The 71,043-nt window shown below is 42.1% G+C and overlaps 4 protein-coding genes across 5 annotated transcripts; 2 read left to right on the forward strand and 2 right to left on the reverse strand.

Moving 5' to 3' along the window:
* The first annotated feature begins 833 nt into the window (after window positions 1-833).
* pex13 (peroxisomal biogenesis factor 13) lies at window positions 834-6,211 on the forward strand. Its single transcript, XM_071531432.1, has 4 exons — window positions 834-975; window positions 2,495-3,213; window positions 3,383-3,505; window positions 5,018-6,211. The coding sequence occupies exons 1-4, from the start codon at window positions 902-904 to the stop codon at window positions 5,383-5,385; spliced, it is 1,284 nt and encodes a 427-aa protein (XP_071387533.1). The 5' UTR covers window positions 834-901; the 3' UTR covers window positions 5,386-6,211.
* A 1,036-nt stretch (window positions 6,212-7,247) lies between these two features.
* Window positions 7,248-19,392, forward strand: sanbr (SANT and BTB domain regulator of CSR). The gene is made up of 21 exons (XM_071531431.1): window positions 7,248-7,363; window positions 8,153-8,304; window positions 8,451-8,637; window positions 9,513-9,609; window positions 9,703-9,941; window positions 10,175-10,233; window positions 10,908-11,068; window positions 11,859-11,945; window positions 12,166-12,276; window positions 12,589-12,712; window positions 12,905-13,057; window positions 13,322-13,467; window positions 13,647-13,743; window positions 14,589-14,621; window positions 14,916-15,015; window positions 16,155-16,240; window positions 17,361-17,389; window positions 17,654-17,727; window positions 17,890-17,978; window positions 18,153-18,235; window positions 18,335-19,392. The coding sequence occupies exons 2-21, from the start codon at window positions 8,155-8,157 to the stop codon at window positions 18,369-18,371; spliced, it is 2,142 nt and encodes a 713-aa protein (XP_071387532.1). The 5' UTR covers window positions 7,248-7,363; window positions 8,153-8,154; the 3' UTR covers window positions 18,372-19,392.
* A 2,814-nt stretch (window positions 19,393-22,206) lies between these two features.
* Window positions 22,207-47,656, reverse strand: xpo1b (exportin 1 (CRM1 homolog, yeast) b). 2 transcript variants are annotated; one of them, XM_071531425.1, is made up of 25 exons: window positions 47,582-47,656; window positions 45,490-45,621; window positions 44,921-45,022; window positions 42,246-42,318; window positions 40,760-40,821; window positions 40,016-40,060; window positions 37,787-37,968; window positions 36,899-36,947; window positions 36,667-36,786; window positions 36,311-36,439; window positions 36,060-36,218; window positions 34,854-35,051; window positions 32,551-32,689; window positions 31,806-31,987; window positions 31,038-31,194; window positions 30,363-30,526; window positions 30,081-30,215; window positions 29,623-29,806; window positions 29,282-29,388; window positions 27,699-27,893; window positions 26,883-27,051; window positions 26,069-26,203; window positions 24,979-25,138; window positions 24,722-24,818; window positions 22,207-23,694 (listed from the first exon to the last, which is right to left on the reverse strand). In XM_071531425.1, exons 2-25 carry the CDS (start codon window positions 45,613-45,615, stop codon window positions 23,548-23,550), a joined length of 3,216 nt encoding a protein of 1,071 aa, XP_071387526.1. In that variant the 5' UTR covers window positions 45,616-45,621; window positions 47,582-47,656; the 3' UTR covers window positions 22,207-23,547. The 2 variants fall into 2 exon arrangements, with proteins under 2 accessions (XP_071387526.1, XP_071387525.1); XM_071531424.1 differs by having other exon boundaries at window positions 47,315-47,632.
* An 11,196-nt stretch (window positions 47,657-58,852) lies between these two features.
* On the reverse strand, window positions 58,853-61,570 carry LOC139654377 (serine/threonine-protein kinase pim-2-like). Its single transcript, XM_071531427.1, has 8 exons — window positions 61,516-61,570; window positions 61,079-61,251; window positions 60,701-60,778; window positions 60,568-60,615; window positions 59,958-60,179; window positions 59,376-59,553; window positions 59,086-59,262; window positions 58,853-58,944 (listed from the first exon to the last, which is right to left on the reverse strand). The coding sequence occupies exons 1-8, from the start codon at window positions 61,568-61,570 to the stop codon at window positions 58,853-58,855; spliced, it is 1,023 nt and encodes a 340-aa protein (XP_071387528.1).
* Window positions 61,571-71,043: the final 9,473 nt, after the last annotated feature.

Below are 71,043 nucleotides of genomic sequence, written 5' to 3' on the forward strand. Positions count from 1 at the left end.
TCAGTAGGAATTTGAAATGAGTACAGTTGATGTGGCTGTTCATTGTAATTAGTTAGGATCAGGCTTGCTTTGTTTAACGAATGTGTATTAAATGGAGGGAAATTCCCTTTTCACCCATTGTGTTGTTAGGCAGTAGGTCTTGAATTCTGATAAGGCAGAGCACACTCTGCTGGATAAAAATGAAGAGTGCATTCTGTGGATACATTGTTTTCCTTCACTTGTCAAATGTTCAAGGCCAAACTAATCAAATAAGAAACAAATACAAATGTGTTAACTGGTTTGGGAGGGAAGGGAGTTAGTTTGAACAGTAACAAACAAGTCTGGTGACACAGTGCTGAAAAATGTACATTCTGTTCTTTTGTGTTAGTAACAACAGCTGCACGAACGACAATCGATCCTTTATGCATAAATTATATTGGTCTGGCAACGGAACAGAGTTGCTGCCTTCAGGAGCTGTCGGAAACATTGTAATTATGGCTTCAAAGCGGATTAACGACCCAGCGAAGCAGTAAAAACGGGAAAAGTTGTAATTTTCTGTGATACCCGGGTTGCCGTGGTGTGACGGGTAGGGGTAGAGAGCATGGGAGCCGAGTCAACAACTGATGATGAAAGTGATGCATACAACAAATTTTGGCTGATAAATTACACCTTTGACGCGCCTTTCTCCTCTTCATTATGCTGCTGTAGCACTAAGTAGCTCTGTGCCTCTTGCTTTCTAAATCAAAACCACAGCCACCAAAAAAAAAAAAAAAAAAATTCTCCGACCAAAAGCACTTGAATCCAACTATGGCATCTGGAACTAGGAAGTGACGAGCAGCACGGGAAGGCAGCAGGAAAAGCAGTACGGGGTGAGGGTTCAGATTCCGGATAATATTTGCAACTTGTGGACATATTTTCCACGATGGCTTCACAGCCTCCGCCAAAACCGTGGGAAAGACGGATTCCAGGTGCAATGAGTGCACCTGTCAATTACCGGTAAACGAATTTTAAACTGTGCTAACTTGCTATCATATGACTTTTGCATTTTCTGGCTAATGCTAGCTAACGTAACTGTTGCTACAGCTAACATAGACGTTGTATGCGCAGGAAAGGCCGGCCAGACCAGACCCAGGCACGATGGCAGGATTTATTGCTTATTTATTAATTGTCCCGTCGCTAACAGTCACAGTTGCTAGCATATTTTGCCAGTGAAAACTAAAGAAGTAATCATGAACCAACTAGCTGGCCAAATAGCTAACCTACTAGCTAGGCCCTTTAGCCCCGCCGTGTGCCGTTCTCCTGTATCCATAAAACGTCACGCCAAACTGCCCTAAAACATCTTGCAGTTTAATATTGCCTGCTTATCAAACAAACGTATACACCTCTTAGAACATGACTTAAGACCTTGTAGGAACAATACGGAGCCACTCTACAATTCGGCATGCATTCAACACAATAAACACCAGAAATGTCGATAAAATGTAAACTTTTAGGATTGGTTTGCATGTTATGCCCACGGTCTTCCACCAAAATAAGACTTTATGAGCAGTATCGTTAGCCAGAAGTGTAAAGCAATTATGCAACAAAATTAGACTGTTTTGAAATCAAGTACAAGATAACCCACACATTAACAACAAAGAAGGGAATGTCCAGACTGAGGTTAACAATGCAAAAGGGGGAAATTTAATAGAACACTATGCTGTATAAAGTGTACTCCAACAAAAGAGTGCGCAAACGCTTCGGTGCTATACCTTCATCCGTCTTGCATCGTTAAACGCGGACATTGTCTTAATGTCAGTGTGCGGGTTTCTGTTTTTATGTGTATTGCCCCTATACCAAAAGCACACGAGACTGAAAAAAAAAACCCCATGGACTATTTAAAAAGAGCACAGACGTTTCCCGTTTCCTATTTTTTTAAATAAAGTGCTGGGGATTTACCAGAAGACGCTCATAAAAGGTGTTTATGTGTTCATGTTTTACGGGCTATATACGTTTGTCTGTGACTAAACAAATTTAGATTACCAGACTTCAATGCAGACTGTTGTGTCGTGCTCTCCATACGAGAAAACCTAACTAATTCACTAGTAGCCGCTGTTTTTGGCAATAACTTTTGAGTTTGTCAAACTAGAGTAAAGTCATGGTAAATTAATATGAGCAAGCAAAATCCAACAACATAACAAATTGATCAGTGTTGTACGCATGCAGTTTGATTATGTTTTTAAAACTCGCATTAGGTCAATATCATATTGATGTTTCCTGTTGTTGCATGACAAACCTAAAGCCTTAAACTTAAAGATTGTCATTTTCTTCACAAGTAGAACAAATGATTATGAAATATTGTGGTATTCAAACAGAATATATTAACCAATCTGCTGGAGTTTATTTCAAACAGTGGGCCCTAGGTTGATTGAAATCCCACACATCTGTGGCAAGAATCTTTACAAACTTAGATTCACCAAACATGTCTGTTGAATCCTATCTCTTGACTTGACCTTGTCTCCAAACGCCTCACCAGGTCTACAGACTTCGCACCAACCATGGGTCCCTCCACTTCTGCAGGCCCCCCTGTCCTGACCCGGATGGCGCCCCCGGTGCCCCCTCGCCCCGTCCAGCAACAGTCCTACCGTCCGGCGTACGGCTCTTTCACCTCCGCTTACAGCCCCTACGGGAGCTCCATGTACGGGGGGTACAGCCCCTACAGCTATGGCGGCAACTATGGCCTGGGAGGGTACAGCCGCTTCCCCCAGACGGACGACGTGGCCCCCAGTCGGTTCGTGCAGCAGGCGGAGGAGAGCAGCCGCGGGGCCTTCCAGTCCATCGAGAGCATCGTCCAGGCCTTCACCTCAGTTAGCATGATGCTGGACGCCACCTTCTCGGCCGTCTACAACAGCTTCCGCGCCGTGCTGGACGTCGCCAACCACTTGACGCGGCTACGGACGCATTTCACTCGGGTTCTGTCGGCCTTCGCCCTGGTGCGCACCTTGCGCTACCTCTACCGACGGTTACAGAGGCTGCTGGGGCTGAGGTCAGACGCCGAAACTGAGGACTTGTGGGCAGACAGTGCTAGCGATGCCCTGGCCACTACTGCACCCAGAGGGTTTGGAGCAGGGGCGGAGGAACACAGAGTCGGAGCTGTTAAGTCATGGCCGATCTTCCTGTTTTTAGCTGTAGTCCTGGGGGGGCCCTACCTGATCTGGAAGCTGCTGAGCTCCAACCCAGGGCCTGAAGAAAGTGGTGAGAACTGCATTTATGTTTTGGTGTCTGTGTGTAAGCTGTCACTGTAAATCAAGAGGAAAAAAAAGATGTTCTAGACAAGAGAAGCTGATGAAAGTCAGAGCAGCGGTATATGTAGCGTTTCTTTTCCTCCCAACAGAATAAACTTTTGTTGTATTTCTTTGTTTAGCGACTAACTGGGCCAGCGGGGAGGACGACCATGTAGTGGCCAGAGCAGAGTACGACTTCACGGCTGCGTCTGAGGAGGAGATTTCTGTGCAGGCTGGAGACATGCTCAACCTAGCCCCTAAAGGTGAGAGCTCTCGGGTGACGGCCAGGCGTTTGCTCTGTCTCACGTTTCCCATTGAGATCAGTTCATCCAGAATCAAACGTGGATTTGTAAAGCATAGGATTGGTGTCTGCCAGTTTCTTAAAGGATAAGGCTGGTGTTTTGTAATGCATTTCTTACCGTCAACAAATCCTATGAAAATAACAAAATCAGCAATGAATTTGTTTTGCTAACAAGTCTCGTCCATGTAGCCGATTCCCAAGCCATGTCCCAGCAGCCGTAGAACTGCATTGTATTAAAAAAACTATTATAAACACATCAAAGAGCCATGCCGTTGCTCCGGCAGCATATTTCATCATCGCGATACAACGGGCCACCCGACTTTTTCCTCAAACAATTTAATAAGCCGGCTGTAAACATGTTTTCCATCTCAGGAAAGTAGTTCCGTAGCACCGAAAATAGTTCCCGTCGTAATGAAGAATTTGTTTCCATTTGATTTGGTAATAACTACAACAGCCTGACTTTTCATGGTAACAGTTAATGATTTTTAAAATTGAAACTATGTCTTTGTGAGCTGTATTTAAAGGTTTTTAGCTTACAGTTGGAGCCAATGACTTCTGATTTGAAGGCTAAAAAGGGAACGTGGGAAGTCGGAAAATAATGGGAGTAGAGCAAACGCATTGTTGATTTTGTTATTTTCATAGGATTTGTTGACAAAAAGAAATATATTTAAAAACACCAGCCACATCCTTTAAATGCACTGAACCTGTACCAAGTACTCAAGTCAGAGAGAAATTGGTAAACCTTTTAACCCCAATGGAGCCAGATCGTAGCTGAAGTCCTCAGGCAGGTTCCTATTGCCTGTTCCAAAGTCTGGATTATAAACAAGAGGTGATCAGTTGTTTGCCATCAGGGTTCTTAGACTTTGTATCACCTACGGCGCTCAGGCTGGTTAAATCTGTATCATCTTTTAAATAACTTTTTCAAGCTCATTTTTATAGACTTGCTTTTATATAATGACCTTTTATTAATGTTTTGCCCTCACTTTTATGACTCTTGCCTTGCTTTTATACTTCTTACAGTTTTTTTATTGCTTTTTCTGTTGTTTTTTTATTCTGTTGTAAATCACTTTGTTTTGGAGAGTGTTACATTAATAAAGATTATTATAGACAGCTGTGGCAAGATTAGTCAGGTGATACTTGATACTTATTTTACAGACATAGTTCATTGTTACAACAGTGTAATTGCAGCTGTAGTTTTCCTGCCCACTTGGTGCTGTAACTGCATATATTGTGAAAGTATTGTCTACCAAACTGCCTTTTCCAGTCAGTCTTTGGAGTGAAGTGTTCATGCTCAAACAGAAATAGGCAGTAATAAAAGAGGAAGACGTGCTTTGCAACAATACACCACAGTCTTTTGCAAAGAGTGATTGTTGAAAACTTGGTTCTATATAAACTATGGTTCCCCCAAAGTTCTCCCAAAGTTCCCCCCTATTGACAACTTAAGCTCATTCCCTTTCCTCTTCCCTGTGTTTAGAGCAACAGCCCAGGGTGCGTGGGTGGCTGCTGGCCAGCGTGGACGGTCAGACCACAGGCCTCGTCCCGGCCAACTACGTCAAGGTCCTTGGCAAGAGGAGAGGCCGTAAGCACGCGGAGCTGGAGAGGCTCGCCCAGGCCCAGCAAGGGAACCCGCAGGCCCCCCAGACAGCCTCGGCCGCGGGCCCACAGCCACATCTAGCCCCGGGCTTCATCCCGGGCCTCGGCTCAGCCGCCACCTCAGCTGCGCCTGAGGAGCTTCTAGAGTCAGTGTACAGTGAAGCACCGACATCCTTCAGCGTGGGAACATCCAACTCCAGTATGCCCTCCAGCACAGTGCTAAACATCCCTGACAAGATTGACCTGTGATTTGTATGCGTTTATGCATATCTGTATATGCAAGTCTGTGTGTGTTCATATAATTGGTTGACTCAGTCTGTACATGTTGTCACTGTTTAGCTATGAAGATTGGCTATGTATCAGCTGAGACAACATATTTGTCCAGCCAAGGGAAAAACTTGTACCTGATCCAAAATCACTCAAAATAGGCTGCTCAATGAAGACTCAAATAACCAAACAAACTTTCTGATAAGGTTGCATCAGTGAATATTGGTCAGAAATTGTTGTCATGCCTAGGTTCCCTGTCGTACATTTCTGTTTGGAACCAGTGTGTTTCAGATTTTTGAGGTTATATGTATATTTCTTTAGTTAAAGCTCATACGTGAAGGGTGTTGTGTATACTGCTGTTCCCAAGATCATGTCTGGTATGGGATTGACCAATTGTGAACTACACCAATTTGGTTATCAACAGATATGTTATTTAATATAGATGTGTAGTCTTGAGTTTGTTCAACAGCAGAAATTGGTTAAGTGTTTAAATGAATGAAGTGCACTAATACATCAGCTGTATACTGACGGTTTTCGGTTAGGTTTCACTGTATAAAGCCAGCCTTACAGGACAAAGCCAAGACAAATTGTGTTTCAAAATTGCTCTCGTCCCAATTGAATGTAATTATTTAACAGCATCTTTAGTAGTCTTTGTATTTGGTTTTGACCCTCACTTGTAGGCTGCTTGGTCTTCTGCATTTTCTTCTTGGCTTGTGAAGTGAACTGGAATGCATTCATTCAGAACAAGGAGGGGTTAATTTTGCACATTTTCAACCATTCTCTAGAGTTACAGAAACTGTAATTTTGTAAATACTTAATATAATTATTTTGAAAATAAATATTTTCAAAAACTGACGTTTTGTCCACTGGGTAATATCTTTCTCCAGTTGAATACGATTAGTAAGTTTTGGAATAAACTTTTTTAGTTGGAGGTTCTTAAAAATCATGGTAGATACATCTCTGTGGCAGGGGTTCCCAAATAGACATGCATTTATTAGACCCTAGTTTGGCAACCATTGCTCCATGGCCCTATGCCCTCTGTTATTATTTTATTTCATTGCCAATACCATAGGTCAATACTGTAATGTGTATGTATTTCTTTATTTCTGACACTTTCCGGCAGGGCCACGGGGCCGCCGCCGTCACTAAGCAACCGGACGCTGCTTTCACCTGCTGCACTGCGACACTAGGAACGGTCAACGCTGCAGATACGGGACCGCTCCAAAACGCTATTCTTTATCTAAATTATTTTAAGATTTAACATCCCAGTCTGTAGTTTGACCGTGTAGCCCGTCTGCCCAACATTTTCCCTGCTGTACAGTATTTGGAAACGTATCGCTAGCTTCCTACATAGGTCAGAGCAAGGCTATAAGTTGGCTAGCTGATTGATGCTAATGCTGCCTTCAGGTGGTATCGGAAGTAATGTAATTAGTTACGTTTTTGCCATCATAGGCCTGCATGAACAACGCAACAAAGTGGTACATACCACTGGGAAAGGGGTCCTATTTTGTAGGATGGCAGAGTTGTTTAAGGGGAAACCGTGCCAACTAGTACTAGGAAAAAAAAGTTACATAAAACAACTTTTGGTTTTGAATTAATTTAAACGTCACATTGCACAAAGTCTCTCTGTGCCGCTTGATATCTAGAATAAAACGGCACACACCAAAAACACTTCTGTTACAGGGTTCACGTTGTTAATGTCCGACCAAAAACGATTGCGACTGCGTGACAGGTCGTGTTGACGCCTTCGGAGCTTTGGAGTAGGAGCTTACGGGGAGTGCTTGAAGGCAGCAGAAGCTACCCAGCAACGTTAGCTAACATTTAGCTATGGCCGTGCCTGCAGTTAGCCGGTAGAGGAAGCCCACATCATCAGCGTCATCCAAACACAATGCCATAAAATAGGCGCTGACGCTTTTTACTGTACGAGAGGACGGGGAGGAATATCTCTGACACTAGATAAGTATGTGAACAAAAGCTTGTCATGTTGCTGTGTGTGTTTTTATGCGTCTTCGAGAACCGGCTGAGATCACTTGACATCTGATGTTGGTGCAGCCAGCTGGTGGCCGTTAGCCGGGAGGAGGACAGATGGACTCGGCCTGTGCTAACATTACCAGTCTCATACTATTTTTCTAGTTCCTATAATATATACCATGCATTTATATCATATGAGCTTAAAAATATAGGTAAATTCACATGTATATATAGATATAGATAAATATGGATATACAGTATGTATATATCCGAATCCTCCACCTCATCCCTGGTTATTAGATTAAAGCTCTGCACACCTACCTCTAGGATGTTATGACCAGTGCTGTAGTGGTAAATAAAAAGGTGGGTAAACTATGACCTCAGTGATCATCATAACCACAAATCAAAAATCAATTACATTTTCAGAAAAGTACTAATTTGTGGTTTACAGGTGCCTGTCTTTCATACATCATCATTTTGATACTAATTACTATGATGCATACTATGAATTTATCTCATAAAGACTAAAAAAGTCCATTCTGCAAACAAAAATGTGGGTAAACTGAGTTTATGTGGGTTTACCCTCCACTAGTAATACCATGCATAAATGCATGTCATGATTGAAATGATGGTGCCTGCTACTCTCTGTGCAGCAGAATAGGCGTGAACCACAGATCAGGGTGCTGAACTGCTGCTGTCCTGGTTCTGACCAGTAGGCCTGGTGATCACCCTGATAGTTTTACTGTCTCTGTTTCTCTTTGTCTCTCTGACCCTGAAGAGATGAGTCGCTTCTGCTCGGACAACAACAACTTTCCCTACGACAATAACGTCCTAGTTTTGGACATGGTGCTGAGTTCTCTGTGGGGAGTGCCCCAGCCCATAAACTGGGACAACGTAGCCAAGCTTGTCCCTGGCTTCACTTCCAAGGAGGTAACTGTGACGCTGGGTAACTATGAGCTCATCCATCCCTCCATCCATCCCTCCGTCCACCCATCCATGGCTTAGTAGCAGGAGGCCTCATTTGTAGATACGAAACAATACCGTGGTACTGATGTTGTCGCCTTGACTGCTCACAGTGTGCCCGTCGGTTTGAGGAGCTGAAGAGCACCGGGGGGTTTCCTCATGTGGACAACCAATGCAACGCCCTGACGGCAGGCAGCTCCTCCCCTTCGGACAGCGTGTCCTCCTATATTAAGTCCACCCTGCTGGACGTAGGGGAGGCAGTGGAGACGGGAACCAACCAGAGCACCAGCAAAGTTACAGGTCAGTCAGTGCCACCATGTAGATATTCAGTAGGGATGGGACGATATGCTTATCATGGCATACGATTCCATACGTGATATGGGGTTCAATATTCGATACAACCATAATACGATGTAATAAATAAAAGTTCAGTGACAGCAAAGTATGACTGTGCAGAAGCATGTTTATTTATGCGCCACAAATCTTTCTAGCAATGGTATTGGCTTGCTAGAATGTAAACTGTAACAAGATATAAAAAATGTCATTACAAAGTGCAAATAATATAATTTGGATGGAGAGCTTGTGAAACTGTGATGGTCAAGCCGTCTCATTTGTGATTACTACAGCAAAATAAAATGGAGCTAATATTGTGATTCATTTTTCTGCCCCACGATACGATCTAATATTCAATGATCAAATATTGAGAAACATAATTTCTTTTACTTGTCGTGTTCGACTAGGGCTGGGTGTTGTTGGGATTTTTTTTACTTTCAAATGTTAATGACTTGCACATCCATTTCAGCCTATAAAACTGTCAGTGAACAAGTTGTATCTTTATCCCTGTTTATTTGCTGTATTATTTTCAATATGTTTAATTATAATCTTTTTGCAATAATTATTTGTTTTAATATCTTCAGTGCTCACTATAGTTTTATCTAATCTAAAATGCATTTCTTTTCTAGTAGTAGAAGTAGAATCAGATCAGGCTCAAATGATTTTCTTAATATAATGTTCTCAGGTGAGTAGAGAACATGGATTCCATTGGAAGAATCCAACATGGTGCCTTTAAATCAATATCAGACCCAAAAAATGTGTATGGTATTGAGAGGTATTGTTCTCTCATAACCAGATCTGCAGTATGTTTGACTTTTTTTTGTTTCTACTGATATCAGCAGGATTGAAATTGACACCCTCAGCAAGGGTGGGCTCTGTGGAGAAGAAAGAGAAGCGGGTCTCAGCAGAGGAGGACGACAAACCTCAGAAGCCACGCGAGTAAGTTAGGAGAGATCCAGTCATCCTCACTCTCCAGTTTCCAAAAGCTGTTTTCAAACTGCTCTTCATTGTTCACTTCAACCTCCCACACAGTCCCAACATGGTCATCCACGTGTGCGATGAGGCCAAGAACCTGAAGCAGGACTTCACGTGTCCCAGAGACCTCCTCGTCAAAGAGATGCGCTACTTCGCCGAGTATCTGTCCGTGGACCCGCAGAGGTGGGAGGAGGTGGACATCTCCGTCCACTGCGACGTGCAGATCTTCGACTGGCTCATGAACTACGTCCGGAGGAACGCGGCGGGAGAGGGCAACAGGGAGAAACCCCGGCTCGGTAAAATCCACAAGGAACCGTTAGAGCAACAGCAGACATCACATTAATACACATGGGAATGCCTGAGCTGTCATTTACCTGTTTGTGTGAATCCGTGGACGGTGCTTTGATTTCTTTGGTCACTAAAAGTGGTAAACGTTCGGTGGGTCACTGGCTGTGTGTTCTGTGTTTGTTTGGTTGTTTGATGGTTGTGGGGTTTGCTTGGTTGGTTATGTGGTGTTTGTCGGTTACAGAGCCCAGCAATGTGATCTCAATCCTGATCTCCTCCGAGTTCTTGAAGATGGATACGTTAGTAAGTGTTGTGCCGTGAGCTGGGTTGCTGGTGTGATGATGTGATGCGGGCCCCTGGTTTTTCTGATGTAACAGGGAGAACTTTAAATTGAATTGTGGTTATGTTCTTAGATTCTCTCTTAGATGGGCGGTGGGCACTGTAGAGGCATAGCACTCCCACCAACAGGCTATTAAGTGTAGCAGAGGATCAAAAATATATTCCACGTGCCCTGGAAACAAGATGTTCCTAAGGGAAATAATCAAGAATGCTTAGGCAACATGTTTAGCACTATTGCCCATCAGAGTTGCCCAACCACCCGCCCCATGTATCACTGCCTTAAGAACCAGCAGCTTGCATTCACTTATGTTTGGAATTGATAAATTGAAATCTCTCCTAATCCAGGGAAAACAAGAGGCCCATAGATAGAGCTTTGTTAAATCGATGTTGCATGGGTGTTACGAGTGAAGCTGTTCTCTTACCTCCAAGAGTTACGCTAGGACAGTCAGTTTGCAGTAAATATTCTCACCACTGCTCTGGCTCTGTTAGGAGAGCTAACATTGTAGTGCTGCTACAGTAGTGTTTGAGCAATTATGTGCAAATATTTATGAAGGTAGGGCTATTTAAATAGAGCTAGATTTTTTTGTGTACCCTTTGAAAGGTCCTAATGAGAGCTGTGTGTGCGTGTCCATCTTCAGGTGGAGGAGTGCACCCAGTACTGCCACAAACACATGAGTGCCATCGTGGCCACGCCCTGCAACATGAACTGCATCAACAGCAACCTGGCCACGCGCATCGCCGGGCTCTTCAACCACAACGACGCAGACGACGTCCGGGACAAGAAGGACAAGTTCAAGAGGTAAGGAAGACGGGGTTATGAACAGTGGGGGGGGGGAAGAGAGTTGGGAGGTGTAGAATGCAGATTGTATGTTAACTACCAGACATTTCTCAAAGCATACGAGATACAGCAAGGAGATGACACATTATCTTGTATGAACAATATTGTGACAGGCCATATTGATAGTCATCAGGATCATATGATTGCAAATGAAGAGTTCCATTCCAAAATGGTATATATTTCATTTGGAAAGAATCATTACCTTAGATTCATCATTTGATAACTGTAAAATATAGAGGTTAAAGTCATAATTTTATCAACCATCTAGTATTCTTAAAACACAAAAGTATCATAATTTGTATTGATTTTGCGCTGTTAATCATTTTGTGGGAATAGATGTCACTGTTTTTTTGCAATGGTGCAAATCTTATTTTAGGATGAAACTCTGCAAATTCAAAATATCACTGGTCACTAGAATGAAATAAAATACTACTTCTGAGTGATTCGGTGAGTCAGTGGAAAAGTGGAAAAGCTCTGACTTTTTGATCCACTAAATTGTGTGACTCACTGCCCTTCTGGACAGATTTTTGTTCTTGTTGATTTAGTACTGAATTGTAGAACTGTCTACACTGCATGTGGGGAGATAATAGTGAAACATATGAGTTTAAAAGTCATTCCCTAACTGGGGTAATTACTAGTGAATTAACTTTTTCCCCACCATGGGAATCACCTTTCTAGACAACATAAAAACACAGTAGCAGCCAAGTCATATGTTTTTTTTTACATCTCTTGCCTTCCTTCACTCACACAGCAAACTGTTCCAGAAGAAAATTGAGCGTCTCTTCGATCCCAACTACCAGAACAGAGATTCACCGGGAAACGCCTCGACTCTCTACAGGTGAGTAGAGGCAGTCAAGGCTGCTGTTTCCACCTGCGGGGCTTTGTCAGGCTTTCAGTTTAAAACGCAAAATTTCATGCAAAAGAATGGTGTGCTGCAAACAGGTTTTCAGTCAACGAATAGCAACAGCCACAACCAGCTCTTCCTGCATGCATCAGGTTGGCCACAAACAGTATGTCCCTGTCAACGTTGATGTTGATTCCCATGTGTCCTAACACAGGTGCGGTCTGTGCCTTAAGCTGCTGACCAAAGACACAGAGAGGAAGATCTCTTGTGCTCCAGGGAAAATCAACATCGATGTTCGAGGAGATATCACCTATACTCACACTAGGTATTGTAGCAGCCGTTCAACATGACTCCACTTCAAAACAATGTTCTGTACATTCAGAAGATGTATACTCATAGTTCTGGCATTTATTTAGTTCATAGTAATTATACATACAGAGACAGAAACCTCCAATATACCTCTAATGGGTGATAACTGTTTTCCTGCTGTGTTTTCTGATTGAAAGTGTTCCTGATCACATAGTTACACTCACATATGACAGGAGGTATATTGTACTGCAGGGCAAGATGTTCAGAGTTCATACTTTGTGTGTTTGTGCACATGTGCGTGTGTGTGTGTGTGTGTGTGTATTTCCAGACAGAAGAACTGGGATGTGCATGAATACATCACTAGCCTGTATGAGGAACTCAAATCCTGGGTTCTGGTTTACTGGAGAATCTGGGGTACTATCAACTACCTGACCTGTTCCCGCTGCCAACAGGTGTGTGTGTGTGTGTGTGTGTGTGTGTGTGTGTGTCTGAGTGAGTGAGTGAGTGGTGTTTTGAGTGACAAAACAAGTGAGAGAGAAAGACGGAGAAGAAAAGAGACTGATCCTGTAAGTCTGACATGCATATCAAATCATGCTAATCATGCTACTACTAAAGTGTGTGTGTGTGTTTGTGCGTGTGCGTAGGTGTTTGTGTGTGCAGAGCTGACCCATTGCAAGTACCATCCGGAGGGTGTGTTGTACCCCGGCATGGGTGCAGAGAAAGGCTGGCACGGAGCGGGAATCTATCCCTGCTGCAACCAGAGGGTTCTCCGCTTCGACCCCACTGGCATGCCCAAGGTAGGGACACACACACACACACACACACACACACACACACACACACACACACACACACACACACACACACACACACACACACAGTGAGTTGTATCCTTGTTGTGCCATATTATGCAACAAACGTGTGAAATGCAACCTGACCTGGATTCAAATAATTTATGGCAGGAAAGGATAAATAAAACAGCTGGATTGCCTGAGAGCAGCCTGGGAAGGTATTACAGCAGCCAAAGTGTGTGTGTGTGTGTGTGTGTTTTGTGTGTTCAGGGCTGTAGGATGCGAGACCACATAGTGAGCGTACCTGATGAAGAGAACTGTACTGACCAGGAGAGCTCAGCCCAGACCAGAGTCCTCAATGACCTGCTGCTGCACAGAGACGCAGTGTGTGTGTCCAACACACCGCCACCAGAGGGGTGAGTACGAGTGTGTGTGTGTGTGTGTTTAAGTCACTTTTGTTGTACATCATTTCAAGGAGAATGGTGTTTCCGTTAGCGTGTGTGTTTTAGAGTAGTACTTGCTATGAATAGTTGCAAAGAAATAGAATTTTCTGGTAATGTGTGTGTGTGTGTGTGTGTGTGTGTTTGTTTGTCAGGACTGAGGAGTCTCCATCAGGTGCTGAGAAAGTTCTGGACTGTGACATTCTCTTGGAACCAAGACTCCTTGGACCTCTTAGAGGAGATAGCTGCGCTGTAAGTCTCTCTCTCTCTCTCTGTCTCTGTCTTTCTACCTCTCTGTGTGTTTCTTTCTGTCTCTTGCTCTCTTTTACCTCTCTCTCTCCTCTCTCTCTGTCTTTCTACCTCTCTGTGTGTTTCTTTCTGTCTCTTGCTCTCTTTTACCTCTCTCTCTCTCTGTCTTTCTACCTCTCTGTATGTTTCTTTCTGTCTCGTGCTCTCTTTTACCTCTCTCTTACTCTCTCTCTGTCTCTCTCTCTCTGTCTTTCTACCTCTGTGTTTCTTTCTGTCTCTTGCTCTCTTTTACCTCTCTTTCTCTCCTCTCTCTGTCTTTCTACCTCTGTATGTTTCTTTCTGTCTCTTGCTCTCTTTTACCTCTCTCTTACTCTCTCTGTCTCTCTCGCTCTGTCTTTCTACCTCTCTCTTTCTGTGTTTCTTTCTGTCTCTTGCTCTCTTTTACCTCTCTCTCTCTCTCTGTCTGTCTTTCTACCTCTGTGTTTCTTTCTGTCTCTTGCTCTCTTTTACCTCTCTCTCTCTGTCTTTCTACCTCTCTTTCTGTTTCTTTCTGTCTCTTGCTCTCTTTTACCTCTCTCTTTCTCTCTCTCTCTCTCTGTCTTTATACCTCTCTTTCTGTGCTCCTTTCTGTCTCTTGCTCTCTTTTACCTCTCTCTTACTCTCTGTGTGTGTCTCTCTCTCTCTCTCTCTCTCTCACTGTCTTTAGACCTCTCTTTCTGTGCTTCTTTCTGTCTCTTGCTCTCTTTTACCTCTCTCTCTCTCTCTCTCTCTCTCTCTCTCTCTCTCTCTCTCTCTCTCTCTCTCTCATCTTTCCCGTTCTAACTTCACCTCCTCTCTCTTTTGACTAGTTTTCCCTATTGAAAAACTGGAGTCTGCAACTGGTAGGATTTTTCCTTCATTTCCTTCATTATACCTGCTTATATTCTGGTATTCATACTTTTTGGAGGTGATCTGCCTTTCATCGAAATTACAAACAAATCCAGTGGCATGAAAGGAGAATGTGGGCGAAGTGATTTAAATGTGAGTGACAGCGGCGTAGCGGCGCTCTGCTTAGATCGACACAATCAAATGTAACGAGCGATTCAGGGTGCAAGGGTCAGTTTCTAAATTTGTCAGCACCGTGCTCGCCAGCCAGCAGCTGTGTCTGAAACATGCGACCTTTGCCCCTTCGCCAGCGGCAGCAGTCTCTCCTGTCCGAGGATGAGGAGTACACCACGGGGTCAGAGGTCACCGAGGACGAGGTGGGCGACGAAGAGGAGCTGTCCAAGAAACAAGGTGGAGTAGCGTGTTGTGACAGGATCAGACCTGGGATCAGCTAGTGTTGGCAAAATACTGTTTTTTTTATGGTTTGTTTTAGTCCTGTGTTGGAGCCAGATGGGTGGGGTTTAACCACTTACAGTGATTGACAAAGATTAGACTGTAAAGCAAGTATTTAACATTCAATTCAGCATGTCTTCCTGTGAGTGGCAGAATTACAGAACGTCACCTATCTGGTACTCTAAACCAGTGATCCTCAATCTTTTTCATATCAAGGACCCTAATTTAGTCCACATTAGAGCCGCGGACCCCCATTTGATGAGATTTTGTCCAGAATTCCATGACTATCTGTATTGTAGGTAGAGAGATAACAGAGAAACTGTGATCAAAACAGTCATTCTTCTACATTCTCTAATTGTGTTAACTGCAAATGAAATAATTCTGAAGTTCATCAATTCATCAATTTGCTGGGGACCCCCTGGAACCCCCTCAAGGACCCCTGGTGGTCCCCGGACCCCACGTTGAGAACCACTGCTCTAAACTGATTAAAGGAAATGCTAATTATTACTTGCAACTATGATTTGACCCAGATCTAGATAGTATAGTAATTTATGACAATAATATTATCCCCACAACCACAGCTCACATATTCCAGTAGCCATCATACAGGTCACTCTCAGTAAAGAATTGCTCCATAGACTTAAATGACAAACTGTACACCTTTTATTGTCCCCCATTAATAGTTTATAGAGAATATATATTTGGGAAATGGAAAAATAGGATGTCTTTATTAGTTACTTTGACCCTTCTATGGCTAGAGGATGCTCTCCTTCAATGATAAATGGTCAATTTTGTGGTTTGAGTGATAAAAATTAAGTGAGGATAGATGATGAAACATGGCTCTGTTTTTAGCACATCACCTCTGTTTTAATAAAATTGGCTTCGGATCGTATCCAATCATATTTGGATCGTTATCAAATCGTGTTTTTCCCTTCACAGGCATTTTCATCACATCTATTTTTACCATTTAATTTTTCTCACTTCCACCACTCAGTCTAAGGATGGAAAATAATGCAGTTGCTCTTTTCGGCCAGCAGGTGGTGTCAGACGCCCTGTCAGACAGCGTTTCTAACATGTTGCTGTTTGTCTGTTCCCAGCTGCTAAGAAGGCGAAGAAGGCCAGCAGACCTCTGAAGAGACAAGTATCCTCACCAAACTTTCAACGCAAAGACAAGCCAGAGAAAGTGAGTTCCCGCTAAAGTTTGGATTGAACGTGTGGTTCTAATGTTTGTTAGTGGTCTGTACTCTTATGGTACAATATGGTACTGTTCATATTCTAATGTTATGGCATAGTACACTGTCTTTGTTATTTTGTTGCTGAGTCATCCGCTAACGTAACCAGGGCATCCTCGGGTCCTTAGAAAGTCTTAAGATTATGATCTCAATCTAAAGGCTTTAAAAAGTGTTAAAATGTCTTAAATACAGTTATTAGAGGTTGTAATAGGTTTGTTTCTTTAATTAAGCTTCATTTTCATCATGCAAATATGAAATTAGATAGAGGTATTGACAGAACGGCAAACAAAATAAGACAAATGCCAGGAATTGGACCGGCAGTAATGTTGGCATTATTAACAGTTGACCTGTGTGGATGTCCAGTCTTAAACACAGTTAAGCATCATGCCCGCAAACATTTAATTTCCCAGTGTCCTTTTGTCTAACCCTCCTCATTTATAGTGTCAGAACCTTCGTTAGCGATGTTCAGTCAGAAATAGGCTTTATTTTGGTTGTTAAATCAATCTTAACTTTAATATCAGGTAGCATTAAAAAGGTCTCAAAGTCTTGAATGTTGGCTTTCAGAAACCCTGGTAACAGTCTAGTACAGTGGTTCTCAACCTTTTCATATCAAGGACCCCTGATTTAGTCCACATTTGGGCCCCATTTGATGAGAGTTTGTCTCTCAAACCCAAATCTGAGAATGTTTTTATTGTTAGATATGATTTTCTCCAGAATTCCATGACTATCTGTATTGTAGGTAGAGAGATAACAGTGACACTATGATCAGAACAGTCATTCTTCTACATTCTCTAATTGTGTTAACTTAAAAATTAAATAATGCTGAAGTTTAGCAATTCATAAATTTGCTGGGGACCCCCTGGAACCCCCTCAAGGACCCCTGGTGGTCTCCAGACCCCACGCTGAGAACCACTGGTCTAGTACACTGTTAAATTTAGTTGCTGATTCCTGCTGTAGTGATACAGTATACTGCCCGCTTTGGTGTTAGTGATTCACACTTAAATGGCACAGGCTCTGACTTTTTGAGTGCTGTGTTCTCATTTTTTCCAAATCCATTTATCATCTTCACAGGCACTGTCAAGGGACAACACACCGTTCACGTGAGTCAGTCTGTATACACAAGATCATGCTACACACTCCATATCTCGTCGCTATCAGATTTAGATTTTTGACCTGTTTTTTGAAAGTCAGTTTATCATACTTTCTCGTGATTGACATCTTATCGCTATCTGAGTCGCTCTGATGCAGTAAACTCCACCCATCTGATACTCCCAAGGATGTGAAAACAAATACCAAGCATTATTTGCATCCGCTGTCTGGCCCAGGTTTGGTTGACACTGGTGCGTGTGCTGTGTGTGTTGCAGAGTGAGCGCTCAGAAGAGTAAATGGGACAGCTCTCGCTCCATGCGTTACAACCAGGATGCTCAGAGGGAAGACGGTAATGAAGGCCACTATGTTGCACTACTTGTTTTCCAGCCCAGACCACTTTGGAAATCATCTGTTTCATGTGTTTTGGGCACAGATATGCATTACTTTTATCCATATTCTTCCACTCTTTGTCTTTGAATCCTTTTTCTTTCACTCTGTCTCTGCGATCCAGACCAGCGCCGCATGGTGGAGATCGTCGGCCACCTGACTAAGATGAGGTTCGGAGACCAGGAGCAGAGCAAATCCAAGGATACTAAAGAGGTGAGCGCGTTTCTGAACATGATTAAAATATATCGCAACACAAACCCATTTACATACCTAAAAAAAACGATGTCATAGCCAAGGTTCACGGAAGCTTGTAAATGCTGGCGTTGGCCATGATTTATGAGCCGAATTCATAATTCATGCGGTCGTGTTTGCTATTTGCTGCCGCAGCTCGCTGGGGGAATCTACTCCAGACTGGAAGCTCAGTTTAAGGGCAGCTCTCAAGGCAGACAGAGCTCAGAGAAAACACCCAGGTACTACATAGTACACACACACACACACACACACACACTCATTCCCTCCTCATTCCCCTTCCCACTACTGACCACTGTCCCTATATTCTGCTCCTATAGATCAAAAACGCGCTACGCTCAGATCCGGACAACATAAGACGATTGGATGAGAAAAAAAGCAAGAGAGAGACGGTTGGCGGACGAGCGTGAAAGCTGAGGAAGAGGAGAGTGAAGAGGAAGAGGGGGAGATCCTCACGTGAGCGCTCAGTATAGCAAGATAACGTAACCGAGCGAGAGTCAACACTGGCAGCGTTGCCACCCCCCTCCTTGCCTGCTCCACCACCCTCCTGTCCCGTACCTGGACGGACACTCTCATCACCCTCCAGCCCGTTTTAGTCCAGCTCCCCTCCCTCTCAGCTTCCCTCAGGTGACTATGTATGGATCACCTCCCATCGCATCCGCTAGCTGTTCGTTTACGCAATTGTTAAGCAGTTCCCGGTGAAGCTTCAGGACAGGCGGGCTCTCGTTAACGTTGGAGCCACACGAGTGGGGTTTGCCGCGTGGGGCGACACAGTGAGTGCCAGAAAGTTTCGACAATTCTAAGGAAAGTATTTGAAAGTCAGTTGTGCGATTGACAACTTACCTGACTCTATCTGAATTGTCCGAAATGCAGTAAACCCCACCCATCTGGTACTTTTAAGCAGATTAAAACCAACGCTAAGAAATTTGCAAATATTATTTAACCCAGGTCTAGTTAGATCTAGACTAGAGCGAGAGTCTGTGGACCGTGTAGCTCCATAGGACTAGTGATGGCGACGAGTGCAATAGATCAGCAACAAGTTCACTATAGGACATAGAAAGCCACTTAGAGTGAGACATCTGTACTGGTTCGCAGTAGAGATCAGACCTCGGTTAAATGGCATTTGCAAATCGTTCTCGGTCTTTTTCAGCCTACCTGGAACACCAGATGGGGGATGAAAAGCTTTACTTTGTTCAGTTTGTCTCAGTTTAAGTTGCCAATCACACACACATACGCTAAACTTTCAAAATAGTGTAAACCTTGTCCTATGTGGCGAAGCGCAGCCATCTGGTGCACCACACACTGAGAGACAGATGCTGAGAACTATTCACAAATGCTGTTTGACCCAGTTCTGGTAGAGATATAGCTATAGCCATTTCTATCTGTTTTGGAATATGACTGTACTGTACACCGCTGGGACCAATAAAACATGAATGGACTGTGATATCAAAAATAAAACGACTAATTCCAGCTATGCCTCTTTTTTTTTCTGTGTATTCCGACTATGTCAACACATTCTTAGCTGCTATTTGGTTATTGCCCATTAGGTGGCAGTATATCTCCTTTATGAAGTTACTCTGTACTTCTCAGTTAACTTTGCCCCAGTTTGGTCACAACCTGTTACCTCTGCTCCTCCTAACAAGGTGATGTTGAAGAATTTGATCAGGGTAAATCTTGGTGGGGGGGAAAAATCGGTTGCATTCCTTTTTCCATCTGCTGTTTCTCTTTGAGAGGTTGTATCAGTTCTTCAAGAGACCAGTGTCTATTTTTAGCCTCTGCATGATTACTTGCTTGCTTGGAAAGCGTTTGCATTTTGCAGAAACAATGTGAAGGGACTGGGCGGAGGGCTGGATGTGTGCCACTGGGTAGAGGGTCGACCGCTCTTGACTCTGTTCGAGAGGCAGTGATAGGCCGGCTGCCACCGGCGGCTACGGTAACCTGCGCTTCCTGTGTCACTTACTCACAGGGGTATTAATAACCCCTCTCTCGCCCAGAGTGTGGACAGAGAGCGGGGCATGAAGGGGCATCAGTATGGGGAGGGAGGGGAGGGGAGGGGGGTGCGGTTTATCTGGCCCTGTTCCCAGCGGTGCTCTGAGACCCCCAGCTGTTGCCTCTTCTCCTCAATAGCGGATGCCGAGGATGGCTGAGGATCTCTGGATCTGGGTCAGGAGGGAGGAGGGGGGGGGGGGGGGGGGGGGGGGGGGAGAGTAGGGGAGGGGGGGCTCCAGTTACCGCCAGATCCACCACTACTATCTCAGCACAACCCTCGCTCACTATGAATTAAAAATTTCTGTTCTAATTATAGCTTTCACTCTCACTGCTATTATTTCCCACAGTTCAAAAGTAAATAAAAATCTTTAGGGGTTCCTGGGACAAAATCAAATGGGGTTCCATGGCTCTAATGTGTCTATTTGAGGGTCTTTGACATGAACTGCTGCTATGTTGGACTCCCAACAAATTAACAAAACTACAGTAAAGTTAACAAAACACATCAGTTCAATGCCAAATGAAAAGTCTGAGGGCAAAGGGCTTCCTCGCTGGGCATATCAGGGGCAGCAGGTTGTTGGGATTGCATCAGCGGAGCATCTCAGCTTGCAGTGGGAGTATTCCACCTCCCTGGGAGGGACGTCATCATAACCTTTAATGGAATACCAGTATGTTAACAGGGATTAGTGGCAGGGTCATCTTACCCAGGCCCAACCTTGGCTAAAGACGTCTGAGCGGAAATGGAGAGATGCCACAGGAATACTGTGTGTCTGAGAAAGAGGGAGAGAAAGAGAAAGAGATCTATCATCACAAACCAAATTTCTTTAGAAATTCATTTCAGTGTGTAGGCAGGAGAGGAAGTGGGCGGGGTTTTGAGCTCAGGTCAGATCAGATAAGAAGAGGCCAGTCTCCTGTCACCTCTTGGTCGTCCAGGCGCAGTCTGATGCCAGTCCGGATGTGAGCCTGTGTGGAGAGCCGTTACTGTACTCTGCCCAGGAATGCGTTCTGCATAGCTGTGCTTACTGAAGTCAGACCAAAGCCATATCTGAAAGCCTGTGATATCACTTCACTGGATCAGATGCTTTGCCCATTGGTGGAGCTCAACTTGGGTTTAAACCAGAACCAAACCCAAAGATTTATAGGTTACACTTTACTGGAAGTGGTGCTCATAAGGCACTGTAAGGCATCATCATTTAAGCACATTGTGAGCGCATCATTATTATAATCAGATCATGCTATAATAAACCTAATGTGCAAAAAATGTAGGGGTTGGATACTTTATGGGGCAACTTTATAGTTAATGACATAATATTCAACTGAATGTAATTTTCTGTAATTTTCTGATGTTTGATGACAGTTATTCTTGGCTAACAAGTTTATAACCTGTTTGTACTGCATTAATATGCACTTAACTGATTTTTGGTAGGACTACCTGTCCTTAATCTGCACATTTAAAGGTCCTATATTATATACTTTTCATGAACAGAAAGAAAAGAATCATGCACAAATGCAGAAGATGCATCTCAAAGAATTAGTTTAAGTTCACCTCTTTACTATTGGTTGCTTGTAGTGTTACTTACTTAGAGATTTAAGCTTTTACTACTGTTGCACTCATTCTGTCACTCTGGATGAGAAGGTATGTTAAATGCCTAAAATGTACAGTAAAATGAATTATTCTGAATATCAGGATAAGAATGTGCTTAATGTTTTTCCAAGTGAATGTAGTTTTGGTAATGAGTCATTCCTTGAGTGACCTAGAAGAATGTAGAACAGCCACATTATCGGCCCTCCTGACTCAAATCATGTCAACCTGCTGAGTGAAGGCACATCAGTTCATATGGTACAAACCTGCCAGACTGGACAGTTTTTAAGTAAATATTCAGGGACCAATGAAAAACAAGTCCAGTGGTGAAGCGCTAAAAGGAGCTGATCTGAAACCGCTGTAAAAAGGGGTTTCTTAAAAGGCAATACGTTTTGATGGCATCTTCATTAAACATTAATAATCTCTCACAGATAAAAAAACAAGATATGGTTATTTATGAGTATTTGTGCCCTTTGTTCTCTGTAAAGCGCTTTATAATGAGTTTTAGAAGCACTTTATAAATCATTGACTCGATAAAAAAAAAAAAGAAAAGTAAAATCCAATAAAAGAGCCCTTTGGTGGAATGAAGAAATCTGAGCAAAAGGCAGGGTTATAAAATTCTCAACTTTAATCAGTTCAAAAAGTTCACAACAAATGTAACACTTCGAGAAGGGAAATTTGCCATTAGAGATTGGGTACTTATTTGGATTTATACATTCTTTGCCTAATTAAACTCGTTGGCAATTAATTTGCTCTCTGGACAAAAGCCTTTTGTTTATTTGGATCGAACTTAAAACAGGTACAAATGAAAAATGCAAAAATACAAAATTAAATGTAAACCCAGTTTTATTTCATTTTGCTCTAAAGGTAGTGTCTTGAAGCACTACAGCATGGTAAACAATGTAAATTAGTACAATTCAAAATCTCGAAAGCCGTCTGAGTTAAACAGGAGTTGTTATAAAGATGCAACCAACCAAGAACCCATAAATATCTCCACCGCTTCCTTAAAACATCCCATTAATGAAGGCTCACAAATGAGCAACAATCCTCTTAGAGGAAAACAAAACGCTGATGTCGACTAGGCGACAGCACACACGCGCACACACCCACAACAAAAAGAAACAATAGAATAAAAGGAAAAAAATAACCAATTATGTTCCCATGGTATTAAAGATGCTATACAATTGGGATGATATGCACATAATCTGTTTTGCTTTCCCCTAAAAAAAACCTCCTGCCTGGCAGTGGCCAAACACTTTTTTTTTTTAAGTTAAGCATAACTCATGAGCAACGGATGCTGATCCTGATGCGTGGAGCAGCATCTCTCAGACCTTCATTCATTTATCTGTGAGATTCACATTCTCCCACAATACAGTGGGGCACCAAACAAGTGGTGCGTGCGCCTCTAGAACACCTCTCCCCTTCCTGTCTGTCACACCACAGGTCTAGAAGCCTCTATTCTGATGACTCGACACATATGCCGTTTTTCACAAAAACTCTGCTCAGACTGTATATATAATATATATAAACAAATATATGGGAGATAGGGAATAAAGGGGGGAAAAAAAACATAACAAGGGAGGAGAGGGGGTTGGGGGGGGGGTGAAATGGTTAACTTCTCCTAATTGTTACAACCTCACCATGCAGCTCTTGGGATGGGCCATAGACCGAACAAAACGTAAGCTTAGATTAACAGTTCTGGAAAGATATTACACAAAAAGTCTCCATAGAAAACGCATATTATGTAAAAAGGGCCACAGGGTGACGCGGTAATCATTTACATATTATTGGCATTGTTTTGGTCAACAAACATCCAATGGGACGGCCCACTCTGCCGCCGCAGAGGGGGGGAGGGGCCTCCCACCGCACTCAAGCGCCTCTCTCTTGGGTTTTGTTGTGTTTGCTGTGGTTAGGGTTTATTTTTGTGTTTGTTTGTAGGACTGTACAGTTTGGTTGAGCTGGTGCTCAGTCACACATCTCCTCGGGGATCTCGTGGGGGTTGAGGATACCCGGCACCGACATCTGGATCTTGTGTTTCTCCTCCTGGGCTTGGCGAAGCGACGCCTCCCTCTCCTCCAGGAACAGGTCTGTGGTGTCCTCGCCCGCAAACTCCTGGAGGCGGCGGGAGATAGAAGGAAACAGCGGCGTTAGCTGGGAGGTTCGCACGCAGCAACACGGACACACTAGCTCACTGAACGCTTTGCCTGCGCCGACTGAGCACATCACAACACGCTCTGTCACTCGCAGACACGCAGTTTTATTCCAACAATGAGCTGGCACGCTGGCCACAAACCTTCCATGTACTTAAAGGGACAGGCTGGCCATGTAGGAAAATGTTATTTATGGAAACAACAGCTAACCAGCCAACTATGTAGCTGTTGATAACCTCTCCCTGTTGAAAATAGACAAAGCCAATCTAGCACTGACAATAAACAGCAATGCCAGAGGTATGCAGGTCCATGCATTAGCCACTGGATATTTAAATTAGTTAGGCTTACTAGCACACAAATATACTGGACTATTGGCAAAAAAACAAGTAGTTGAGAAGGAATGTGCAGGATAGGTAAGACACCAACAAGGGTTATAGAACACATAATGACATAATTTAACATTTAATGACAGGTGTAACCATCGCAGAAGTCCTTTTCCTAGTATGTTTAGCATGCCACAGTAAATCACTGTTGCAGTCCTGCTCTACCCCAGGGAGGAACTATTTGTAAAATCCATGTTTTACTCTCTTTTCAGCCATTAGAAGGCATAAGAAATTGTCTAGCAACCAGTTCAGAATCAAGTTGTGTGCTACAATACCGATGCCTATTCTGTTCCACTTTACATTAGAGAAAACATAAACCGTTGCAGTAGTAATGCATCACAGATGCACAATGGGGTCATCTGTGATGGCTGCCACTGTGCACAATCATAACACTACAATTACATAACATTACTTCTTCAAATCCATTACTGTGACACGCATAAGTTGCCAATGGCATTTACATTTCCGACATTTAGCTGATGCTCTAATCCACAGCGATTTACAAATGAATGCAACAGCAGCTCAATGAAAATTACTTCCTTACATTCACATACAGTAGTAACAGAATAGTGAACTGGCTATTGTCCTTGTTGGAAAAATCCTCACCTTGATCTGGACTAGGAAGTCCCTAAGGTGCTCCTTGAAGGCAGGAATGTCCTGGTTTAAGCTGAACAGCCCGGTCACAAACACCTTCACCTGGGCACTGAAGCAAACAAAGACACACAAGCTTCCTTGATGAGAACGAACAAAAAACAAATGACCAACTAATGTATATTGTGTACCGTGAGAGGGTGTGTGTGTGTGTGTGTGTGTGTGTGTGTGTGTGTGTGTGTGTGTGTGTGTTCATCCGCATCTATACTTACTCCTGTAGGTGAGGGAAGGCTGTCTTGAGCAGGTTGGCCACATACTCCTGGATGAAGACCTGGTTGTTGGCGGGGCTGGCTGGGTTTAGGCCCGTGGTGATCTTCCCCTCCTCCACCAGGTTGAACATGTAGGCCAAGATGGAGGCGTGCATCGTCAGGCCTGCAGGACACACATCAGGACAAGATGTACTATGGTTGTGTCGTTTTTAGCTGAATGTTGTGCTGGCAATATAAATTAGAATACATATGAATGCTGTTTTTTCTAGAAAACTTTTTCAGTGTAAAAAAAATGTGCAATGGGGAATGAGAAGCTTATGGTTATGATTGCTCAGTTTGAATAAAATGAAAGACTTTGTCCTACATGCAACTTAATTTTTAGGCCAGAGATTCTGCATAGTATAAAAAAAAACTTTCAGCAGCCTCTATCAATTTGGAAATAGCAGTGCTCGATATTGCAGTGGCGTTGCTTTTATACTTTTCCATGCAGCCCCAGTCTCCACAGGAAGCCTGGCTGCTTGCTGTGAATAGGGGACACAGGCATCAATCCAGCACTTCTTGTTCCTCTGTTGTGATCATGTGAGCATCTTCCCTCTAAGCTGTTTATGCCTCTGTGTGGCTTTTCACAGGCAGATTGTGACCGAGGACGCGCTTACGTGTGTGTGTGTGTGTGTGTGTGTGTGTGTGTGTGTGTGTGTATGTGCGTGTAGCATTCCAGTATCACATCCCTACAACACCAATATATTACCTTGGTCATTTTTCAATCTTAGGTAAATTCTAGAGTACTTAAGTGGAGTCAAATGTTTTCGTGTCAAAACGTTTTCATGTCATGGACCCCCATTTGGGAGGATTTGTGTTATTGATTTAGTATTGAATTGTACAACTACAGTCTACACTGTACATGGGGAGATCATATTGATGAGAGTGAAACCTGGGAACACAACAGACATTCTCACACATTCATAATATCTAGCGAATTAAATGTTAGTGAAATTAAGCTATTCCTCATTTTGCAGAGGATCCCCTGGAACACACTCGAGGACCCCCTGGGGGTCCGCGCACCCCTTTTTGAGGAACACTTGTGTGAGCTCACCGGCAGTGTGCGACGTGTCTGTGACCACGGAGAAAATGTGTTGCAGGATGTCGCAGAAATACGTCTGGTAGAAACTCTGAGCTGCCGCCTCCTCCTGGGCCACGTTCTGCAGCAGCGTGTACAGGATCTGCAGGCCTGGGTGAGCAGAAATGCATACAGATTTATTCAGATTCCTGTACTTATTTCATTTCAAAATTCCACAGTGTACAAACTTTTTGTGCAATTTCCAAACTTGTCAAGGTGTGGAAATGACCTAAATCATTTTCCTATACATTTTCCAGACATCCATAACCCTTTCTTACATATCACAAAGATACTAGCGAGAATATTCTAGTTCTACATCCATAATCACTGTTGAATTAACTTCCCAAATACCACAACAGAGGAAATTAAACACATTGATGGTGCCACCAACACACAGCACATACTGAGTTAACTGAAGAGCTAACTGGAGGTGAGTTTAGGTAAGTGGGTAAGGTGTGTGTTTGTGCATATGTGTGTGTCCGTGTGTGTGTGTTCAATCCTCAGTCTCCGTGCTCTGTCAGCTGAACAGATTCTACATAGCGAAAACTGCATTCTGCAACTGCACTCCCGACCAGAAGACTCATGAATTTAGTTAGAGTGAGTAGTTGGTACATTCCACAGTGAAGTCACTCTGCTCTAATGTGTACCATACATAATGACATTATATTATTATATTAGTTAGAATATTCAAACTGATTTATTTCACTTGTCTGGTCAAGCCCAGCCCATAGATGGACAAGTTTTCTTGTGTGTGTGTATGTCCGTGTATGTGAGTCCCAGTCAGCCTTACCGGTGTCGGCCACGTTCCTCATGGTGTGTTTGAAGGCCCAGATGATGGAGTCCAGCACCAGTTTGAACTGGGCAGGGGGGATAGCCAGGAATGCAGGGAAGCAGTGGGAGTTGACAGCTTGGAGCAGGTAGAAGAAGTGGGTCCTGTGCTCCGGATACTCCTCAAAGTTCTAGTAGAAAAATACAATCGGCAATTTATTTATTTATTATATTATTCAGGAGTTGGTCATGTAGATCCAAAGTTAACAGTTTAAAACTCAAAATACAGGTCTGGTTTATTTCAAGGTTTCTCCAAACATTACAAATGTAAACAAACCTTTTATTTACAGTCTTAAATGTAAAATGTTAAAGTGTAAAAGGCTTGTTTAGCTGTCACATCTTGGCTCCCCTTATGTCAAACACACACAATAAATTCCCAAATGAAGAACTGTCTTCAATCCAATAAATCACCATATAAACAAAGCCAGTGGGTGGGTGGGGGGCAGGGACGACGACTACGGAAAAAAGGCATGTAGGCATGATCCTCAATCAGAAGCAAGCATATTTTTTGTCTAAAGCTATTCCTTATGCGTGTAAGGAGTGTTAAGTTTGTTTTATATTCAATGAAACAAATGTGTGTGATGCAATTCTTTAATGAGGAAGTTTTTAGTTTCCATTTCAGTCAGAGAGGAACTCAGTCTGATATCACAAAGCAGAGCTCAGTGCATATTTCATACAACAGTGCATAATAGTAAACTTCAATGTGCTTAGGATGGACTGACTTTGGCGGCCGATCGATGGGTGCACTCCTAACAGATATCCCTCCGCGCAGCCCTACCTTGTTGATCATGTTGAGGGTGCACTCGAAGACGGCGTCGAAGATCTGCGGGATCTCGCTGGTGATGTGTCCGCCCAGCTTGTTGACGATGGTGGCCATGGTGCTGAGCACCTCGGGCTCGCGGGCGGCGGGGACGTTGCGCTGGTAGTCGATGAGGACGGCGTCCAGCAGCGGCGGAACAAAGTTCTCCCCGACCTGGAAAAAAAAGGGCCGACAGGGGGGGGGATTAGCGGGAATTAACACGCTAATGACAGAGGAAGGAAAACGTAAGCATCTAAATCTTTAAACAACAGGTGCTGGACGGAATCCAAGATATGAGGAAATACTGGAGCCTGTTCTCTGCTCCCATAGTATATACATTTATTGACAGCTTAGAAGCAATGATTCCAACCCACTGTGCCAGTATTTTCTCACCGGATGACAGAAAAACGAGCTTTGAAGGACACTTGTCTAAACTGACTGTTTAAAAGTGAAATATTCATTTGCCAGTTTTGAAGCACAGCTGTTAATAAATTTACACACTTTGAGAGCGGAATACAATGTGCAAGGTCTATTTTTTTTTTCTCAACACACCAACTGGGGGATTTTAAGGACAGGCTCATGAGATGGGTAACAGTCAACACAGACAGTGGGTCTCCAATACTTTCCACACGGATGCACATGTACGTTTATACACACTTTGAAAAAAAAAAAAAAAGCCTAGTAACTGAACGGCACAATCCTCATTATTTTCTGCAGTTCAATAGCCAATTAAAGCCGGACCTTTTAGTTTCAGGGAAATAAAAGTTTCAAAATAATTGTGTGTTATTTTGTGAATAAAGGTTATTTCAACACAGTCATTATAAATCCAACAAAACTGTATTTGAGGCAAATGAAGCTAGAGGTTTGCGTCTTTGCACAGTAAATATGGCGGGAAGGTAGGAACCACCACAGCAGAATCATTACCTGCAACATCACACAGAATCAGAATAAAACTTTACTTTATTCTTGGTAGGTTATTGAGTATTAAATTGTATTCGGACTTTTCAGAGGTTCAGCTTTCTTCTCAGATTTCCTTAGTGTAGCGGAAATTTTTGCATACATGTCTTCAAATCACCGGTCCCAGGCTGCACAGCTCACACTCTGAATTTCAATCGTTACGCCAATAAAAACACACAGCTGAGCCAGGAAGTGGCCTAGTCAGCCACACTGAAATGAAAGCTTTGTGTTTGATCTAAAAATACCAACTGGATTAGTTGCATTTCTTTTTTACTGTCAATTGTTTCATTGATGGCCACAGAGCACAGTATCTCCAGAGGACAGATAAGGGTAAAATATATCACTGCTGTAGCCTGAAGACACAACTTAAATTTAACTTAAATGTAATTACGTTAAATACATTTAACTAAATTTTTTGATGCGAATCAAAAGTCTGAAAGTCCCTTTGTGTGCTGAGAAATGTTGACCCATAAACACCCATAAATCCATTCCAAAAACCATTGGATTATACAATTTCACGGTTATCACTCTGAAAACAAGGATATTGTTCCTCAATTCTTTAAACACGCTGCCACATGTCTGAGCGTTTCGGAGCCGCTTCTCACCATCTGTGGATCGTTTGATCGGCTAACCCAGCCTGAGATCAGTTTCAGCGTCTCTCGTTTCACCGTCCTCATACTCCGGATCAGGGGCTGTTTCGTCACCATCTCACCTGCGGCGCAAAGAGGAGACGCATAAGGACACATGAACGAGATCGATACACACTTTTGTCTGACAGCGTACTCTGACGATCATATTGTCTCATCAGTCGAGTGCACAAACACACACACAAAATGTAATGGAGATGCTAGGGAAATCGCTATCAGCTCCAAAAATCCAGATCGGTGCATCCCTACCATACACACACACACACACACACACACACACACACACACACACCCCTTACCGTTTGTCTGGATGGCGGCGGAGATATTCTCGCTGAGGCACTTGTAGACGTTGAGCATGTCCAGGTAAATCCGGCCCAGCTGGATGACGAAGGGGTGTCCCACGGCCTTGCAGGCCCTGACGTTGGTCTTCAGGATGCTGCCCAGCTGCTTCACGGTCTCTGGGTCCTTTAAAATGTCCACGTTCTGAAGACCAAGAGGTGAGGAGGGACAGTTAGAGATCAACACTGGTGCGTTGCTGGCCTCCCCTTCTCCCCCCCAGGTTCATTATGAAGTGTGTAATATATGGTGGAGAGGTAAGAACAAGATCCTTACAGTAGTCTAAACTGACTTCAAAAACCTGCTTAATACTGTTTCTGTGTTCTGATGTTTCGTCATCCTTTGAATCCTGGCCTCATTACAGAAAAAGACTGACATTGATATACTATCTTATATAATATGTATGTGAGCTGCCTCTTACCTTGGTGGCCTGCTGGATGATGCTGTCCCACACCTGATTGGGCAGTAGCATATATTTCTCTATCAGATGCTCCTGAACTGCCTGGTCTGTCTGGGCCCCAATCATATAGCCTACCGCCTCGTAGAAGGTGTGTACCTGGACAAACAACAAGAAAAGTCTTGGATTAGGCAACAGCATATGAGAGAATGTATTATACAATTAGAGCAATTCTGGCATTCTACTCAAAGTTGTGATAAATCTCCAGTGAGGCAAATGCCCATGAGGGTGCATCTCTGTGCTGACCTGCTGAGGCTGAAGGTCACAGATGATGGTGTTGATGTTGTTGAGGATCTCGTCGATGAAGGGCATCACCTCGCCCACCTGCACCTGGACAAAATGGCGCCGGCACTTCTGGGCGATCTTGATGAAGGTGTCGCACGCCATGTCCTGCACGCCATCATGGGTCTCTGGTGAAGGGGAGACATGGGGAGACAATGGTTTTTTGCATCATACGAACAATACATGCTTAATTATTTGTTTTGTTTAAATCTGTGACTGTGATACGATTTGTGCATGCAGAAACAGCTTTTCATACATCATTTCTTTATCAGCACCTTAAAAATTATTCTTCATTTGGGGCACAAAAAATGATATGCTGATGCTTAGGTTCTGCTAAGATAAAGTACAATGAAAGTTCAACTTGAATTGTATGTCAGGGACCTTTCTCTCTGTGAGGAGAATAAATTGTACCCTCGGTGTCTGCAAATTCCATCAAGACTTTTTGGTTTTAGACCTCATTAATTCCAGTTAGTGAAAATGAAATGAAAACAATAATACACCTATCAGAATACAGGTCTGTATTCTCACCAGGACAAGAGCACACCACGAAACTGCAACATTGTCATCTAAAACTCAATTTAGTTGGATTTCTAAATTCAAATGGAAGTATCAAAGCTTTTTCACGCCCCCGTCTCTCACCGTGCATGAACTCAAACAGCTTGTTGACCACAGTCTTGAGGAACTTCCAGTGGGCTCGGAGGAAGCGTGGATACTGGCCGACGATGTACATGATGTTGGAGGCTATGATGGCCTTGTTATCCTTCCCCCTCTTCTGCTCGCACAGACCCAGCAGATCCTGAAACAAACAGTCAGTCAGAAGAATGTCCCAACACACCACAGTGTAAAAGTTGATAAAAACCTATGTATTACATCGGTCTTCCTTAGGCAGTGGTGTCAATCAACAGACACAGGCATGTATGCATAAAATATTGATGAACAGAGGTGCTGATCTGTGACCAGTTTGCCCATTAAGAGGAAAGATTCATGATAGAAATTGGCACTAGCCTCCTCTTGAAATTTGTAACAATACTAGTGGAAGTCAATGGGTTATGAAACCATAATACTTAAACACTTGCATAGCTGTATCAGCAGTAAGCAGTTGTAATATGTTTTAATTAAAATACCCTATGTCCTCATCTTGCACTCTATGGGAAAGATGATATGTAGTATCATTTTGTAGTTTGTTACATAATTACTTTAATCTGTGTACATTTTAAATGAGCTACTTCTTCTTAAGTAGATGTTTATACCAGTAATTTTACTTCTACTAAAGTAACATTTCAGCAAAGTACAAGAGGATATTTTGGTACTCTTTCCACCCCAGTGCACCAGGATCAATACTGCCACTCTGAGGCTGTCCATACACGGGTCCAGCTCTGGCCTTGTGAGTGCAAAGCTTTACTGTACCTTGATGACCGTGACCAGGAACCTCTTCTCGTCCTCCTCGTGCATGGCCCCGCTGATGGATCCGATGGCCCAGCACAGCGTGTTGAGGTTCTTCCAGGACCACTCGGTGCCGTTCACCTGGTTATGGAGCTTCTCTGTCATGATGCGCTCCGTGTCCGCGTAGTCCAGATGAGTCAGGTACACTGCAGGGCGGCAAAGCAGACCGTTGATTTATATTTATATCTATCCAGACCGTTTACAATGAGTCAGTCCACAATGGCTGAAGAGCTGTTGATTTATTTAAGACAAATTTTAGCAGCATTTGGCGCTCGACTGTTAATTTCTGACCCTGCAATCAGTGCAACAGTAGAATGAGCTTAAATTTCAACATAACAAAAAACCAACGGTAGCAAGTATAAAGTTCAAAGCCATGGCTCCCAGAGAATAAATGGAACAAATATTCATACATCCCTACAATATTTGTATAACGTTCTAGTGCTGGCCAAAAAAAAAAAAAAAGCTTGTGAGTGTGCGGATATGTGAACAGTGAGTGTGTGTGCACCTGCATGTCAATGAACAAGTGAGTGGGTACATGCGTAAATTAGAGGGTACAGGAAATTAGAGAAAGCATGCATGAGAAGACATCATCAGTCAGGCACTGTCACTGTGTGGTTATGACTGGCGCCGCAGAAGGAGAGCAGGACAAAAACAAAGGACGGTGTCGACAGTGGGTGTGGGCTGAAGTTCTCCTATGACCGAGCCGTACCAAGGGTTTCCCTCATGTTCTTGTAGAGGTTGATGGAGTCGGTGTCCTTCATGAACTCTCTGACCACCTCCCCCTGGTCGTTCTCCACTACTAACACCTCCTCTGGCTTGGCCATCCGACTCACCATCAGCAGACGCACCTGCCACAGAGGATAAACGCTTGTCAACACACACACATAGCTAACAACACTCTCACTGGTCTCACACACACACACACACACACACACACACACTAACACACACGTCTGACTGCATCCAACAGCCAAACCCTTTCTAAGAACTGGTCCACAAATACGTGCCCAATGCAAAATGTATACAGCACAGTATTTTGATAGTGCTGACCATATTTATACAGTACATATGCGTTATATGTAAGCATTAGTGTTTGCATGTGTAGGCATAATGTGTATTAAAGTAAAGGGATAATGTACCATGAAGTGTGTGCCTCATGCATTATCTTTTAATAACTGCACACCTTTGCATTATCAAAGATCATTACAAAAGATTAAAAAAACAAAAAAAACAAAAAAAACAACAACTTTTAATTATTCTCTCTTCTAAATTCTCTCTCAAGCACAATACTATTTGTGCTTTGCTGACTGCTGATTTTCAGTAAGATGGTCCCTTTGTAACTAGCAACTTTCTTGGCAACTGTTTGGTAACCACCTGTTGCTTGACTGCTGCCAGCTGATTCTAGCATGTCTGCTAGCTTAAATACTTTGTGGGTGTCTCAAACTGAATTAATGCTGCACCTCTAAACACCAAACAACTTTGCCATCTCTATCTTGTTGTAGGACAAGGATTTTTTCGTTAATAGAAAATTTTGCTACAACAATGCAAGTATTTGATGCAGAGTGCATCAGCCGATGGCTCAGTTGAACACTTGCACCTTGATAGTAAATTAATTTCAAATAGTGACATGACCATGTCAAGGTGTCTGTAAATGTAATCAAGTACCAAAAAAACATGAATGCCTGTCAGAATCGTATCTGCATGACTGGGCTGATTTCTAACAGGAACAAAGACACCACAGCATTTTACATCTAAAACTCAAATTCAGATTTAAAATGCTATATTGAACTGGATTCAATACCTCATAAGGCCTTGAGTTTAGATAATATAATTTAAGACATTTTCAGGACTTGCATACACCATGTCATGCAGTTATCTGAAATTAATCAACACCCCTTCAGTCAATCAGAATTTGGTGTTCACCCAGGCCATGGTCCACACACAGAAAAGAGGATTCTTCGAGGGTTCTTTGGTTCAGATAGTGGTTCTATATAGAACCATGATAACTCAAATAAAATTCCTTATTTGTTAAATCAGGAAAAGAAAAGTTCTCTTAATAAGTTCCTCTAATACTGCTGATTTGGTACACTGCATGCATTCTGAAATGGTTCTTTACAGCACCATAAAGGTCCTATGTAGAACCATTTGGGCATGGTGCAATAGGAAACCTTTCTAAAATGGTTCCTTGTAGCACCATAAAGGGTAATTTATGCTTACGTGCACCTCGCCAAAAATGAAACGCGAGACCGCAAGAAGCGTGATTGGCCCGCTTTGTATTTCCTCCTATACCTGTATCCAGTTGATGTCCGCGGATAGCGAAGACAACATGAAGCAGATCAAAGAGAGACGAGCTGAGGAGGTTTGCATATAGGTTCATTTGTAGGACACCTCATCTCCAAATTATAAAGACGACCAGATGTCACCGAATTTGTGATGATAAAAATCCCAAAACACGAGTTTCAGAGAATGTAAACACTACTACTTCTTCTGTTATTACTTTCATGTTAACAAAGCACGTCACTGCCATCTAGTGTTTCGGTGGTCTACGCGCACCATCACCAACGCAGATCATAAATCCTCACACCGCCGGTGCTAATACAGAAGCAATTTTGTAACAAGTACATAAGCTAATAGTAAACAAGCATAAGAGTGACAGTGTAGCTGCAGCTGAGCTCATGCAAGCTTGAATCTCCCTCAGTGGGATATGATTAGGAATATACAAACACAGAAGTAGTCCCATTAGAAATAAAAGGAAGTTGTTTCTCCAAAAAAGCAAACAGGCAGAGGTTTTAGTGTGCACTTTCTGATGTGCAAGACCTGGGTTTGAACTGGAGGTAGAGAGACCCGATTAAGAACTGAGGGATTGATGAGGGGTGACCTGGCAACTGGAGAGTGGGCACAACTATTGTGTCTGCAAAACATTGGGGTTCAGCACTTTGCTGGCTGTCGGCAACCCTGCACTCTGAGCTCGCTGATGAAATGCATGTGTATGTATATAGCTCAGTGCAGTACCTTGGAGAGGACAGGCAGGTAGAGCTGTCGGCGTGGCGGCACGTCAAAGTGCTGGTTGCCAGAGAGCAGAGGGGAGGTGGAGGTAGAGAAGGGACTCTCTCTGTAGAGCTCGGCTGCCAAGTGGTTCCAGTACTCCAGACAAATTTTGAATATCTCCGTCTCCTCCACCTCCGACACCAGCAGCATGTAGTGGAGGGCCTGGAAGAAGACCAAAGGGAAGAGTGAGACCATGGATGCCGCAAACTACATGGCAATGGCAACAGTACCTTTTGTTGGATAGAGCTCACAGAATCGGAAATAAATGCCTGACTCAACCCGGGCACCCACTGAGATGATGGATGAGATTTAGGGCCGTATTCATAAAACTCAGCAGCAGGGTTAAAGACACGGTAATGGGTAAGACTGTGGCGGTAGGCATTTTCCCTATTCATAAACGGGGATTACCGCCTCAGTTTTACTGCTTATTTTGGCACCACCGCTTCTCATCATTTGCATGTCCTGTAAGTGATTCATAAAAGCATGCCGCTGCACAAAAAATACCACTTCTTACCAATATTAGTTCCAACAAATGATTATCTACGATAAAAAGTTTCACTAGTAAACAAAATATCTCTCCAAGTTATGTTTTGTCAGTGTTTCAGTGCTGTCCTTGGAAACAGGTGTTAGTGGAAAAACTGAGACACCGCCACAGATTTTGTCTAGATGCTTGATCCAACTCAGCCACACAGCTAAATAAAAGATTAACTGAAGATTTAATTGAATTTAGAAGTTATTCACCCTTGGTGCCAATGGTCTAGGTTGCCCCCCTCCCTTATATTATTCCTAATGTGTCTGCACACAGTCAGTGGAGTTGGAGATATCAGGGCTTGTTTTCCTACCTTCAGAAGAAGCCATCTGTGGTCATTCATTTGTGTAACTTGAAAATTGCCCGAGCTAGATAAGTCATCTCAGCAATCATGAAGCCTTAATTTGGTTTTGTCAAAGTTTCATGTGGTTTCAAAAACTTCATTGTCACATTCATGCCCTTTTATGTAGAGCGTGTTTGTTTGCCAGGACAGCAGTTAACTTCAACCTAGGTTTGACACTGTAAAGTTTGTATTTTAAAAAACAATAAATGGGATATAACGCTAAATGACTCCTTTAAGATCTCAATTAGTTGATACCACTGGGATAATGTAGTGATCCTGGGACCACACATTGACTCACCTCCATTAATGTCTCTCTGAGGTTGAGCCGCTTCTCGATGAGCTGGCCGTGCTCCTTGAGGAAAGTGCAGAGGAACAGACTGAGGTTCTGGATGAAGTTCTGCTCGTCGTCCTTCCCGTTGGCGTAGGCCAGCCGGATGTTGGTGTTCAGAGGCAGCATCTAGACGGACATGGATCAGGTTGATCAGGTTGTGCACATGACAGAGGGAAATGTCCGCGTTGCCTGTTGTTGAGACTACTGTTTATGCCCACCTGTTTTAGCTGACACATGGTCAGGGTGAAGAGGGTGACAAACTGTTCCTCGTACTGACTGACGCTCACGCCAGCAATTTCTGTCAGGCACTTCAGTGTCACGTTGCGGAACATGGGCACGTTCAAGAACTGGTAAAACAACAGAAATAGAATCTGGGTTAAAAACGGTTTTATTGAACAATTTCTGTCCGTCTTTGTTGCGGTATTTTTAAGCTTTCTCGGGATGCCTTTCTTCAGCATTACTAACAAAGCAATGTGGGAGGTTTTGTTTTGCAAACACCATTCTGACTCAGACAAGAGTCCTACAATTCAAGCAAACTTGTCGCATCAGACTTTGTGCATCTATGTATACACACCTTATACACCAACGTGCTGATGAGTTTGGTTTCAAAGATGTAGCCCAGAGGAATCCAGTTGAGAAAACGTAGGAGGGTCTCCAGAGTGGCGTGGACCAGGGGGGCATTCTGGGAATTCTCCTAAGGTGCAACCAACGACAAGACAAACAGCTGATGGCCACATACAGGTAGATAAAAGACTATAAAAGATTGTACAATAATGCTAACAGGGAAGAGGTGAGGATTCACGTACCATAACAAACTGGCAAAGCTGGAATATCTGGGAGAATTCATTGCACATGCTGAAAGAAACAAAGAAACATATTATGGAGAGTTGACATATGCCTCTAACACACATTTTGATACTAGAAATTTTAAAGAGATCTTCCTGCTTTTGAGAGAGGAGAATATCTCTTTCCAGAGATGTCACTGTGTCCTGCACTGTGTGCAAGATCCTGTTCTCCTTGTGTGTCAGTTAAGTCAAACTCTTTAAGGAATAGTTCACTCCAAAAGGAAAATTCAGCTCAATTTCAATCATTGAAGTTAACAGAGCCATATTTTTACAACTCTAAAAAAACAATTAGTAAAATTAAATAAAAATGACAAAAAAGGGGGAAAAACGCCCATCACATTTCTCCAAACAGCCGGTGCAGCATAATCCAAATCCACTGTGGCTTCAAAAGTCCAATATTTACCTCATTTTCCTCACTGACAATACTTGCGCCATACAGAACTCTCACAGAAGACTCTGCTTGCTACTGTAGGGTGCGCATGCGACCAGGCACGTAACTGTTGGTGCGCTCTATAGCAAAGCAATGTCTTTGAGGGAAATGTACGAGATAATGAGGTAAATGTCAGACTTTAAAGCGCACAGTGCAATCATTTGGCTACAAAACACTTATGCTGCACATGGAACTACCGGGGGCTAACTCGCTCTGTGTTTGGTGGTCATATGAAGTTCACTGGAGTTTCGACTGACATGGGAGTGAGTAGATACTGACCAGATTTTCATTTTGGGGAGAACTATTCCTTTGAGATGTCTCTGCAGCAATGTCACCTAAACAAATTCCTGGGCATTTACTATACTTAACAATTAAAGTGACTCTGGTTCCAGAGGTTCAGTAGGGTGCAGCAAGCTGACCTGTCTTTGAGGTGCTTGGCCTTGACCTGGGTCATTTGGCCACTGGAGAAGTCGAAGACCTCTTCACTGAGCAGCTTGAGGATGATCATGTTGTTCTGACAAAGGCTCTCGCTGGTGCGACTTGCCCCCACAATGTCACTGATGAAGGTAGGCCAGTGCTTCGGCCACTCCTGCTTCAGGATCTACAGACAGAGGGGCACACACATCGGTGTCACACGGCTCTACAGTGATATTTTTCACAGAGGAAGACGTGCTCCAAAAGTGACAAATTTAGGGGAACAAAAAAGAAGTTGAGCATGATATGTGACTCCAACTGAAAATGACAATTCCTTCTTTCAATCTCAAGTCGTGCATGTGCCCCTTTTTCTGCTTTATGGGAAGTCTGACTGTGGACATACAGCAGTAAAATAGTAACAATGTAGAACTGTGTTAACCAAGCCATGTGACGCAAGGGAACACACATGCATAGAAGCACTCACAAATGCAACATACATGTGCATGTACACAAACATTTCACAAGCACACGGACTACTGAAGAGCAGTGTGGAATCTGGAGATCCACAGTGGCTGATCCCTGAAGGCCAAAACAATGTTAGCTCAGCTGACGCAGGCAATGACTCATTCTCATTGGCATTAATGCAAAGTCACTCATGTAGCCAGTGAGCCGGTCTCTCTCCCTCTCTCTCTCTCTCTCTCAAATATACACGCACACACAACTGGTAGGTAGGGTCAATTCACTTTCAATTCAGTAACAAAATTCAAAATCTGGAAATCACGTGTCATAATAAGGCTCTTCTATCCGCTCTGTCGAGAGATTGAGAATAAAGTCTCCAACTGCATGGCTTAACCTGGTTAGGGAAGTCGAGGCTGCCATCGCTCGGGCCTGTGCCAATTATAGCCGGGATCTCAAGTCCCTTACTCTGATACACAACTCAGTGACTGACAATATTCTCCCAAGGTGGCCAGAGATTATTTTGTTGATCAAGTAGAGGACGGCTGACACCTAATTTCTACAGCCAAACATCAGCAGGATTCAGCATTTTCCTGGGGCAATGGTACTATTATGACTGCCACTGAAATATTTGTATACAGTATGGTGTACTATACCTCTATTGTGGGCCATCACTTGCTGTCTATGTTGCTGATTAACAAAACTGCAAAATCAATAATGACTACAAATATTGTATCTTTTAACAGTGTTTCAATAAGCAATTACACTGCCTCTCCTTCAGCTCTCCCACTTCAGGATAATCTTCCTTCTCATTATGAAGCCATCATGTTGTATTATGTTTAATCACCATGTTAAGATGTTGGAGACTCAGGAGTGCAGTTTTCTTAATGACCTGTTATACCAACTAAGACAGTTTCAATTTTGCTCTGTCTACTCTGTATGGATAAGTGCCCTCGTACTTTTCACCAGGACTTGTCAGCACTTCTCCATGGTCAGTAGTTTTCCGCTGCCCTTGAGTAAATCTGAGTTGCCTGTCTAAACTGGCTAGAACTGGTAGAGTTAGGACAGAATTCCCAACTCTGTTGTATTTACGACACTTTAACTCAGACATTTTGTTGAGACTGTACCATCGCTGTGCTGAGACTGGATCTTTTATTGCAGTCAGCAAGGAGAGACTGCATCAATCTCCTTGCAGACTGCAATAAAAAGCTTTGCTTTGTAGCCTAATCCTACTGAAGGTGTGAACCATTTCTGTGGACTGTCAAGACTGTGACTCCAACAATTTGCCATAATAAGGTTCTTACATCCAATCTAACAAGAGATTGTAAATAAGGGCTCTAACATCATAATGTGAATCACAGTTTAAATTGGCATTTTGAACAGAGTGACTTGACCTCAACCCGGACTGACACACCCACAAAAACAATAAGACTACCCATGTTCAACCTGTAATGTAAGCATGCCTATGCAACTTATGTTGAAGAGTTCTATTTCTAAACCCTAATGTAATGCATCTCTTTTGGGCAAAAAATCAATACCTCAAGCTGATCATTCAATATCTCAAAAACAGAGGATTCCATCAATACAAAAGGGTTTCCATTTTGCATAATTCTGTTACTTACGTACACAACTTAAGTACAATAGTTTGATATCACATATTACAGCAATTAAAACAATCCTTCTCTAAGAGTTGCTGTCACTTTTCTGAACAGTGGATTTAGGAGATAGTTCATTTTGTAACAAGATTCTTCCATTCGTCAATAGTATTGAAGGCTTACCTGAACAAGGATCATGTTCAGCTTCCCAATGTACACCTTTTCTTTCTAAAAGTAAAAATAAACAAGGGAGAAATGAATCTGTTATACTGTCAAACAAACTCACAATTTCCTTGCACCTGTCAAAGCTTCATCACAAATACCATTAGTCATTTCATCACATCAAACCTCATGACCTTCATTCTGATCAAAGCTTTAACCAATAACATTCAACCACATAGCCAATGCCTTCAAAACAGCAACCTATTTAGCAATCTCTTGTCGGCTAGCAAGGTATAGCAGCATCTTTTATCATTTTAAATTTCATTCAGAACATGGCAAAACATGTTCAAAATATATCAATATGAGAAAAATAGCAAAATCCAGCAATTACATCAAACAATTAGACAATACTTTAACATCCTATCCATTGACTACATCAAATTCCCCAATACAATTTATCCTCACATTATACCATACACCAAAAAAAGTTCTACGGGAGCACTGATAAGACTTTTTGTTGAAATCTTCAGTACACATCAATGCAGTATTTTATCCCAGAGAAAGAATTTTTGCCTCAACTTTTACATTTTAGCTACTTTGTAAATGTTTATCTAAATTTGGAATGAAGCTTAACTATTAACCAAATATTTCATCATCATCAATTATTTAGCAATGTGTTAGCACTTGTTGCTGTCATTGGTGCACCACTACAGTAATCCCCAAACATCAATTCAGCTTTGATTTCAGTTCAAAATTTCAACTCACCTCCACATTTGTTGCATCTGATGAAGTCTTGATAATGAGACCAACAACATACTTTTTAATACCTGCAAGCAAACAAAGACAGCAGGAGTGAGGCTGTTAGCCTGCACCAAGGAAAAGCTGCACTCTAAACACATCCTGACATGACGAGTCGCCTGGGGCACGTTACTCACTGACCCTAGCACAGTCTGCTGGCACAGAACTAGCTGAATCTGCCAATCCTATCCCAGTACGCCGGTGCTTTAAAAAAGGTGCACGCCTCCATTTATATATTCCTGCAATTCCAGTTGAAAAACATATGGATGTGGATTGCAACTGCCACTGAATTTCTATGGGGCAGACAATATTGCAAAAAATTCAGTCGAAGTTACATTTCCCCAAATGTTTTCAAGGACAAAGTCAAGCTCCTCAGTGTGAGCAGAGCAAGTTGACTCCTATTTTTTTCTAGGCTGTTGCTGTACTGGACTCTGAGCATACTATGTGGTGGGGTGTAGTGGGCGGAGCCGGAAACAAGGCAATACTCTGACACAAGGGGGGAAAAGACATACTTGCCGGTCGCCCTGCACTGGGTTTGCCACTTGAACAAAAGTCAGGCATCTACGGTCAGAAGTGGGGAAGTCTTAGGTCAATGAAAAAAAATATATTTTGAGCAAAATTTTTTAAAATGGAAAAAAATGGAGGGGGTATATAATCAACTGCTTGGCAAAAGATGACCAGTTTTACTTTAGAATTATTGGTTTATTGCCCAAATTAAAATCTTTAAGACAATGATCAAAAACTTGAGTTAAAACTGTAAACCTATTTTGTCCCCAGTCTTTAAGATTCTCTTCTCGTTAAAAACTGCAGAGAAGGTCTTAAACAGCAGGTGGCAACAAAGGACAATGAATTTAGCTGGAAAATAGGGAAATGTTGAAATGGGACAAATCAGAATTGGCAAAAAGGCAACAAAATAACACTGAGAGGATTAATATCTTAAAACCTTACATTTTTGCCAGTCATAGAAAACTGGGATACATTCTATGCAGTGAGTAACCTCTGTCTACCACTCCCCACATCATATTATCATCTTTAAAAGTTACTTTTTAAACAACTTCGCATGCTGTTCACGATCATGATACATGATAATCCACAATGTTTCCAAGCAGAAACTTGATCTGACATTTTAAAAGCAAGGTAAGTAAACAGAGACAACAACTTAAACCAGTGTTCCTCTACTTCCCCAAAGATGCCGTTCACAAAGCTTTGAAATCAGTGTTGGCGTGTTTTGGTTGTTTCCTCTTAGAAAACTGCTACAGTGCAGAATCCAACCATTCTGCAGCGGCCAGTGGGAGCCAGCCGAGCAGAAAACAAACCAGCATGCTTAGTGGGGGAATACGGCTCAACTTGGCAACCGCACGTCACAACAGTTACAAGGAGGGGCTAACACTGCCACAATTCAAGCATCTTGTGACTGGTATCAAGTGCAAATACGCTATAAAGAAAAGCTTACCTTCACATTGATTCCTGGGGAGAATCTTCCATCTTGTTTTGATAACCGTTTCCAGAATCTGAAGAGCATAGTACTGTAACGTGCAAGGACAGAGGAGCGTTAGGAACAGGCTGTTACGATAACTGAATAACAAGCATTGTGTATTTTTAATACAAACCAAAAACAGTTTGGCTATGAATTGGACCAGCCTGTAATAACTTCTTTCATGTCTAAATTGGACTGGACTGAACCACATCTTTCATGCAGATTTTGTAGTATGCAGAACATTCGCTTTTAGTTCCTTTTTAAAAAAAAATCTCTACAAGCAATAAGCTGGAACACTGCAGAAGTCCTGCTGTTTCTCCCAGCATCACACCAGAAAGCAAAAGACAGCAGAGGAATGAAACAATCAGTTAAGGTGCTTCGGCATCTGATTGGTCCAAGTCTGAGTCTAATGGTCTAGGAGATGTAACAGGGTCTATATTAAATGTTCCTTTACCGAGCCTAGAGAAACCATCTGACTCAATTTTCCTAACACTCAAACGCAGATTATGATTCAATCAAAATCCAACACAGGTAGGGCCTAAATTACATCAAGTCATGGTGTCCCCTTTAACTGGTGTGTCTCATAAGGAACAGCAAGACCAACCACAGGTTAAGCCCTATATTAATTCCTGGGTGCTCTATAGTCAAGCATGAAAACAAAGAAAAGTATTTTTTTTTACAAGTTAGTGTACTTATTGATCTACTGTTACTTCAACTGACTGTGTTTCAGCTGTAGGGATCATCGATTCAAGAATACAATCATTTTGAAAACAATGAATGAGATGCATTAGAGGATGTTATTAAAGCTGGGGGAGGGGAGGGGGGGGGACATAATGTGCTACAGACAATGGATGCTGGGAAGATTAAAGGTGAAATCCCCTAACTGGAACACTGACTGCACACCGATAACAGGTGTCACTTGTAGCGCTGCAAAACACTTCTGAAATGTTTTTGTTTCACCTTTAATTGCCACACTGTGAACAAAAAACACCACAAGAGGTAAAAAAAAAAAAAAGAGAGAAGCTATCGGCAGGAGAATCGCCAAATGCCTTGCAACGTTTCTGTGCTGCCAAAAGCGCATCGTTAAAAGGTCTTGGCTGAGGTTTTGAAGGGAACGGAGAGGAGAGGAGGAATAGGGAGGAAAAAGGAGGGAGGGGGGCAGAGCCATGATCCCTACAGGTGAAATAAGAGTCGGCAATAGGTGGTCTCTCTACAATGGATCCTCCTGACTGCAGCCTGCACCCTCCCTCTGTCCAATGAAACAGATGCAATAGAAACGGATGAACAGAATTCAGTCAAAGGGAATTTAAAAAGGGTAGACCTTGTGGAGGCCTGCCGTCAAAGCCTAGCTGTGTCAAGATGCACAGGATGACACACCCCTTTTCTTCCTATTACAAGCCATAAACATAATGGAACATTATGATTAATATCAAATAGTCACAGCTTGAATTCATGACATTTCTTCACATATTACCATTACTGAAATGATTAAGAAAAAAGCCAAATGTTCTCCAAGTGCTTTAGAATTATGCACTTTTTAAACAAATGAAACACGGTGAATGCAGAATTCAAGAGGTGTTTACCTTTCGTTTCCTCTTTTCCTCTAATGCCCTCATTGCTTTTTTTGGGGGGGAAATTATAAATTTGAAACTACGACAAACACTGTTGATAGATCAACTCAGACATTAGTAATGAATGTCAGTGTTAAGAGCAATCTTACAGGCAAGCAAAAAAGAAAAAGGCAAATGTCACCATCGCTTTGAGGAAGTCTTAGATGCACTGCGCTTTCATTATTTCATACTGAAGTACATACAGTGACACTTTCCATGATGGTACATTATACTAGGACACAGGATGAGGCTCGGTCATCTTAAATAACAGTCAATTTCTTTTCTTTTTTGCTTTGTTAATACAGTTGTGAGAATCCCTGACTGCTATTGAAGACTGAATCACTGGGTTCACTATTCATGGGCAGTTTGCTTCATCAGCTGTATCAGTGCAGGGGAGGGGCATCATGAACATTTAACTGCAGACATTGGGGACAGGACCCTGAATTGAGGACTTCTCAAACAGATGAAAGGAGCAAGAGAATGGAGGCCGATACTGTTATTTTGACTCCATTTTCAAACTCAAACATGGCCCCAAGTTCGATTTAACTGATGGGATTGGTAGGTTTAAGAGAGATGGGTGAGATTGAAGGAACACATTTCCATCCACACCCAACAGGACAGAACAGGACTTAAGCAGGCCTATTTGGAATTTAAATGATATCAACACCACCAGGAGTTAACGGGCAAAGTCCACTGTCCCTCTGGTAGGTTCACATCCAACAGAATTTATTTTATCAAAATGAAAGAGGTCCTGTGTAGCTCAAGGGGTAGAGCATGGCACTAGCACCGCCAGGACTAGGTGTTCGATTTCCACTGGGGCCACGTGCGCTCACACTGTGTACGCACTCACAGTACTGTAAGGTGCTTTCAACATCCACCAAATGGCATTTTTTGCATTAAGTAGGTCTCAGCAAACCATACCATGATCTAGTGTTGTGATTTCTTTTTTTTTTTTTTTTAGAGTTTGTGATAGCATACAGCTCTTCCTCAAAGCACAGAGATGTGTCTTGGTTGTGTTATCTGGACTTGGAGCTAGCTTACTTTGGTGTTCATGTTCTGGGAGAACTCCAGTATGGTGTCCACTCTCGTCCAGGCATCTGGGTGCTCTTTCAAGTGTGTCAGCACCTCTTGTGCCATTCTTTGCTGTAATGCAGAAATGGGTGGCATTCAATTGTAAGGCATACGGCACAAAATACAGACCCCTAAAGGGCCCATGAAGAGAGAGAGAGAAAGAGAAATGCATTTTAGAAAAAAGGATAAAGTCAGTTGTCTGTTTTTGTCTGTGCTGTTATGTCAATCACTAAACAAAAAGGCCAACGGTTCTGTGAATGTGTTACTGCCAAACAGATTTGTTTCACATGTTGAGCAGGAAAAGAAGCATATACATACAACCTGTTTTAGGTCAGGTGATGGATTAAAAGTAGATTTGAAGCATGGAGAGAAAAAAATGCCTGACAAATATCTTGGTTGAAAGTAAGTATAGGCCTACTTTTACATTTACATCACAAGGTACTAATGTTAAATCCTATGACATGTTCAACCCAGATCAAAAAACATACCTTTTATCACAGAGCTTATAAAACATTTTTTGTATCTGCTTCACTAGTTACCTGTGGTCCCACCCCATGATATAGACAGTTCACCACATTATCCAGCAGGTTGATATCCAGTTTCTGGTTGAAGTCCAGCAGCTGCTGTGCTGCATGGTCTGCTAACATTGTCATAATTGCTGGCATAGAGCTCTGCAAGGACAGGGGAGGGAGGGCGGTTGTGAGAGCACAGCACACATTCAACAGGCAAAGTCATGTGAACTGTGTGTTTAGAAACAATTCCAAACAGCTGACCATGTTACAAACATTCCCTACGCCCCACCAATGCTCAGTCATTCTAATTAGTTATGCTCGTGTTGTCACAAGCCCAACACTGTTCAAAAAGCCTAAAAAAGGAAAAGAAAGCTGTGTCAGTTGTTCTGTTATGCTGTGCTATATTGCGCAATTTGGCAGCAAATGGCCGATACAGTGGTCTGCATCAGGAGTTGAACCTGGGACTCCTGCAGCAGAGATAAATTAGCAATTCATTCTCTTGAGATTTGACTGAATTATCTCACCCCTGTGGTTAGGATCAGTATACTGCCACTTCAATAATGTTTAGAAAAATCCAAGCTAAACTTTGATTTTATTGTTGATGGTCAAGCTTTAGACTTGCCATACTGGCCAAAACTCGGCAAAACCTGAATTGCAAAAGTAAGTATATCATCCATGAAGCCAGGGGCAATGACATCTTTCTCCTTGTTTAAACAAGCTTATTTACTATGTACAGTGAAGGTACAGTAGTTTCAAATTTACAATCGGCAGACAGGTTTTAGCACTATCCGTGATCATAATAAAAAGGTTAACCAAGCCACGTGCCGGATATACTAGACGACGTCACGTTGTTTACATCTGCAAATGACGAGAGCTCACTCCTTCAGACTGACCACAAGTGTGCTGGTAACGGTGGTTGTTTAAACTGAAACAATGAATGGCTATCACTGTGTTGACATTACTGCTTACTTAACTAACGTAAACAACATGCATACGTCACTACTTCATATAAACCGCTAACGTAGGCTAGCCTTTAAGCCATTATGTTACCAATAGCTTTTCCCCATTCACATGCTAGCTAAGGTTAGAAACCGTCGCAGAAACCAGTTCACAATGATGGTGATTAGTTAGTTAGTTCGTTGGTTAGAACCATCACCTTGACAACCAGGCAACGCTCCAACCACTCCCACCAAGGAGGCGATGAACGGATGGCGCGCAGACATCAGTTTTAAACATAACACAATATCTCATACTAACACAATATACATCTAACGACATTGTTCAAGCCAGAGTTGTCGCTTTATGTTTCAGTTCTCCATAAAACTGGTCACGTAAAGGATTTCGCCTCTCAATCTTAACTTGTCCGGATGCTACTCCACAGACGCATATTCCGCAAAGAAAGTTACCGTTGGCTAGCGCTAAGTACCTAGCAACACCAACTTGACATCCGCTCACATCACGCACACGAGTGATGTTGCCGTGGTGGGAGAGGCACGGGCTTAATCAAACACCGTTGGATTTCTTATTCATCTGCAATGCCACGATTAGAAGATGCAACCTCGATGAGTTATGCATTAAGTTAGCGTACGGTACAGCACCTTCTCTTAACAGCTAGCTAATCCTTAAAAGTGCAACTAATGTTACCGTTGAGCTAAATGCTATAGCTAGCGAGCTATCGGTAGCTATTCGCTTATGCCACTGATGCCATCCTTTGCATTCTAAATTATATTTGCAGAAGTACTATGAAAGACCACATATTACATAGCCAAACTAAAATACTTTTTAACCCCGTACAAAGGTAAACCCAAGTAATTATAGCATGGTTGGTTTGCACCGCAACCCAGTTACCTACCTAAAGTCCAAGGCTCTGACTGAAAAGAGTGGCGTTTGCCAAAGAAGCTACAAGATTTAGTTAGTAATTCTGTATCACTGTAGATTGGAAAAAGATTTCCTATCTCTGCAACGTTGACTATATCCAATTCCAGCAATGAGTGATGTCTGGCTGATAAGAACCACTGATGTGGATTCCAAAACTACAATCACGGCAAGCTCTGGAATATGTCACTCCGATACATTTTACGAATCAAAATAAACCTTGATTCACAAATTAATTCTTTACTTAAATAATTTTGCAGCGGGGCGGTATGGAGATGGTGTGCCTGCGCCTCCTCTCCTCTCTCAAGCAACTAACTCGTAACCGGTTGAAACCGGTTCAGACTGGGAGATTCCATCTCGGTTTAGTTTTCAGCCGATGGCGCCGCGGAAAGTTTGGACTGGGTTTACGCCCACATCGCCCCGTGATTGGCTGCGCCTTTGCTGGAGACTTCCTAGTTCCTGTCCTATTGAATGATTCGACTGTCAGTTTATTTCAATTCGCTCAAGCGCCCACGCGACTACTCCGCCCGTGGAGAAAAAGAGGGCAGACTCCCATGCAGAATGGACTTCTCGATGACTCCACTTATCAGAATGGCAAATAGCCCAGCCACTACTATTTTATTGCCATATCTCATAGTGAAAGCATGCATTGCCGTCATTTATGTAAATGCGTTATAATATTATTGTACGTACAGTTAATATACTACGGTCAAAGTAATGGCGTTTTATGCATTCTATCTACATAGCCTCACTTTGTGTGTTCTGCGACTTTTCAATGTCATATTTGCGAAAACAATAATAGGTGTTAAGTACAGGTACTCTGTTGCGCTGAATGGTCATGATATACCACAATTACCAATCGTTTGCCTGTTGCTTGTAAGCTGGTAATTTTCCACCAGCCACGAGTGGGAGTGGTTACATGATCATGAACGCACGGGGTTAGAAAAACGACCTGAAGGAGAATTTGTTTCCCGAATGGGGAATAATAATAAAGTGCACGGCGGACATCAGAGCTATAAAATGTCAACAGCCACAGTGAAATCTAGTAGCATTATCCCCGTTTAACTAATTGGAGAGCATTACACCCTATGCACCGCTGTCAATTGAGGATGCAAACATGACAGCGTTTTTTTTCTCCTCTCTGTCGTCACGTGATCCAGCGCGCTACTTGATGGAAAAATACTGGATTTGGTGTGTAGTAGAGACAGTAGACAACCTAGTAAAGTCATTCAGGGAGGATTTTTCGAAGGGCGTTTGAGGCTTTACCCAGCAACACTGTCCTCTCCTCATCTCTTTATGTCTCTGGGATCCTTCTAATCCAAATAGAAACAAATATTGGTCATGCACGTTGTTGGAAATGTTCTGACTTTGAATTGCTCTTTATGCAAAGTCATGTAATTTATGCTTGAAGTGCATAAGATGCATTTGGGTTGGAAAGCAAATATCATTCTGTTCTTTCCTGTTTTTAAAAAGTGTCCTTTGATGCAGGAATGTGAAATTCAAATCTGGTAATACTTTATTTGAAGTGTTGCTTACTGGTCATTATAAGGTTTAATAAGCACAAAATTAGTATATTATGAGTACATTATAATCATTAAACTCATATCATTATATATGCTATAATGCCCACAATGACATAATGCATTACGATGCAGGTGAATATGCTTCAAGCAAAGTGTTACTGAAAACCTTGCATGTTTTTTTTTTTTTATAGTGTTTAATAGAGTTTAATATAGAGTTCCCCATCATATATGTACATTATATTATCTCAACTATTATATGCATTGTTGGTGTTTTGGTGTCCTTGGATCCTTAGCCTCTGGGAGCCCAGAGAGTAGGCCTCTATCTGAGCCTTTGGTTATTAACAAACAAGATTTCAAAGCCTATTAGCCGTGTTGATTCATAAATGCTTAACAGACCATTTGGTTTACCCTCCATGCTGTCACATTCCTAGAGTCTTCTACTCCAAGAAGAGAAAAACACACACACATGCACAGACCAAAACAGGTCAGCCCACTTTCCAGGAATATAATAGTCTTTGAATAACCTCTGTCTCCGGTTCAAGTCAACAAGAGATATGAGTCTATGGGCAATATTCACATAAGCCTCTCTGTCCTGTGACTGTTGTTTACTTTATTTGTGTTGATTGTTTTTTATTTTGATTATGATAGATTTTGCAAGCAAACAAGCATGTAGGCTAATTTGTCATCCTGTAATGTTTTAATTTGGGCCATTGTATGAAGGGTATCTTCTCAACGTCTGTCCATTTTTGTGCATCAGTAAAGTATCGTGCAGTCAAATCCAGTTTTCCAGAGTAAAGGAAATTATTAAATGCCCCAAAGCTGTATTATGAATGCAAGCAAGAACACATGGCCAGCCAGTTGTGTGTGTGTGTGTGTGGTGGTGGTGGTGGTGGTGGGGGGGGGGTTAAAGAAGTGGGTAAACCGTGACCAAAACAATGATCATCATGAGGCAAACAACCAAAAAAAAACATTTTTTTAAAGCATTAATTTGTGCTTTTTTCCCCCTTAAATTAACCTATATCTCATGCAACTTACTAAGTTCAATACTAATTACTATGGTGTATACTATGAATTTTTATCCTAAATATTTATGTGAGCCTAGAAAGCTGAGTAAACCCTTTCTGCAAATAAAAAAGAATAATAAAATGTTAGTTTGTGTGGGTTTACCCTCCACTACATCCTTGGTTACGGGTATAATCAGTTTAGTTGTGGCTCATCTAAATTAGGACTAGGGCATTCCAATGTAATACCTCAAAATCAACTTCATTTGACTCAGGAAATCATTTTGTTTATGAAAAGTCAACTGCCTCCGGGCGCTCACTGTCAACACCACTGAGTTTCTCTCTTGCTCCAGCGCTGGAATTCATTGTTACACATATGCGAGATTTGGAAGTGAGCAACCTCACTCAGGATTAGGCTGGCCAAATCTTGTTCTGTCTGGTCGGGGCAGGCCAGGCCATTTACATATATTATCATTGCATCACACTAGGGGGCTGACCCTCATATGTCAATCAACTAAAAAAACTTGAATTCCTTCCACAGCAATCCAGTTTAATTTGTTGTGTTGCATAGCTCTCCCTGTTCTTGCCAGGTCCTCATAATTTTTGGTCTCCTCGACTGTTATGGTAGGCCGCAAAGTATGTTTTAAAATCAGATCATATGCGTACTTGGTGATTGGTGCAATAATTTATATTTGATAATACCTTGGGGAAAAAAGACACATAATGGCCTATTAAGCAGCCTACTACTCCAGTCATGTTACTATGTAAACAAACAACAGCGCCATCTTGTGCTATCTAAGTGTGTGACTTTGCAGAATCTAACCTGTGGTCCTGGAGCGCCCTCTGCTGGAGAAACTATATATTTGTAATCCCTCTCACTGAAGGCCACACCAATGCAAGATCACAGAAACAAAATGAAAAGAGGTTTGCTCAGACATAAGTCAAATCCAAGTCTAACTTTGTTTCAGCACATTTCACACAAGGGAATTGAATGTGCTTTACATGGAAAAAAAATGGAAAACCAAAACTGCTTACTTGAAATGGCACTACTAAATCAGTGCGGGTATGGTCGCATGAGGCCTGTGAGAAGCTGAAAGGGTGTTTTGACTGCACCGACTGAACTATATTCTATGGGGAAAATTATGTGGACAGTGTATCAGACAGTGTAACCAACTATATCAATTTCTGTGTTGATACTGTGATTCCTTGCAAAACAGTTACATGTTTTTCTAATAACGAGCCTTGGGTAACAAGGGATGTTGAAGCTGCTATTAATAGGAAAAAAGGGGATAAGGGTAAGATTAAAGCGGCACAGAAATACCTGAAAAGGGTTATCAGACAGGGAAAGAGGGAGTATAAATGTAAGGTAGAGGAGAAGGTACAGGACCATAATAGCAAGGTTGTGTGGAGTAGTCTGAAGCTCATCACTGGCTGTGGTGCCACCAGCGTGGGCCTTCAGGAGGGAGAATAACTCCAAATGAGGCCAACGGATTCTTTGCCAGATTTGATGAGCATGACTTTTCCACTGAGCATGCACAGGTTTCCTCAGCTTTACCTCAGAGAAACTGTGACTTTTCTCTCTTACTCTCTGTGTCTAAAATACCAATGATGTGGGAAAACCTCTTGTATTGTCCCTGTTCCTAAGAAAAGGCAAGTCCATGAGCTTAATGATTTAAGACCTATAGCCCTGACTTCACAGATCACAAAATGTTTTGAAATGATCATCTTAGAGCCTCTTGCTATGCAGGTCTATCCATTCCAGGACCCCCTACAGTTTGCCTATAGGAAGAGAGTTGGTGTCGATGATGCATTGATTTACATGTTGCACAGCATATATTGTCATCTGGAGACCGCAGGTAGTTCTGTTCAAATCATGTTTTTTGACTTTTCGAGTGCATTTAACATCATTTGTTATATTGTTACCATAATGTTACCACCATTATGGATTACCTCATCTCAAGACCTCAGTATGTCAGACTAAATAATAGGCTCTTTGACATTATTCTTACTAAAATGGGGGCCCCCCAGGGAACAATCTTATCTTCTTTTTGTTTTCTCTCTACACAGCTGATTGCAGACATAGCCAAGTATCTTGTCATCTTCAAAAATTCTCAGACATTTCTGCCCTTGTAGGTCATATATTGAATGGCGAGGACCAGACTTATAGAGAGGAAGTTGAGAGGTTTGTCAACTGGTGTGAGGATAACTATCTGAACCTTAATATCAGTAAAACCAAGGAGTTGGTCATTGATTTTAGAAAAAAGAAGGAGAAGACCACTCCAATTCTCATTAAAGGTAATCAGGTTGAGATTGTTCCTTCTTACAAATATATATGTTGGTGGTATGGTATGTTGGGGAAACGGCATTACATTCAGTGATAGGAACAGGATTAACAAACTGATTAAAAAGGCAGGATCTATAATTGGCTCAACTCCTGACTTCCAAGAAATTGTCACGGAAGAAAGAAGAAGAAAGAACCAGGAGGAGGTTTAAGACCATACTTATATATGACGCTCATGCTCTGTAGGGTATATTAAATAGCTTTACAATTAAGTTCAGTGGCCGGTTATTAATGCCAAGATGCTCCTCAGAATGTTTCAAGAAGTCATTTGTGCCTTCAGCTGTAGCTAAAGCTTGCCGTTAACAGGTGAAGCTAGTGGTCAGTTGTAAAACCTACATTGTATTGTTCTTATTGTTCTGTATTTTGCAGTTTGTGTGGTTATACCTAGATAGATAGATAGATATGCTTATCTAAGTATAGCCTAATCATATGCTTATATCTAGGTATGCTAGACCAGTGGTTTTCAAACTTTTTTCTACATGCTCATACTCTGGGACCCAAAGTGAAAGTAAAGGGGTAACACAAATATTATTCATAATAATAAATTATAGTAGGGTTCCCCACATGTATTTTGCAATACATTTCCAAAACGTTTCATAACTTCATACTGAATTTTTATGACAGTACTACTGTGGTGCAATATATTAAGCAACTTCTACGAATGCCATATGACAATGAAAATGTATTTGACTAGAGTTTGAAGAATATCGTCTTTTAAAAGCAACACTTCCATTTATTTATACATTTTAAAGTGCAAAACCTAACAAATAAAAAGAACCTAAACACAGATTCCTCCTGCAGTTTCTGCCTAAGGAAAATATCTCATTGATACAATGCCAATTATTGATCACATTTTGCTTCACAGGTTTTGAATTACAGTTTGCATGACAACACTGCCTGAAACTGTCTGCTTACTTCTAACATTAACAGGCACTGTTAATGTTACACACAGCGACCACAATACAGTCTGATCATCTACATTTTAACGTGAGAGATGGACTTGTTTATGTTTTTTCATTACGACAGCCCAGTTAGCTCAGCAGGATGACAGAGCGACGTGCATATCAGGCACAGAGTTCAGCGTATTTCTGTACTTTGTTTTAATCTTTTTAAGCCTGTAGCACCCAATAATGTAATAATTTCCTGAAAATGTAATAACACCCCCCCCCCCCCCCCCCCCCTTTAAAACTAGAAAATGATTGGATCCCCCCATCATAATCCGTGGGGGTGCAATTGAGTAAAAGTCAAAAAGTTTCTACTTTTTACAAATCTTCTGCTGATGTCTAATCTAAGATCAACTCTGGTCTAATGGACGATCCTTGCACAACGACCAATCAGCATGGGTATGGGCGGGTTCATTTCCCATTGATAGGGATTTTAGTTTAATGCATCTTTGCCTGATAACAACGTACCAAATTTAAAATTCTACATAAAGCCTAGAGTTTACATTTCCAATCATGAAATATAAAAATAAACATAAAATGTTATTACAATATCAGTCAGGACATCTTATTACATTATTGGTCAAGTTATTACATTATTGGGTTTTATTATATTGAAAGGTATTACATTATCGGTAAAATGTTATTACAATATCAGTCAAGACATTTTATTACATTATTGGTCAAGTTATTACATTATTGGGTTTTATTATGCTCCTCACCTTCAAGGCCCTACATGACTCCGCCCCTCAGACTACATATCAGAGCTCATCTCGCCTGACTGTCCCTGACTTTTTTTTTATAGTGTTTTTATGTTTCCTCTAGTAGGAGGAGGCAGAAAATATTAGTGATAGACAGGTATGATCACCTTCAAACCAGCAAATGCTAGAAAAATCAACCACAGTGATTGCACTTGATGAATAGACGACCATCACATCAACACTTATTGTAATGTTAATGCATTACTCCCTCTTGGCTTTTGAACATGCCCCCATAGCATAAGGTTGACTCCTCCCTGGTCCAGCCCTCCAATTATCTTAGGGTATTTAAGGCAGCTGTGGCATAACGTTACCTGCCGGCTGCTGTTAAAGTTTGTCGGGGAGCAGAAGATGTGGATATCTGGAAATTAACAGCAGAGTGGGACTTGGTGTATGGGAGCAATGCTCGGCTAGCACGACACTGTTATGGGTTACTAGTTACCTATTCCACGTTTATCAGTTAAATTACCTATTCCACCAATGTCACTTAAATACCACAGATAATTATGTTACCTACGTTAAGGTTTGCAGGACAGCAGAAGATGTGGATGTCTGTACAGTACATTGACAGCAAAGAGTGGGATCCAATATGGCATTATCAGTGTATGGGACTGAATGTGACATTTAGCCCATAGGCGAGAGGCCATCTCTTAGTCCAAGACGCCCTCTAGAGGCCATCTCATGAAGCAACTCACTAAGAGTCTGAGTGACTGACTGACTGCCTGACTGGAATTTGCCTTGTGATGCCCTTGGCTGCGAAGTGGGAAAAAAGGGGGTCAGAAGGGGCTCATAGGAGCTTTAATCTTGGTCCATCCTCTTCAGTCCTTAGTGGGGCCATTATTTGGTTTGCATTTGACATTAGGGGACACTTTCACTCTTTCACACTCTCAGCTATGTGAGGTGCTGGGTGTTAGTGGGTGCATTTTGGAATACTGTAACATAATAGAGAAGATTATAAGACTAACAAGACTATTAGATTGTTGGTGAGCTGTGAAGGAGTGCAGAGTCTAGTGGTGTTGTTTATAAAAATGCACGGATGATTTCTTTTACCACTTTATTTTAAAGTGATAACCCGGTGGCTCACCGAGTAGAGCGCGTACCATAAGGCTCAGTCCTTCCCGCAGCGACCCGGGTTCAAATCCCGCCCATAGTCCTTTGCTGCCTGTCCTCCCCTTTCTCTCTCCCATACCTTCCTGTCTCTCTTTCACACTGGCTCTATCAATAAAAATGTCTAAAATAAATCTTTAAAAAAAAAAAAAGTGATAAGCTTTGGTAGTACCTTGGCTTGTGTAGCTTCCTGGACATGATATAACCCCAAAAATCAGCGATTCTCTGTTATCCGTTGCTCCGGTAGAGGCGATTCGAGAAATGTGTGTTTTTTTTTCTCTCTTCATTCACTGCCATTGTGTAGCAAAACAGGTCTCAAAATCACACTTCTAGCACATAAGTGAATGCAAACAAAGCAGATTCTAACAATATATATTACAATTATTGGTAAATGTAGTATTGTTACTACTTTACTTATTGCCTTTGTTCCATCGGCATATGTTTCCTCCGACCAGATTTCGGTGTTAAACATAAAGAAAGCGATTCACTTAAACACAGTTCAGCAGAATGACTAGTTTTTTTTTATATATTGTCAGAATCCGTTTTGTTCGTGTTCATTTTTGTACTAGAAGTGTGATTTTCAGACCTGTTCCTCAATGCAATGGCAGTAAAAGGAAAGAGAACGAGTTTGTGAGTTGGTGACTGAGCAGAACAGCTCAGAGAGACATGCATTTGTGTCTTATGTTTCGATTTGGTCGTGTTTAGAAAACAAAATCACTAACTTTATAAATGTAGTAATGCGTAATTCAAAAAGAACAATTTGGTCAAGAGTTACTGTCACTGCTTCCTTATTTATGCCATTCAGCATCATTTAAGCTGAGGAACTCGTCATCCAAATGGGAACAGACAGGGTGGCGTGTCCTGACCATATACTGCATGATAAAAAGGATGGGATATGATCAAAACTAGATTTGACTGACACCAGTCAAAGGCTAATGAAAAGAAACCCTTCTATCAGATTTCTAGAAATATCCCATGGAGAACTGAGGGATTAATAAAATGAAGGGTGTGATAACTAATTAGAAGTACTGTAGAAACTGTACTTGAGTAGATTTTTTGAGTAAGGCTACATTTGTACACATTTTGTATAACTGCCATGGGTTTCAACACAACAAACATGTAATGCAATTTCCATGAACATTTGTCAGTACCAGTGTTCAAATGTTACATTTTTGGTTGAATATTTAAAGTCACACTGAAATGAAAATGACTTTTTCGCCTTTATAGCTAATTATAACTATCATACCATACACCCATTTGACAATTTAAGCTCAAAAAAGAGTTTTATTGCATTTTTAGCTTCCTGGAAAACAAGAATTTAGTGGCAATTTCATTGCGTACCAGGAGGCTACATAAAAAATCCAACCAATAAAACTATTACAGATTTTCGAACAATCCCGGCCCTTCCTAACTGATATCCAATTGTTTTACACTTTTGACCCCAACATCCTGTTACAACAGGAAATACATCACATTAAGGAAACAAGATGCTCTCAAAATGCAGTTTCATTGTTACTTTAAAGGATAATGCTGGTGTTTTTTAATGCATTTTTTACCATCAACAAATCCTATGAAAATAACAAAATCAGCAAAGTCTGTGCAAGTACTTTTTATAAACTAAAACATTTCAATAGTCATGTTTCTTCAAAATCTTACATGAAATCTATTCTGCCAGTTTATTTTATCTTCAAATTTTCAGATATTCCCATCTCATTTACCTCCTGTAAACATAACAAGGAAACCATTACACACCTCTTTTTGATTGTGAAATGTCCAAAACATTTTGGTCATAACCTGGATGTCATATTTCATGCTGTCAATACTGCTGTCTATTCTTTAGTCCCAAAGATGTTATGATGAAAATTCTGCTGATCATTTTGATTGCTAAATAATTTTATCCACACACAAACACAAATTCTCTAAATATCCTCCTATTCTCTTGCATTTTGTAGTAGAACTGAAATCTCCACCAAAACCTCTGGATGACTGTTTTGATTATCAGATAATATTCATATAGGTGTGGAAATGTGTGCAAAAATACAGTAGATTCATATACACAGAATGTACAGAAACAGTATGTACCAGTGTGTCTTTGAAGCTTTCATTAAGAAAAAAATACTGGAGGTGGTTTTATATATATAAGTTTTTCAGTACAGACTGTTTGATTGTAAGTCTGTCTGTAAGTTGCAGATTCACTTCAGCCAGGGGTGGAGTTGCAGGTCCTCCAGGGTGGGACGGTCTTCAGGACAGGGAGAAAACTTATCTGTCAGAAAATGTGAATGTGGACATAGGGGCATTAAAAGTAATACAGTATAAATTTAATAAAAAAGTGTGTGTGTGTGCGTGCATGTGGCTTACGTTGGGACAGCCGGGTGCTGATCTCAGGATTGCAGAGGAGGATCTTGGTCCTGGTGTAGCCCCAAAGGGACGCTAGATGGCTATGCCATTACTAGCATCCCAAAGAAAAGTATCAAACTCACCATTAACGAGAACTTCATTTAGCGACGCCTCAGCTAACGCTACTACATTGACAGAGTCGGTCCTGACCTCCATGGGGCCCTAAGCAAAATTCTGCTAAGGGGCCCTCCTACGTGACCCGTGAGCCACGTAAACCATTTGCCATTGCCACACAGTCACACCTGACACCCCAGTGCTCCCACTACAATCCTCCCTCCTTTAAAACAGTTTGCTCCATCTGTCAGTCTAAGAATAAGTAGACCTATACAGAACAGGATGAGGTATAAACAAATAATATTTATTGAATAGAATATTTTCTATAGAATCTTAAGATAAGTGAATATTAACATTAACATAAATAAGAAATTGTAGAGCATCCATATTGTCCAGTATGCCCAGCTAATCAACATTTTAAATTCAATATTTAATCACTAGTCAATGTCAATCCATTGCTTTCCATCTTGCATTAGTCCAGAGTTGTAACTAAACCTTGACTGAGAGACTAGATAATCATTGTCTTGTTTTAAAATTATGTGCGCCTATGAGGAGTGCCATCACGCCATCACGGTCCCCACAGAGGTTACTGCTGGAAAGCGCGAGTTTCATTTTGTGCATGCACATATGAACTCATGTTCACGCGCGACGCAGTTAATTTTTCCGAGCTGCAGTCTATAAACACCGCTGCCCGTTGCCGTTTATCAAACGTAATAAATAGTTGACACAGACAGACCAAGAAATGCACTGCCCAGCTAGGTTAGCAAGACAGACAGACTAGAGAGAGATGCAGTGAAAGCTAGCACATCAACTTAATGTTACTGTTATTTGCTGACATCAAACTTGGAGAGGAGAGAACACAAGTTTACCTGATTGCTGTTCCCGCAATTCACTCTCATGGTGTTTTTTTCCCCCTCTTTTCGTGACCAGAAGGATAGTTCCGCTTCCTCCTCTCACTGAAGTTGTAAACATTGACACGAGGGGGAGGCGGGGCCCTTGCGTAATTTGCGGGGCCCTACGCAACTTGTGTAGTGAGCGTATAGGGCCGTCCGGCTCTGCACATTGATGACACTGACGCGACCTGTGCGTGCAGTTGACATCATCAGCATGGTAGCATTTTAGCTTAGCTCCCATCTCCAAAAAGCTGCATTTTGTGAAAACGGAAGACTTTATGGAAACTTTGATGGTGCCGTGTACGTGATATAAAACCCAAACACACTCAATGTAAGTTTGCCACCAAGGAGCAGGCGTTTGGAAGGCGTAGCTAAATGAAGTTCTTGTTAATGGTGAGTTTGATACTTCTCTTTGGGGCTAGTCCTGGTGTAGAAGTGGAGGTGACCAGTCAGCATAGTGTACAGTACCACACCCAGCTGCCACAATGTGAATAGCAGATTCACTCCAGCCAGGGGTGGAGCAGCAGGTCCTCCAGGGTGGGACGGTCTTCAGGACACTTGGCCAGACACCACTGCAACAAATCATGGCAATCTGGAGAGAAAAACAAAAGTCAAAGATTAAGGGGGCGGCCACACTGCTCCATCAGAACATGTGAATATGGACATAGTGGGCGTTAAAAGTAATACAGTATAAATTCAATAAAAAAGGTGTGTGTGTGTGCATGTGTTTTACTTTGGGACAGCCAGTCGTTGGTAGCTGGGTTGCATTGGAGGATATGGGTCCTGGTGTAGAAGGGGAGGTGACCATTCAGCAAAGTGAATAGCACCACACCCAACTGCCACACCGTGAATGGACCTGCCATGTAGGAATGATGTTCATACCACTCTGGAGGAAAGTACAAGCGGGTACCTAGAATAGAGAGAGAGATGGAGGGAAAGAGGTTGCAGAGGTTGTTCTCCTTGAAAGCAATTATTTCAGAGATTGTCAAACAAGCGAAGAGCAGGAATAACAGCCAGGCATACCGCAGCACGTGGTGTAAGGTCCCTCCTCCAGGGTGCAACCACAGCCGAAGTCAATGACCCGGAAACGATGGATATCACACACAGTTTCAACTAGAATGTTCTCTAGTTTGACATCGCGGTGCAAGACCCCTTTGGCATGGATCTCTATAAATGCAGCCACGAGCTGCCTCAGTATGATCTGAGATAGAGGGAAGGATAGAGAGAATGATAAAGAGAAACAGGGGAGGGAGTGGGTTGAACACCAGAGAGGGTAAATTACAGCAAAGAGTGCAGACAAGTCTGTCACGCATAGCTAGAGTTTCAGGAACTCCCCCCCGCTCTCTGCAACAAAGCAACAACATACTTGCATACTGAACCATGGTTCAGACCAAAGAAAACTAACTGTAGGTGTGATCGCACCCTAAAATTCTCAATTAAAACCAGGACTAATTAAATTCTTTTAGGTGGGTTAGCATCTCTTAAGCCAGGGTGACCCACCCCAGCTGGGGAAACTCTGCTCTGCGGGACTGCTAACATGCCCTGGACTGCTCCTCAGGGGAACACCACACACACAGCCGTCCAGACATCCATCCACCCGCCTACCTTAGCCTCGTGCTCCTCCAGGACACCCCCGCTGTCCTCGAGATATTTCCTGAGGTCCATGCAGGGGGAGGGTCTCTCCAGAACCAGAATCAGCTCCTGTTCCAGATCATACCAGTCCATCAGGGCAATGGCTGCGGTTTGGCCAATTGATCCTGGTGCTGGTGCTAGCTTCAACAGCAGGACCACCTCCAGGGGAAGCTCACACACCTTCCCATTCTTAATCTAAAAAAACATATACACAACAAATACAGAGTGCAATGGGGTGGATGAGAAAGAGAAGGAGATTAGCCTGTGCGAGCTGATAAAAGCAATAACAATGAAACCTTTATGTAAACAAATAATTATACAGTACTCTTATGTTTCCACATCCTATCCAAGCTGCTCTTGTTTGGTTCTATAAATTCGAATGAGTTTAAGAAGAGTAAGTAACAGGAATGTTTGGGGTTTTGTATATGCACTCAAGACACTGAGGTCCTTCACATATAAGCAGCTTTAAGACTGACTGAGGATGAGTATACATATGTTATTCTCATGCACAATATAAGAGTCAGCAATGTAGGAAAGTCAAAGAAATGTTCAACGTTTAAAAACAAAGAACAAACTCACTCACCACGTTTGTGCGGAACACCTTTTCCCTGGGAATGTGTTTTATAGCCACCTACAGGACAGAAAAACAAATGCTTTAGCTCAGCACTTACAGAGGATATAGTGAACGGTAAATTGTGTGTGTGTGTAAGACTTACAGGGAAATAGTCATTCTTGCGGTAGCCGCAATGGACGGATCCAAAGCCTCCCTGACCCAGTGGCTGCAGCTCCTTGTACTTGGCTTCAAAATCAGCTATTACACACAGACACACACACACACACACACACACACACACACACACACACACATACATACATATACAGTACATGTTTTACTATACTTGTGAGGAACATCCATTAATTAATTCCCTAATCCCAAACCACTACATGCCTTACCTTAACCCTCCCTATCTTTAACCTATAATCCTAGTTCTAACCCCAATCCTAAACTCAAAGGCCAAAGTAACACCGTAACACCTATCTATGGGCTGACCTCTGCTGTTAGTGCTGTGATGGGAATCAACTTCCGCTTTTACCCGCTGCCCCAGTTGTGCACTAGGGCTTTGGGTGCTTCTCCTCTTCTTCTTCGTTCCCTCTCGGCTCTCCTCAGTGCCGGCCTTCCTCTTGTTCCTCCTCTTCCTGGCATCCTCTGTCTGGAGGTTGCAGGGCTCAGTGTGCCTCTTGGCTCCTGCTACACTGGCATGGTTGCCTACAAGTGAGACAAAAAGCCATGGGGCCATTACCCTGCAGGTGGTGAATTGTTGTAGAGGTGTACGACATGGCCTTTCTATCAGGTCAAGACACAGGCCCCAGATTACAAATACCTTATCAGGCTGAGAGAAACAGCAAAACCACAGGAATCAGAGCTATAACTTGAGGGACTAACCTGAAATTAGTGCCCCCCCTACCTGATAAATCATATGGATTAACATTTATGAGGGACAGCAGGTTTTTGCTAGGATTTCATACTCACCAAGATCTCTCCTACAGGTGAAAGCAGGTAGAGACTGTGCAGGTCTACTGAACATGTTGTGGTTCAGGAGTGTTAAAATTGTAAAATATGGTCTTAATGTCAGTTGAATGCAAAGCTTGTATATTTGTCTGTTTGTCGCAGTGTTGTCGCTGGAATGTGGCAACCTGAACTGAACTGGACTGTCTTGGATTCTGTGGTCACCTATGACATCATAGAGCTGACAGAATGTCCACTAACTGTTCCTTATCAATCCATAAAATAAAAACTTTAAAAATAAACAATACAATAACATACTTCAAGATGAAAAATAATCTACAACCTATATGTTTCATCATTCTATTTCATTTTATCTATTTAATTGTGTGTGTGTGTGTGTGTGTGTGTGTGTCTCTGTGTGTGTAACCCTTAATAAAAACCCATGATAAATAGTGAATTTATCATAATTTTACATTAGTTTATGATCATTATTATTATATTATATATATTATTATTGATAACTATCAAACGATTATCTTGTATTTTAACAGTTTACTAAGGGTTAGTAAATGCTATAAATAATATTAGTTGATCATTAATTCATGTAATAAAAAAAAAGTTAATCGTTTATATATAAGAGATGATAACAATGGCTGTTTTAGGATTTTTTGGGTTTTTTTTATGATTCATGATTCATGAATGTATCCCATATGAAATGAATAGACCTAATTCTATTGCAGGCACCCAAATAGTTCATCTTTTAAAGACCACTTATTAACCATTTGATGGGGGACAAAATAGTGTTTCTATTGATATTCGCTTTTGAGAAATAAAGTCACCAGTGGTTGTCAATCTAGTGACTTTTTCGGGGCAAAATGTTCTTGTGATAAAGGTGTTTCACACGCTTCTGCCTCTCCAAACAGGGAAAACAAATGCTGATTAGGAATAGGACATTCATGTAAAAATCTCTGATGCTGAAGATGCTGGGTGTGTCGAAGCACTGGTCGTTTGCACTCAATAAATTAAGCATATAAGTGAAACAGTGTGATACAGTACTTCCTTCTCATAAACTCTTATTTACAAAAATTTTCATGTGACTTCCATGAAGCATTTGGCAGCAAATCGGTACGGCTGATACTGATACACGTACATTTGCGCCTTTGCTTGTCTAATCCAAGGAGGCTGTAGCACTTCCCATACAGTGTAATCCCTCTTTTAGCTAGGAGCAGGTAGAGAATAGGAGTCTCTCTCAACTTCCTGCTTTACATGTTTTTTTTTAATGTGAACAACCAAAATAAAGTTCATTCATTCATTCATTCATAAATAAACGTGGTAATTTGTATGCAAATTAGTACATGACCTCATCTACCGACTAATAGCGACGGCTTCAACAGCCAGTAGCTACTTTCCATGAAGATGTGGCAACACGGCACCTTACCTAAAGAAAAATCTCTAAGCTGCTAACTAGCTGCTAACTACTAGTCTAACTAACTCTAACATGAACTACTCAAATTTATCCATGAGTAGCTTAGTTAACATTAGCCAAAAAGCCATCAATCCAGCCAGTGTTTGTGTTAGCTTGTTTGTTGTTTAGCTAGTACCATTGCTAGCTATTTGAAGAGCTAAAAGCAAAAGAAACATCAATGTGGTAACATTATTAAATAATGGATATGGACATTTTCAGTTTTGTTTTGATCATGGATTTGCATAAATTTTAAAATCTTTTTAGAATGCTCAAGTCAGTAAAACAACAAGTACAGATCCTGTACAGGCCCACGGTGCACGTGTTGAATGCCACTAACGTCACTTCAATACCACAAGGCACAACGTTACCTCAGGGCAGCAGAAGACGTGGATGTCTGTAAATCGGTGGGTAAATCAGCAGAGAGTGGGGCTGACTGTGTGAGTCAATGTGGCATTTATCAGTGTCTGGGACTGAATGTGGCATTTAGCCCATAGGCGAGAGGCCAACTCTTAGTCAAAGACGCCCTCTAGAGGCCATCTAAGTGACTTCTAAAGAAGTGACAGATGGTTGTCTGACTGCCTGACCTGAACTTGGCTTCTGATGCCCTTGGCTGCTCCGTGGGGAAAAAAATGCTCTTCTCCCTAGATTAGGGGTACTAAAACTTTTTTATTCAAGTTCCACATGCGAATTTTACACAAGTTCAATGGTCCGGAACAATGCCAGTAAAACACAACAATATAAATCAATGTCTATAACTTAAACATAACTTAAAGTATGCACATTCAATAGTACAGTATGGTGGCTTGAACCAGTGGGAGTAATGTCACTGTTTGCCTGTAACCAATGCTTTGAACCTGGGCACAAAAGGTGTGATTGCCAGGCGGACGCAGTGACTCAAGTGTTTATTGGTCAAACTGCTGCGGTAGGAGTTTTTCACAATGTTCATTGTGGTAAAAAAATCCAGACTCACATCGATATGTGAAATAGCAATAACGTGACAATTCTTTGTCATAGCGTTGTGTGATTGGACCAGAGTGAACGCATCCACAGAAACTGATGACAGGCGCGCGGCACACACAAACACACACACAAGCAGCTCTGTGAAACTGCGTGTCACACATGCGCTCACGAATGCGCACACAAGTAAATATATGCACGATCAATCACACAACATGTCGGACACAAGAAAATATAATCCTACAGTAACTAATGTCCGGACCTCGGTCCAGAGTTTGAGAAGCCCTCCCTGGAGTTACCACTTACTGAATGTCCAAGGATGTTTCTGTCAGGCCTCTTGTGTGTCATGTCCTCCATGTGTGTCACGAGCAGTGGAAATTGTGGGTCTTGCAGAGACAGACACAACAGAATGGTGCCTTTGGGGACAGCTCGGGACTGGCAGTCCTCTTCAGTTCCTGTTTCCTTATTGAAGTCGGTCCAGGGGCAAGAATGGGATAAGGAGATTTTCATTTACCATCAGTCTTTGGTTGCTCAGCTTACTCACCATGGGATCCTTCCATCAAAAAACATTTATGCAGCCACGTTCCTTATTTATTAAAACCTTTATTAATATCAAAAATAGAAAGGGATAAAATGAATAAAAGCTGTTCAACGTTATATCAAAAGTGGTAAAAAGAAGAAATAAAAGAATAAGAGCTATGCAACAATTAACAATAAAATACAACACTGCAGGATTGCCCCAAATATATGTAGTGATTGTGTCGTCAAGTTCCTGCATCGATATTTCAATAAGACAGACAGGGGAGTGCTGGAGAGGTATCTGGGCGGGTCTGTTTTTTCCTCCTCTATGGCCGGTTGCAGTGATGGGTTCGTTTCAGATCTGTGAAAATAGTTTTCCCAAAATGGCAATTCTTTCATCTAGTGTCATCAGGCCAGAGAGTTGGTGGGTGTTTATCGTTTGTGTATTTGGGTAGTCTGTAGCACATTTTAATGGTGAAATTTTGGACAACCTGGGGTCTCATTTATAAAACAGTGCGTAGGATCCATACCAAAAGTGTACGTGCGCACAAAAGCCGAAAATGGCATGCGCCCAAAAAAAAAGAAAATAAAAAAATCCAGACTTATAAAACCGTGCATACGCACACCTGCAGGCAATTTTCCCCTTATAATTCATAATCCAACTTGAAATGTTGCGCACATGCACAAGCCTCATACTCCGCCCCTTAACTCCCACAATTAACCATAGATGGTCAATGAAACGCCCTGAATGAATACTGATGTGTATGTAAATATGTTTGTCATTCCATTCGCCCATGTAAGAAAATGGCAAAGCCGGAGCCAGGCGGAAAAGATACATTTCCCTGGTGGCCTGAGTTTGGGCGTCACCAACCAGAAACAGTTTGTTGAGAGGCAAAATGTCACAGCAGCAGTTAATGCTGCCAGCTCCGAGAGCCAGACCCTTTATGAAACTAAAAAATAAATTGTCCAATATAAAAGGTTGACGCCAAGAAGCGCATTGGACTGTTGGACTGTCAGCACGACCGGCGGGGCGAGGAGATACTGGAGCTCTCTCCTCTTGAACGTTACACCTCGATGACGGGGGCATTGTGCCAGAAACAGTGTGTCACGGCCGGCTCAAAAACCATGACAAATAACGGGAGGTCACACAAGAAGTTAAAGCAATCAACTAATAATTTATTGGGAACAACCAAGAATATCAAAATGCTATGGGGTGTGATAGTCAGTGAGTCAGTGGTGTTGGCATGAATGGTAAAATAGTGAGTGAAGTGTTGTATGCTAAAGGAAAACAAAGACAGGAATGGGGAGCGTGGAGAGTAGGGAACAGCGTTTCCCCTCTCTCTCCCATCATGGAACCAGTGAGGTGCGCTCTTATAGGACTGGGAACACCGGGCTCAAACAGTGGTCTAATGTAAGACTGATATACCAGTACAGCGATTTCAGGATTCGCTCTGCCTACAGAGCACTTTCAGATGATTTAGGCTATGTTCAGACTGCAGGCAAAAGTGGCCCAAATCTGATTTTTTGCAATGCGACCTCAGTCTGAACAGTCATATCGGAATTCATGCGACTTTTATGTCACTCTAGATCGACATTCATCACAATTCTGCGCTGGCGGGAGTCACTCGGTGAATACAAACATGGAAGACAGCTGCTATGGAGGTAGTCAGTGGAGGGACAGTGAGGTGTTAGACCTCATAAGTATTTGGGGTGACACTTCTGTACAAGCAAAACTTGAGGGGTCGTATCGTAACCGGTCTGTGTTTAAAAGCATATCGAAACAAATGGCCGAACGGGGCCACAGAAGAACGTGGCTGCAGTGTCAGAGCAAAATCAAGAGCCTTAAAGCCAAGTTTAAAGAAGCTAAAGACTCGCTGGGTAAAAGTGAGAGATAAGAGTAACTTTTTTTTCAATCTATTTTGGCTCCAACACTGCGGCGACACCCAATGGGACACCACACATATGTGGCACTTTTTATGGGTTCCTGCCTGGGAAGTGCGTGTAAACAAATGTTTTGATATTCAATTTAATTCAATTCAACTTTTTTGTAACATTAACAGTGCAAACAATGCATATCACGCATACCACCATATGTACATCTTGACGCCACATCTTGTGCGACTTTCAACAATGGGTAGTCAGTCAGTTAGCTCATTCTTCTAGGCAGGTCCACTGGGCTGCTGGAGGTTGATGCTCCCACTCTCACTGCAGTCTCTCTCCGGGTTAAAAAAGCACCACCATTTGCTGCGGGAGTTGTAGATTGCGGTCTAGCAGCCTGTATATAAGTCCTTCATGCCACATTTTATCGAATGCCTTTTCAAAGAATACTGCAATCATGATCTCTTTCTTACTGAAACCCCGCTGAACGTCTTCTGCCAGCCTTAGGATGTCGTCGGTTGTACTTCTTGCCTTTCTAAAATCCTGCCTGGTGGACCCCCAGAACTCCTATGGCATCAAAGTGGCAGTGTCAGCCAGCAATCTTTCCAGAAGTTTACCAAGGTTACTCAGGAGGCTAATAGGCCAACTACAGGCCTATAGGCAGGTGAGGATCTTTGTGTGTCTTACACCTGCTTATGCCTTTCTGCACAAGGCTACTTTCAGAAAGGCAATGTGAGGTGGGGCCCACTTCAAATAAATAATATGACAGGAACAAAACAAAAGCAAAAGAACACCCCGTGAGCCTTGGGTGCAAGGCTTAGGGGGTGTTTGCTTTTGTTTTGAACTAGGAAGTGGCAAACACTACAAACAACAAACAAAAAGAATGTTCAGTCCGCCCTTACAAGACGACCTCCCAATTCTTTTCATCCTAGGGCCATGAAAGGCCTGGGTGGACTAAAAAACAACAAAAAACAGAACAAACAAATCACAGTCAGCAAGAGCAGTGATATGACCCTCCTGCAATCACTGCACAACACAATCACTTCACACTAAATACATTGAACATTCATATTCTTCCGTCCCTAGATTTAAAAACAATTACTTTATTTAGCATCGGCTAAAAAGTATATACCAACACAATAAATAAAAATAGGTTACTACAGAAACTGATGTGTCGGCTTGCAGTCTCCCACACGCTTAGGTCTACTTCCGACAGCCGAAAGCCACACTAAAATGCTGCAGTACCGCACTGAAATGCACAGAGAATTGCACGCAGTCAAAAACACAATCCACCCAAACTCCACTTCAATTGCACTTAAAACCTAAAAACATTTTTAATCCCTTACCCCCATCGAACCAACACTCATCCTCGAGGACAAGACAAACTTCTCTCAGTCCTCCAACCTGAAAGACAACAAAAACAAGGACACACCTACCCTGCTATATATATATATACAGTCCCCCATCAGCAATCGAGACAGGTGAGTGAGGTAAGCCACAGGTACCACCTGCACCTATGTGGTTTGTGGACCATAGACACCAAGGCTGATTTCCAGGGCTTTGGAAAATAACGAGCATGGAGACAAAGGGTATAGAGGTCTGCAAGTATGGCCAGAAACTCTGGTGATACCTCTTTGATCAGTCTATTGTCCACTGTATCTTCACCATGGGCTTTCACTTTGAGCTTCTTAAAATGCTGCTGGAGTTCAGTTATCATGACCACTTTAATTAGAGGATCATTGATTTCTATATTTTCTAGGGGTAGATGGGTAGGTAGAAAAACCTGGCGCTCTACTATTTCCTTCCACTCTGGATCGAACAAGGGGTCATCTGGACATGAATGTACATTTTGTGGGTGCTCTTTTAAAATGTGCTTTTTCTATTTCTTCCTCAACTATTTGGCCATTATGTCTCAAAACAGTAATTCTTGAGTTGTTTTTCTTTCCATTAAGCTGATTGATTTTCTGCCAAAATGTTTTGGGATTTGGGTCATTATTTAAATCTGTATAAAACCTGTTCCATGTTTTTTCTCGTTCCCTTGTAATTGCTTTCCGTATTTCTGTTTGTAATTGGTTTACTTTTTGTTTGATCTCAGGAGACCTTGTTTTCAGAAATTCTCTTCTTAGTCTTCTGTTTTTTTAAATAAGCCATATCAGAGAAAGGGGGAGGTTCTTTGGGCCTTTAGGATCTCCCCTAAGGCTTAATGAGCTTTCCCTGGCTGTGAGGAGTATCTGTCCGAGCAAGACAGCTCTTTGGTCGATGGCAGAAGGCTTGAATACTTGCCAGTTTGCTGATTTATAATCATATCTTGTTTGTCTTTTAGCAGACTGGACTTCAAAACTGAGTGAAGAGTATTGGTAGAAGATCACTGCCAATGTAACCGCAGACAGAAAACATGGTTACTGTTCCAGCGAATGCTGGGGTGCAGAGGCAAAGATCTAAAATGTCCACCTAGTTGTGCATAGTGGAATAATGTGTTGGCTCATCGTTGTTTAGAAGAACTAGGTCAGTCTGCTCGAGGATAGTATTTAGTACAGTACCCGACTGTTTTCTGCTTTTAATATTGAAAGCTGAGTGTTTGCCGTTGAAATCTCCTATTATGATTACTTTCTTCTCCTGTAGGAGAATCTCTTGGAAAAGATGGGGGAAGGAATTAAAGTAGATTGACATCTAGAGTATGCTGGAGTTAGGAGAGAGCTTGACTCTTGCAGTTATAAATTCATTACTTTGGGCTTGTTCTGTGTTTATTGAGATGAAAGTTTCATTGTGTGTAACTGATGAGCAGGGCAACTCCTCCACCTTCCCCCTGAGGCCTGTCTCTTCTTAGAATATCATAGCCTGGGAGGGAGAAGTCTATGTGTGGGGAGAGAGACGTATCATTTATTGAAGCTGCTTGAACATCCATTTTCTGTAGAATATGTAGGAGCTCTTCTTTGTTTGATCTGATTCCCCTTATATTGATATGCAAAATATTAAATTGATCCATATTATTGTTCTTATTTAGAAAGGCCATTTACTTAAGATGTTTCGAGGCATTTCCAGATGCCTTTGTATTGTTTTTTATCCTGGCACAGACTCTTAAGATCATTTTGGAGATCAGTGCATTGCACCAGGGGTCTGGAGGTTTTCTGACCAGGGTGGAGCTGAGAAAGAGACTGAGCCTGGGAGGATCATATCATGGATAGGTAGGTAGGTTGAAACCCTGGCAATTAAAGCACTGTTTTATATTTGTTGTAGAGTGAGCTTTGTCCACACAGGAAGAGGGCCATGAAGAATCCTTTGCTGATAAGTTTAGTGGAGTCTTCTGAGTTGGATAGATGGAGTATGATGAAGTTGGTAGGCTGTCTTTTTGGATTGTAAAACCTTGATGATTCAGTTCCTCTTTGATCTGATCAATGGTGATATTAGGTGATGGCCCTTTAATAACAACTTGTTTGGTTGTTTGACATGAGTCTGTTCCGCCATGACGGTTTGCCAACTTTATATTGAGTTTGGTGCTTTTGAAAGCATCCTCTGGCCACGGAGCCAGGAGCCGACTCATTGAGTTGAATCTCTTGAGAAAACCAGAAGCCCTCCTCTCTGCAGATTGACCATCGTTTGGATGTTGATTGATGGTTTGCACCATATAATTTTCTTTGCAATTTCTTTTTCATTTTTGAAGACTGCTCTGTTGATGTTGTCTATGATTATTGGTGGCGGTGAGTATTGGTGGAGGGACCTTTCTTCTTCCTCTACTGTTGCAATCGGCACTGCCAGTCTTCTGAGGCTTGTCATGCCGTGCATTATTAGCACAAGATTAGCACAATAAAATAATGATTGAGCAAGGATGTTTCTCTCAGGCCTCTTGTGTGTCATGTCCTCCCATGAGCAGTGGAAATGCTGGGTCTTGCAAGAACTTGCTAGTCTTAAATAGTGGATGCACTCAAATCAGCCAATCTCCGCCTCCATTATTAGCACAAGTTTCAACGATCCCAACAATGGCTAGAAAACGACCCCAGTGATTGCACTGGATGAATAGACGACCATCACATCAAATTCATGCAGACCACTGACATTTGATGAGGGGTCATTCACACTCCCATATAGGTTTCCTGATGCACAACATTGCCACCTGTTGGCCAGCAGAACAGTTGTTTTTCTACAGGTGATTCAAAGCAGTTCTGTGGAGAAGAGTTACCATTCAATAGCTACCCCAACAAAAGCACTTTCTGCTAAAGATATTTGGAAATGCCTCTGGTAAGGTGGCTATCATGGCATATCTATCACCAGGTCTGATTTTGTGTTCAAGTGTATGTAGTCTTTCAATACAGAATCATACCCCAACTTCATAGCACTTTCTGTGATATGGTAAGAGAGTGGCTAAAGTTGAAGTGTAACTCTCACTGATTTGTGTTTCTACAAAATAGTGAGAGCATATCAATTCTTCAATTGGTTGTGTGGTATGGCGCCATCAAAGGACTCACCACAACCAAGACAACCCCAAAGAGAAGCACTTATGAACACAAGAATCATCAATGCCTCCATGTGAAGTGATCCGAGTGTGTTTCCAACAAAACTGACGTCTGGGTAGCAGCCTGGTTAGTTGCATCAGTCATGTAAAACTACCCCAACAAGTAGCACTTGCTGAATTCAAAGGCCAAGTCAATGCTCAAGTTAGGGTAATAATGATGACATAAGTTTGCTAAAGGTGAAGTGCAACTCTCGCTGGGTTGTGTTTCTAACAGGTAGATGCC

The sequence above is a fragment of the Centroberyx affinis genome, unplaced genomic scaffold (assembly GCF_046629955.1).
Source record: "Centroberyx affinis isolate AG114_WGS23_722 - 3 ecotype Tasmania unplaced genomic scaffold, CSIRO-AGI_Caff_v1 ptg002079l_1, whole genome shotgun sequence".
Lineage (NCBI taxonomy): Eukaryota > Metazoa > Chordata > Actinopteri > Beryciformes > Berycidae > Centroberyx > Centroberyx affinis.

What these genes read in the sequence shown, in the direction of transcription:
- LOC139654377 (XM_071531427.1), bottom strand. Translation starts at nt 61,570, where the DNA reads ATGTTCAGTAGACCTGCACAGTCTCTACCTGCTTTCACCTGTAGGAGA. An exon ending in TGGAGGAGCACGAGGCTAAG is followed by an intron (nt 59,554 to 59,957) that starts GTAGGCGGGTGG and finishes CCTCTATCTCAG; the next exon opens with ATCATACTGAGGCAGCTCGT. An exon ending in CAACGACTGGCTGTCCCAAA is followed by an intron (nt 58,945 to 59,085) that starts GTAAAACACATG and finishes TTTTCTCTCCAG; the next exon opens with ATTGCCATGATTTGTTGCAG.
- xpo1b (XM_071531425.1), bottom strand. Translation starts at nt 45,615, where the DNA reads ATGCCAGCAATTATGACAATGTTAGCAGACCATGCAGCACAGCAGCTG. An exon ending in CCCAGAACATGAACACCAAA is followed by an intron (nt 42,319 to 44,920) that starts GTAAGCTAGCTC and finishes TGCACGTTACAG; the next exon opens with TACTATGCTCTTCAGATTCT. An exon ending in GCTGTTTGAGTTCATGCACG is followed by an intron (nt 30,527 to 31,037) that starts GTGAGAGACGGG and finishes CCCCTTCACCAG; the next exon opens with AGACCCATGATGGCGTGCAG.
- pex13 (XM_071531432.1), top strand. Translation starts at nt 902, where the DNA reads ATGGCTTCACAGCCTCCGCCAAAACCGTGGGAAAGACGGATTCCAGGT. An exon ending in AGTGCACCTGTCAATTACCG is followed by an intron (nt 976 to 2,494) that starts GTAAACGAATTT and finishes ACGCCTCACCAG; the next exon opens with GTCTACAGACTTCGCACCAA. An exon ending in GCTCAACCTAGCCCCTAAAG is followed by an intron (nt 3,506 to 5,017) that starts GTGAGAGCTCTC and finishes CCCTGTGTTTAG; the next exon opens with AGCAACAGCCCAGGGTGCGT.
- sanbr (XM_071531431.1), top strand. Translation starts at nt 8,155, where the DNA reads ATGAGTCGCTTCTGCTCGGACAACAACAACTTTCCCTACGACAATAAC. An exon ending in TCTTGAAGATGGATACGTTA is followed by an intron (nt 10,234 to 10,907) that starts GTAAGTGTTGTG and finishes GTCCATCTTCAG; the next exon opens with GTGGAGGAGTGCACCCAGTA. An exon ending in CCTGTTCCCGCTGCCAACAG is followed by an intron (nt 12,713 to 12,904) that starts GTGTGTGTGTGT and finishes GCGTGTGCGTAG; the next exon opens with GTGTTTGTGTGTGCAGAGCT.